We start from the raw sequence: 72,089 nt of genomic DNA, 5'->3' as shown, positions 1-72,089 counted from the left end.
AGAAAGAAGGCAATAGAAATAAGCCATGAAAGGCCTTAGAGCTCAAGTTCCTCACAATTTTTTTTTTTTTTTGCAATTAATGCAAAGAACTTTAATTGTCTAAGGAATCATACATTCACAAATTCCGAAATTTTAAATTTGAATAACAACATAAGATTCAAGGTGATAATAAATAATTTGAAAAAAACAAAGTCATAAAAAATTTTAAAAAATTAGATTATATATATATAGAGAGTTAGATAAATCAACTAAAATTTTAAAAAATTAGTTTGATGCACCAACAATATATATTATATTTTAATGATCTAGTCATTAATAAGAGTACACATTTTAGATATATTGGGTCAATTATTTAGAGTTATGGTGAAATAGATGAGAATATTATCAGTAGAATTTAAATTGAATGATTGAAGTAAAGGAATTCATCAGACTACTTGTGTGATAGAAAAGTTCCTTTCAAATTTAAGGAAAAATTCTATAAGACGGTGATGAGATCTGCAATACTTTGTGGTATAAAATTTTGATCATTAAAAGAGAAATATAATATTAAGTTAAGTGTTGCATAAATGAGGATGCTCAGGTGGACGAGTGACTTTACTCTTAGAGACATGATACAAAATAAGAATATACATGAAAATATTGGAATAGCTCATGTGGAAGATAATATTAGAGAGAGTCATCTTCAATGATTTGGTCACATAAAACATCGGCCTTCCTATAACTCAGTTAGTAAAGTAGATGTGTTGGATTTGACTTATGTTAAGAAATGTAGAGGTAGACCTAAAAAGACTTAATTAAAAAATATTAGAAATGACATTTCATTATTAAATTTAAATCAGAATTTAACTTTTACCATAACACAATAAAAAAATAGTATTCATGTAACCAACCCCACAATGAAATAGAGGCTTGATGTTCTTATTATTGTATGATGGCAAAATTTTACACAGTAACAATTTTACTAATCCAAGCAAGAAAATGGATGCCATCAACCTGCCTGCTAAATTTTCTTTACAGGTGCAATCTGCAACTTGCGAGACTTTAATCACATCAGAGCAAGAGAACTTTCATACCTACCATTTTTAACGAAAATCATCCAATATATTTCTCTGTTGTGGCATCAAAGAGAAGAAAAAAAAAAAAAAAAAAAAAAAAAAAAAAACACAAGGAATTCTTCTTATGATCAATCATAAAGAGCAACAAGAGCCCAGAAGATGCAAAACTGGATCAACTCTTATCATATAGCCAAGTGATGATTTGAATTGTCACTAAAAAGATGAATCAATGTCATCAGAGTGATACATTAATTTAATCTGTACAATCGCTCAACGACAGTGAGCATCTCAATTTCTTCATCACACAATGCTCTGAGTCAAACAAATGTGGTTATGAGCCCTCTTCATCTATATATGTTATATCCCTCCGGTAAAAATCTCCCAGAAACCAAGAATCATAGCCATCATAGTTTAATTAGAGTTGTAAGGCTAAATCAGGTTGTTGGGGATCGACCCCGGCGGCCGGAACTGGTGATCCTGGAGACTGGAATCTGATATTCAAATCAGGTGGAATAGATTCCGACTTCGCCGGCATCGAAGAAGACCGCCATTGCGAATCATTGGCAAGGTCTGCAACCGTTTTGCCAAAACTAGGTGGAGGATTACAAGTTAATGCCATCTCTGAATCGAAGTGGCTCGAATGTGTTCGAATTAATGTGTTGCCGTTCGCGTTTCTTGGGGCCATGTCGAGTGCCCGGGCGGGGGTCATTGGTGGCTCAGAGCCAAAAGGCATAGGTGGTCTCATGGTTTTCATCATGGTAGCTGCCTGGGAAGGCAGGTTGAACCTGAATCCACTGGTAAAACCATTGATTCCCCGGTTCTGATGGACCTGGAATGGCGGCTTCGACAGGATGCCGGTTTCATTGTGATTAGTTTCGCCGTGGTTACAGGAGCCAACATCGGAAGGAGCAGCTGAAGCCATTGTTGTGCTGTTGCCAATGTCTTCAGAAGGCGTGTTTCGACAGGAAGGTTCAACCTTCTGTGAAGGTTTATTGTTTCCTTTTAGAATTGTGGTGCAGGGAGAGATGGTGGCTTGAGAAGACTGGTTCGAGGGAGAGGAAGACTGAAATTGTAGCTGAAATTTTTGCAGGATTTCGTCGTCTCCAACCCATCCTCGGCCAAATTTTGTTCCGGGAGGCAAAGCCTTTTCGATTTTCTTAGAGGCAATAGCCCAGCCAAGGGATCCAAGATGCGCCGCAAATCGAGCCAAGCTCCTGGCATATGCATGCTCCATATGAAGTCCAACCTGGGCCGGCATCAAAAAGATAAATTTTTAAGAATGAATTTATTTGATTAATGGATAGTTTAAATTTGGCGCATTTAAATCTAAGTTTTTGTTTGGGACGGCTTTTTTACTACTTTTTAAAATAGCTTTCTAGTAAAAAATTAATTTTTTTTACTAAAAAACTGCTTTAATAAACAATAAAAAAAAACGTCCCAAACGAAACCTAACTCTGAACCTCAAGCATGGATCTTTAACCGGAATTCAAACCAGGTTCCTCCACCAGTTTTAGGAAATCTCAACAGCCAAAGGAATTATTGGAAGTCCATAAATAAATTGATATGTATATCGGAACAGGTGTAAGGCTAATGAATATAATGATGATGACGACCCTATTAGGGAAAATGGGAGTGATAGTGGAAGAGTGAAGAATTTTCTCGCATTCCTGTGTCAACTAAAACTAGAAGAAATTATCAATGTGTAAAATAGTACGAACCGCATCTAGCTGTTTCTTCTCACCATCAAACAGAGACCAAATTGGTAGCTCACATCCATAATTGTATGGCTGGAATTGACTGTATGTGTTCCTCCGGTTCTCTTCCATAACTGGAACTTTTTTGCCAAATCTGCTTGTAAGCCCTTTAGCTGAACCTGAAATCAAGAGTGAAAATACCAGTTGAATTGTTGCGCTCCAGAAGGAAACTATAAAACTCATCATCATCAAAGAAAAGGTGATTAAACATCAAATTTACCATCACAATTCACAAACCTGGGAATTCCTCTCTTGCGTCGACTTTGTTCGTGCTTATCCAACCAAATGAATCGGAGTTGCGGAGACCATACAAAACTTTTCCAGAAACTTCAGCTGATCCAGGCTTATCTGTTGCAGGGCCTTTCTTCAACAATGGATGAATTTGGTTAAACAAATTGGCGCTACCACCAGCATTAGTTAGGGTTGGATCTGAGGAGAAACCCGAGGCAACAAGCTCAGAAGGCGGCGGGCCAACAGGTCGGCCGATGTTCTTACTTGGTGGTCTACCTCTTCTTACAACTGTCTTTATTTCAGGTTCTTTGTCACTTTCCTGCCTCAAGTTTTCAAAATTCTTCTTTGCAAGGTCTTGAATAGATCGTGCCTATACAGTTTAATATCAGGTTTAGATAATTTCATAGGTGATAGGCAAAGAATTATAATGGAGCTCAAAATTAAATTCTTAAATAAATCTACCTGCCGATAATAAATAGTGTCTGTTGCATTGTAGCGCATAGCATTTGAACTAATCAGAAACACATCCTTCTGCACGTAGACAAAGTAAAACAAACGTTATTAGGCCATACAAGCACAAAACAGGTCTAATGCATCATGAAATATATCTACTGTCTATTGCAAGAAGCTTCAATATTGATATGTAATGCAACTTATCCGATTAAGGCTTCGTTTGGGACGGCTTTTTTACTGCTTCTTAAAGCGGTTTGTTAGTGCAAAAATTAAAATTTTGTTATTGGAAAGCCGCTTTAAAAAGCAATAAAAAAACAACCCCAAACGAAACCTAAGAATATATTCAATTTGGATTATGCCAGCCCCTCTAAACCATATTATCTGATGATTTCTAAATATCCCTGCAAATTTATTATGTTAGCATTCTAGAAAAAAAAAGTTTCCCAAAAAATAGCTCGGTAAAATTGCTAATTTAAAAGAAGCCAGTGTGACAAAATAGCTGAAATATTAAAACACATATTGAGACAGAAAATTATATGGGGACCGAGTGGCTGACATTCATGGCTCAAAATCTCAAATAAAATGAACACTATAAAGTAAGCCAACTTGTCAGGGGGATCCAGGAATATAACAAATACACATGAATCCCCTAATAAGAATGATAAAAGACAAATATGAAATGGTGGGTAGTAGTTTACCATCAAGATATAGCCAATATATTTAATATCAAGTATTTCTAGACTATGAAAAAGAAAAAAGAAAAAAACTCATTAGTCATCATCATGCAGATTCAAACCTTAAAATAGCTCTGATGGTTATATTCATGTAAACGCAACGTCACCATCAAGGTTATAAATTTCACATATCATTGATTTTTCTGTAGTTTGAAAGCATGCTGAAAATTTGCTCAACTAAGAAGTAACATCAGAGCGTCATAGCAACATCTAGAATTAACAGAAGTCAAAATTCACTCAAATTCTCTTGTACAGACATTAGAAAACAACGAACTAAATGCATGGGCAAGATTACAACAAAACTCTTCTGCTTCAAGCACATTTGGGTGACTCTGCTTCTAAAAATCCCATTAAGGAAACCATTAAGTGAATAAATTATCTGCTTTAACGACTTAAACACTATCCATTATTAAGGAAGAGTTTGTAAAACACTCTTTCACAATCCACCAAACATTGAAGATTGACCAAACTGTATAGCTCCTGTAGTCCACTAGAAGACTAAGGAGGGTCTTCAATGTGCTAATAAATGTATTGAGAACCGTTGAGATTGTGGAGAAAACTGAGTCTGCTAGGCCCCAACTTAGGCACAGTCATCATCAAATAAAAATTTCAACGGTAAACAGGTGACCAGACAATACAACTACTCCAAAGCACATCAGGCTTAAAGTGTACTTGCTGCAGTTAGGTTAAGCCATTCATAAGTATATATTCAAATGAATTGTATTATTTTATATGACCCCGAATTTCTTATAATTACATTCTTAAAGATCCTAATAGGAACCCTTATAGGATTCAGGCATATCATTATATTATCATTAAGTTTGAATTCCACCTAGCTCATGTTCAGATTGTAGAGACTTTTCTTGATTCATTTCACTGTTCATTTTGTCATTTTGACTTGAAATTCTCTCATTTGGTTTTGCAAGGTAATCAAAATCTCATCCCTTCGGTGAAATATTATGCAACTCTAATATTGAAACCTGGTTCTACTCATTTTGAAAGTATAGTTAAGAGGTTATCATAGTGATATTTCATTAGGGATTTTAAATTTATATTAGGCAATCCTAATAGAGCAATCGTAATATGAATTGTCATTCAAACATCTAGTTAAAGCTTCACATAGTATTTTAAGTAAATTGTAGCATAGTTCATTCTTAATATCTTGTGTAAGACCTTTAATGAAATAAATAACAGTAACAAAATAATCTTATCAAAAAAGATTTTTAACTAGAATGCTCATAAACCTATCATAACATTCATATACAGCATATTCACCTTACTTATAGTACTTAAATTGTTCATGCAGTTGATATCTGTATTCATCAGACATTAGATATCATTCTTTAAATTATATTTTGGACCAACCATGAAGGTTTTGGTTCATTTGTAATATCTTGCAAAAACTAGTGAGCATGACCCACTAATTAAGTTATAGCACATTCAAGTCTTTCACAATCATAGAGATAATAATACTCAGAAAAGAATTCAAATTCTCAACCCATTCTAAAAATCCCTTTACGTTATACTTCTCATCGAATGCATGTATATTATTTGAACCTCGCAATAGTTACAGTTTGTTTATTTAAAATCACGATTTGTCCAATTTTATTTCATCATATAGTGTTTTAAGTCTTATTTTATATGCTTAGGAGTTCTATATAGAAGAACTTAAAATAAAAAGTTTTTCAAAATGCTCCATGATTAATAAAAAAAAAAGGTTTAAATTCTACTTGAATTTAAACAAGAATAAAAACTTTTCAATTATAGTTTCAAAACATTACCAACATTAAAATCTCATTTCCACAATTTCTAACATTATCCGACTTCAACGATAGTACAATATTGAAAAAAAAGAGAAATCAACAATCGTGCTCCGCTACAATACATGTACTTGAAAAGCAACTAAAGATAGCTAAAGTGTCGCATATAAAAAGGATAAAAAATGAAAACAATTGCCTAGCATTATAATCCAAGGAAAATCAAAAGTCACAAACGGAAAGTGTGTGAAATAAAATTAGAACAATAGCCAAATCCAAAAGGGTTCTACAAACTCGGGCACCACATCATTTTGTCTAGAAAAATGGACGCCTCTCGTTGTATATATCTTTTAAAAAATGGAAATTCATGCAGCTTTTATGTGGAGTAAGCCACAAAATTCATGTATCATGACTCACACTTCCACTAAAAGTCAAAGGTAATCAGCTTAGTAAGATGTATAAATTAAGTGTTAATTTAACTGAAACACATTTCATTAGTAATATTTTAGTACAATGATTTTGTAGGTAGTGCTCAACCTGATAAATGCAAAATATTGTGAGAAAATGAGACGAGTTTAGCTCAATCAGCAATTTCCAAGATAATTCATTTTACAAAATGATACCTAAATAATATTATATTAAATATGGAGAAGCATACAAAGAATATTCAAAATAAGATGCCTTGGTGCAGGCATAGATGACAATTCTAATTGATAGGACATTTGTTGGAATATAGGAAAAGTCAAAACAATGAAGTTATTTCATAGATAGAGAGCTTAGAATTAGTAATAGAAAAGGCTTACTATATGATATGCAATTTAAAGTGTAAAATTAACAATTCTCAATCAATATTATTAGAGGATAAAGTCATGATTATAAGTGATAAGTTGAAGCATTTCGATTTATATGCAAAAAATAAGAATATAACTTTAGGAGTTAAAATTAGGTAGTTAAAATGGAGAAGAATCTCATGAGTATGTAAGGAAGAATTAAATATAAATTTTCCTTAAAATTCGTTTGGCTATGTTGCATGAATCCAATTATCAGGCAATACAAAAATCATTGATAACTATGTAGAGCATGACAAAAATGAGTTAAAATTGATGGACCACAAAACTAGAAAGGATAAACTAAATAATGATTATATGATGAGGATAGTTGGAATTACATCTATCGTAAATAGACTTGAGCTGCTTAGACATATACAACAAAAGTTAGACTAAAAGTAGCTCAATAGACAAGTAGAAGGATTAAAAAGGATAATAGTAATCAAGCCGACCGCCAAAAATTGAGGTAATGTTAATGATAATTTTAACCCAATCACCTAATTGATGCATATATAATATAGAAAAATCTAATCATAAAAAACTCATATTTAGTAGTCATAGATTATTCAGTGTTGCATTTGTTTTCGGATATGACTTAAAAAAAAAGTTCTTCACTTTATCAAATATAGAGCAAGGGAAAGAAATCATGCATGTAAAATAACCTTTCACATTTAGCCAATAAATAAGATGTTATGCATCATTAAAGAAATTTCTAGGTGATGTGATACATCATAAGATCAAGCTTCTAATACAACAAAATAATGTGATGAATAAAACTTAAGCATTCAACATATAGAATAAAGACGGCCAATTAAAAAAATAGCTAATTTTCATTTGATTAAATTGGGAAAATACAAATAATCTGCATCAAATGTTAATTAAAGATCATCTAAATCAAAGAAATTTAGAAACATAAGAAAATCATGTTTTGTTTAAGAATCATGCCATACTTAAAAAATTTAGTTGTAGCGATTTTGATCAACTAAAATCAACTACTAGAAAAAAACAATCTCAAATTATTTAGATTAAAAGAATAAGGTAAGAGCTAACAACTAAGGAAATACAAAGGCCTTATGTGAGTACAAGGAGAAGACTTCCCTCATAAATAAGTAATTGCTCTTGCATAGTATTCGAAGAATAAAACAACCAACATGTGCAATTGCACACAAATTTCATAAGATTAGAATTTTTACCAAGCAAATTTTGTCTAATACATGCCTCAAATTTCTCTTTATAACTATAAAAAAACCCTAATCATATTCAATTGCACTTTATATTCTCAACAAAATCCTGTAAAAAATTGAACTCCAAGCATTGAAATCACATAAATAACTAGCTGAATAACATGATCAACAAATAAGTATAAAAGAATAAGGGATTAGTAGCTTTAGCAATTCCATCAAAATTGACAATTTCATTCAGATAGATGATATTGTGGAGTGGCATAGAGTAAATGGCTAGAATCAACATCGTAAAAGTCGTGCAATCACGTGAAGCATGTGTGTACTACTTGCGGTGGAGATCAGAAAGGAAGTTCCAACAAAACATGACAATAACACGAAGAATTATATACGAGATGAAATTATGTGTCAATTTGGCCGACTAGAAAAAGTTTAAACCATGACAAATTCAATATTTAATTTTTATCAAATAAATCTAGACATAATTATTGCACTTTCTAAAAAGTAATCAATAAATCCTCACATGTAGACCTGCTTTTCGCTTTATTAAAATTCCATGGTAAATGGTAACCATTATCAGCAATAAAATTGATACTATCTGTAATGTTAGCTTTAGAAATAAAATTAGTATAAAAGCCTAGGATTTATGTAAATAATTTGTTAGCTGTAAATCTAAGACCAAGGTGGCTCTGATACCAATTCAATGCAAGGTGTTTTATGATCCAGCCATCCAGGATTTCAAATGGAACTTAATGATGCAATGAATACAATTCATGCGCTCAAAATTTAGAATAGGAAATTTGAAGACTACCAATTAAAATAATAATTTGCTTTCTATTGATCAAGCTGGAAAAATATAAAGAATTCATTCTAAATGATAATTTAATGATCGTTTAAATCAAAAAAATTTCTGCAAAAAAATGATAACAATGAAAAATCACTCTTTAATTAAGAATCTCACTGCAAAGAAAATTCAATTGTAGCAATTTTGACTAAAATCAACCACACTTGTAAAAACTAATTTCAAATTATGCATACAAAAATGATAAGGTAAAAAATTACGAAATAAAAAAAGTCTCACAAATAATACAAGGAGAAGCCTTATTTCGAAAATATGTAGTCACACTTGTACTGCACTCGAAGAATTCATCATCCAACAAGCGCATTAATTTGAAGAAACAGGACATTTCATCCAGAAAAATCCATCAAACACATGTCTTGGATATCCCTTCTATAATTACAGGAAATTCCTAGCCATAGTTGGTTGCTAGAGATTTTCACAACAAAATTGTGCAAAAACATTGAACTCCAGGTATCAAGTAAAGGAATAACGGCACATAAAGATCACTAGATAAGCAAGAGGAACAGGGATGGGAATAGCAGCAAGGGGTAACATTAGTGAATAGGGGATTTGCAACTTCAACAATTTCATTGGGATCAACAATTTCAGCGAGAGCAAAGGATCACACGGATTGGCATGGGATTGGGGGCTTAGATCAACATCACAGAAGTCACGCTACAGTGTGAGACTTGCAAAATACAATTTGCAGGGGAAGCTCGCGAACAAAGTCAACACAAATCATGGCACTGATGAAACACGTTCAGAATATAGTTCCATGTCATAGACTGCTGGTTGTTATCTGATACAAGATTACGAATAACAGCACATAGATATGAGCACAGATGTACTCCACTGTATAACAGTTCAATCTTCATCCAGATCCTTTTAAGACCAATCATTAAGACTACTAAAGTATTTAGTGAAAAACAACCATACTACATAATAATTTGTCAGAAGTATATGTCTTAGAAATGAAATAACGCAACTTTGAACATTATGGTATGTAGTTTACACAATCTGTAACCAGTTCATAAGTACTAAATGATTCAGAAAGTATCGAAAATATGAATTAAAGTGGTACCACATAACTTCACTCTCCTTGTAAATGGCGAGAGGAGCGACAACCAAAGAAGAAAATAAATTATGGAGGAAGTGAATAAGTATTAGCTTGAATTAAGTACTAAGTATCCACCCATGCAATATAAAAATGTAGTCAGACGAGATAAAGCATTCTCAGAATACAAGTTCAAGTTACTGATAACCCAGAACAAATAACAAATCAGAGCCTGAAGCATTGGTAGTATCATAACTAGTGAAATTCTTGATTCTAATTCTTTTTTTTTTTCCAACCATAAAGCCAAAAAAACTGAAAATAGAAGTTGACTTAAACATTCATAAAAATAAAAGAAATCACTGAAATTACCGCAACACAAAAGTCTCAAGCCAACAAAAGTAAAAGAAGGAACAAAAAATCAACTCGGACCCAGAAGGAATCATAAAAAGAGAGATTTCAATGATAAATAGTTGCATTGAACGTGCTAAAATCTGTGCAGTAGCCTAGAAATATCAAAAGCATAATTCTCAACACTGTAGGCAGGCTTGCCCACTTTTCAAACATCCGATTGGTAACCACCAAACCAGGAACTAAATTCTCTACATCCCCTCAGGATATATATGCATGCCGAGTATGATTTACAGCCCTATTCATGAAACCTAGCCAGTTGCGAAAAGTATAAAAAATCATCCACACAAGTTTGCCCGTGACCAACCTCAAACTGCTCCAAATTTTTGTAGGCTCCACGGGATAGCTTCTTCCGTACTGTACTGAAATCCATAGGATGCTCAATGACTTCATGATAATCTGGGAGCTGTAAACAAAGAGTCCCACCATGTCAATAAATGAAATCGCAAAAAGACAGAAAATTCAGTAAAAGGAAAAGTTGACTCAGCAGCGCACCTCCTCAGGATCCACTGGTTCTGAGAAGACTCCGTATGTATCCTTCCTGAAGTTAAGCAGGAATATCTCATCCAAATCAGTAGGATTACAAAGACAATAAAAGCTGGAACTAGTTAAAAGCCTAAAACAAACTAAAAAGGGCTCTATGAGTAAAAGATCCCAGGAAAGGAGCCAAAAGGACGCACTTCTGCAGCGTATCAAGGATGAACAACAACAACTTTTTGTCTGGCAAAGTTGTCGTGGGCCCCGAATTTGATGTATCCGCTGCTCAAAGCAGAAGCAAATCACTTAAAACCATTAAAAATCATTCGTATTTATCTTTTCCTCCAGTAGAATTAAATGCATGAGCATCAAACCTCGAAGAGACTCCGTCGTTTTCAAGGAGTTGTGCGTGTCCACCTGACATAAAACAAACGACCATTTCCACAAACCAGTTAAAGGATATAGGCTAAAAGCCAGGAAAACGAAAACGAAATCACTAAGAAGAAGACTGCGTCTACCTCATACCAATATAAAATGCAATCAGAAGAAACAAAACTGACGCAAGGAGAGAGGGAAGTGAGCAGATAGTGAGATTGTCAACCCAGTTGCAAATCAACAGTAAATTATTTCCGCAAATTAAAAATTAGGAAATCCCATCCAGATAAAGGAACAAATAAGCTACAGCAGGAAAAATACTCGGGCGTCTAAAAATGATCAAAGCATTGACTTGGTCAAATCAGAGAGCTTCCGCAGCCCGGAAATCCACGAGAAAAATACAAGTGAAATCCAACCGATATGGACGCATGAATTACCGATCCGAAGACAAACCGTACCATATACCATATATAAATAACCAGCAGAATAAAAGCGCCACGGAGTCACCCGATCCCCGCGACTCCGCACCCAATCGGACCAAGAACAGATAAAACAAGATCACTAACCTTTAAGCGATCACCATCACCACCAAAGGCCTCGATCTTCCTCTTCCTGCGCGCGCGCGAGCCTTCTCCTTCCGATTCGGAGCCCGAGAATCCCGAATGCCGCACTGAATTTTCAGAATGATCGTCGATTCGAAGAACGAGCTTAAGTTTCTTCTCCCTCCGCTTCCCGATGTTTCCATCATCCTCTTCCCCATCATCATGCACATCCGCCACTGGCTCGATGGTCGGATTCCGGCGCGTGCTCCGGCGGCCAGTACCACCGCCAGTGTTGGGGAACCGGAGGTATGGATTGGAGTTAGGGTTAGGGTTAGGGTTTGTCTTCTGCTGTTGCTGCTGGAGTCGGAGACTGCGCTTCTGGAGATCCAAGAGAGAGGGACGGCCCTTCTTCTTCCTCTTCGCCTCGACGGTTTTTCCCATTTTCGGACCCGCCTCCCACCCTCTTTCTCTCTCCTCTCACTCTCTCTCTCTCTCTCTAGAAACAGGAGCGAATTTTCGCAATTTTTTTAATTCTATTTTCAAGGCCGGAGGCTTGGAGCCCCTCCACACGTGCCGGGCGCTTGCGAGTACTTATAGGAGAGGCTCCATCGCGTGGGAGTGCTGACGTGGCATAATGGAAGGGTGGTGGGCTACTTTTTCCTTCATATGATACTTTGCCACCAAAGTAAGCCAAACCCAACTTGATTTGGTGGGTCTCATAAATATATCATAAAAAGCTTTTCTTGCCTCTTAAAAAATGAATTTATAATTTTACTTATATTAATTTGTGCTCATTTGAAATGTAATTTCATAACTTAAAAATTTGCCATATGACTTCAAATTACTATGAATTTTTTTTTTTTATTTGGTCTCCTAAATAGTTAATACGTATCCTAAAAAGTTACTTGATCAACATGAATATGGATACAATATTTGAATTTAAAATTTTTGAAGTTAAATTCATGATTATTCTAATTCTGATTTCAATAAGTTTCATAGTTGATCAATGCCCAAAATTAATTCAAATAAGACACTTGAAGCATAATTAGAGCTGACAGAAAATCAATTGAATGATCAAATGCTCTACAAATATTATAAGCTCAAAGTCAAACAGAGAAACTGAATTAGAAAAAATTGATAAGTTCAAGATCATTCGATTATGATATTATTAAGGTACTTAAATGTTGATACCTTCAAGTTCAAATCTTATAAATCTTAGAGGATGCTAGACAATAAAGAGCATCATTGTAACATAATGACGTTCTTCAATCACAAAATCAACAATAATTTAGCTTTGATCAATTAGATGTCACTGAAGCAATACCTTCTCTTATTATACCCCTCCATCACAACCTCATCAAATTCTCTCAGGTATTGTCATTTCAACGACCCATTCTTCCTATGCTTTTTGGCTAGTTCATAATCCTTCAACATCCATAAAGGACTTAAATAAGCTTCACTTTATTAAGCCTCTTGTGATATTATAAGAGATAATTTATGAAATCATATTTAGGAGGAATTTACTTCAAAGGAAATAAATAAATTTATCACTGATCACAACTTCTAACTAAAAGTCATATTCAAGTGGAGTTTATATGACCTATAATTGATCCATATGATAAGACTTTTGACCTCTACGCACGTTTTGATTACTATAGGACTATCAGGTATATTCAACAAACTTTTGATGTAATCTACAACCAAATCTCTTATGTAACTCTTAAGTAACATGCTCACATTTGATTCCACTCTCACTATGGTAAAATATTTCATACTTTTAATGATAAGCTAAATATCCATTGTTTCAAAATTTTGGTAATTAAGGTTAATTAAATTAAATGCTAGTTTGGATTTGAACTAATTTATAATTATTAGTCATAGAATGTGTAGGGAGACCTTAAGTGAACTCAGAGATGGTCTAAGAAGTGAATGTTATTCATTTAAATTCTTCCTATGGGAGCGTTACAGTGCCAACTTGGCAACACCGTGGCGTTAGAGCTCTCAAGTGATAAAACAAGTTTGAACTTGCACTGCATCATTGGATGGTGCCGCCATGGTGCCATGTTCTATGTTTAGAAATTTTCCAGGGGAATCTAGAAGATTTAGTTCAATTTTGCAGCCTTGACAAGCCAACACCGCAACATTAGGACAAATTAGTAGTTAAAAAAAATAAAATATTCAAAATCATTTGTTAAACTCACTTCAACCATCCATGGTCACAGAAGAGAGGAGTAGAAGGAGAGAGGATAAGAAGAGAGACAAAGGAGGAGAAAGGTTTTGGCAGCCAAAGCCTGGGCGGCGTCTATCAGGCCAATTATGGATTTTGTAAAGTATGAGGTAAACTTTTGAACTCCTACTAAAAGATTTTAATTCAAGTAGCTTTATTAAAAAATATGGATAAAATGCATTTTTCTAATATTTTACAAAATTTTCTCCATATAACTTTTAATATGTCATTGTACGTTTTATTTTGAACGTTTTGATTATATGAAATCGATTTTTTATCGGTTGATTTTCGTACACAAATTTTTGAGTATATTATTTGATTGAATTTTTTTGTAATTCTAATAGTTATATAAAATTTTTTAAATATTTATATGAATATCTCTTTGAATTTAGAAGGTAAACATGTAAAGTTTCCATCATAAAAAATTAATAGTTGATAGCATCCTCCAAATTGATCTCACGAGGACAAGTGGCAAATAGGGTCATCACTCACTACCCGTCCAAAGTTAATAGTTGATACGGGTCATCTTGAGCTCAGTTTGAACAAGTTAGTTTCAATTTGAAATAAAAAAAATAATTAATCATTTAGAATATAAATTAAACTTACTTTACTTTATAAATAAATAATAATATTATTATAAATTACCTGTTTATAATTAAGAATTTATGGTAATAAATTATATATGATATAAAATAATTTAGAAACAAAGTAAAATTTAAACGTATGTGCTTTTTAAAATTGTAAATTGAGGTGATAAAGGTTTGAGTAAATAATTCAGATTAAAATATTTTAAAACTAAAATACACTTTTATTTTATAGCTTGACAATTTTTATTAATTTTAAATTTTCCAGTCAAAATATTAATACTCCTCACAAAAATTATCTTGATTTTACACGAATTTTGATGTAAATCTGAATGGAAAACTTCTAAAATTAAATTTGGGACCATTTGAATCCCGACTTCAGCAAACTTATAGTCAAATTGAACATCACAAAGAGACGGTTCCAATGATACTAAATTCGGTCTAATTCGAGCCCAAATAGACTCAATTCAAGGAACCAAATCCTACTTGAAAGCTTCAAAGCATTAATTGGATGACCCGATGATATCCAAATATGACATATTTATAGTTAAATCGAGTGGCTCACCAGACGATATCCAAATATGAATCTTGCCAACTACGGTTCTTCCAACCGTCATCGCCTGACAAAGGTCCTTTCAATCGCCATCGACCGACTACGGTCTTTTCGACCATCATTGTCTGACTACAATCGTTCCAACATTCGTCGACCGTCGACTATGATCCATTTGACCTATGTCTCCCGATTATTTGTATTTTATAATAATTTTTGAGAAATTTTTATTATTATAAATATTCAGACTCGCGAGAGACTTATTCTTAATGGATTTGACTCCGTGAAAAAAAAAATCATGATAATTGGATAATTCGGGTCCACCAGTCAATGGCACTTCAGTAATAACTTAGCAACTAAATGGTTCTTTGATTGCCACTTTTAATTAGGATTTAGTTAATATTTGTCCCAATATTTTTTCAAACAATTTATAAGAGAATTTCAAACTCAATATAAAATAAATTCTAAATGTATTTGGATTTGATTAGCATTGAATTAATTTTTTATTAAACTAATATTTAAAATAAACTTGAAATTTATCCTAAATGACCTCCCTTGAAAATTACTTCTCGACCCTTTATTTATAGGATTTCAGTATTACAATCAAGATTAGATACTTAACTTGGCTATGTTCAATCGGTGGAAATGGAAGAATTTTCTAAAAGAACACAAGTCCTCCTGCTCCGTGTGCTCTGCTAGGGTTTGCGCCTAGCAGACTGCCGATCGTTCTCGGCTTCGTTTGGCCGTTGATGTCCAGGTTTTTTCCATTTTTATTCTGGTTGTTGTGTCATGTGTCTTGTTTTGTTTGATTTTTTTTGTGGTTTTTCCTCCTCCGGCCGTCCCCGGTCGGCATGGTGGTCAATCGAGTGCGGGATCCCGGTTTCCTTGACAATAAATCATCTTCTCATTCCTTTCTTGAGGAGCTTTTTGGTGCTTCCACCCGATTGTATTTCTCAAGCTTAAAGCGGTTACACACCGTGATTTTCCTTCTCTTTGGGTGTGACATCTCAGACGTCTATAGTGAAAGGATTCGTCGACAGTCTTGATCAACCATCACTTCCTGCTCCCTTGCCAAGAACTGAAAATATTAATCACATATAATGAGCTTCAAAAAGCCCAGCAGGTTACCAAAGACTACAACTGAAATCAAAGCACAGTACTGAAACAATATGCAGACAAACAACAACAACAACAACAACAACAACATCAAGCCTTTATCCCACTACGTGGGGTCGGCTACATGAATCCTTTTTCTCCATTGTGTCCTATTAAAAGTCAACTGAAACAATATGCATGTCAAAGTAAAATAATTTAGAAACAAAATAAAATTGTTTGGAGAAATAAATTATATATGATATAAAATAATTTAGAAACAAAGTAAAATTTAAACGTATGTGCTTTTTAAAATTGTAATTTGAGGTGATAAAGGTTTGATTAAATAATTCAGATTAAAATATTTTAAAATTAAAATACACTTTTTTTTATAACTTGACAATTTTTATTAATTTTAAATTTTCCAGTCAAAACTTTAATAAGCCTCACCAAAAAATTATCTTGATTTTACACAAATCTTGATGCAAATCTAAATGGAAAACTTCTAAAATTAAATTCGGGACCATCTGAATCCCGACTTCAGCAAACTTATACTCAAATTGAACATCACAAGGAGACGGATCCAATGACACTAAATTCGGTCTAATTCGAGCCCAAATAGACTCAATTCAAGGAACCAAAGCCTACTTGAAAGCTTCAAAGCATTAATTAGATGACCCGATGATATTCAAATATGACATGTTTATAGTCGAATCGAGTGGCTCACCAGATGATATCCAAATATGAATCCTGCCAAATACGGTCCTTCCAACCGCCATCACTCGACTAAGGTCCTTTCAATCGCCATCACCCGACTACAGTCTTTTCGACCATCATCGCCTGACTACGATCGTTTCAACCTTCGTCGACCGTCAAATACGATCCCTTTGACCTATGTCTCCCGATTATTTGTATTTTATAATAATTTATGAGAATTTTTAATTATTATAAATATTCAGACTCGCGAGAGACTTATTCTTAATGGATTCGACTCCGTGAAAAAAAAAATCATGATAATTGGATAATTCGGGTCCACCAGTCAATGGCACTTCAGTAATAACTTAGCAACTAAATGGTTCTTTGATTGCCACTTTTAATTAGGGTTTAGTTAATATTTGTCCCAATATTTTTCCAAACAATTTATAAGAGGTTTTCAACTCAATATAAAATAAATTCTAAATTTATTAGGATTTGATTAGCATTTGTTGACCTTGATTTTGTCAAACCCATGGGCATGGTGGACTGAGTTGACCAAGTCAACCTTTGACTTGGTCAACCCAAGGCTTAATGGGTCAAAATTGATCCATTATGCCCATTAAAAGCCCAAATCGATTCCAATCTTTTTCATGGCTTGATCCTCACTCCCCATTGACCCACTTGACTGGTTTGACCAAGTCAAACACGGACTTGGTCAACCATAGCTCTTAATAGGTCTTAATCACCTATTAAATAAAATTAAGGCCCATTTAATGCTCGAATTTAATTCCCTTTGATTTCAAATGAAACCCACGGCCTAATCTGAAAGTTTTCCCTCCTATTTGATCTAGGATCGATCCTAGCCGCTGATCATAGGAGTAGGAACCTTAAATACCTAAATTAGGTCTTTTGGAGGGATCTCTTTTGCTCGTGCTCGATCTAGAGACCACCTCTGGCTCTGAGATTTTGTGAGAGCTCTCCCACGACTTCCCCCTACTTTTTCGAACCAAAACCCGACGTCCAGACCCCGCCGGCGGCGATCCTCCGGCGAACCCGAGGCTTTTCGCGTTCCAGGACGAATCCCGGCCGATCGAGCAAGCTTCAGATCTCGACGTCAACTAGGAACTTTCTCTTGAGGATTCCACGAGTCCAACAAGACCAAGATCGCCCGAATCCATCGAGTGGATTGAGGTATATCTCAAACCCTAGTTAGATCACACAAAGTTATTTAGCTTTCTATAGGGTGCATATTTTTCTTTAAAATTTATTTCCCATGAATGCTCTTCGCATATAGAATCTATGGTTAAAATTTCGTGTTGATTGGTTGAGTATCGAGCGAAAACGGGCCGAAAAACACCCCTAGGGTTTGGATATCACGCCGCATGCAGCTGGGCTTATCCCAGACCGTTGATCTCTTGATCAACGGCTCGGATCTGCCCATCAAGCCCGCCTCCGCGGTCTGGATCGACCGCCAGGTTTGATCCCGCGGTCCCGCTCGCCACGTGGCGACATCCTGGTCGCCCGTCTGAACCGCGCGGTTCCGCCTGCCGCATGGAGTGCTGGTGCGACTCGATCACGGCCGTTCGCTCGTTTCCGCGGACGATCCAACGGCCCGAGATCGTTGCTGAGCTGGATAAGTGGACCGCCGCCGCAATCACGCCGTGGTGATTGGCGCCAATGATTGCTGGGACCGCAATCATTGGCCGCAGTCCCGGGATCCAATCCCGGGCTGCCACGTGGCGCCCGCCGGCCGGTTTAATATAAAATAAATTTCAAATTATTTTAAAACCTATTTTAACTTCAAAAATTCGCCAAAATTTCATTTTTCGTCCGATTTTCGCGTATAATACCTCGTTGGATTCGTATCGTCGTCCTCTTGTTTTTGTTCGTATTCATTCTCTACCTTATAAATTTTTTTTTTATTAAAATAATATATATATTGTTTATTAATTAATTAAAACAGTAAAAATACCCTATTTTTGTTATTATTTTAAAAATTTTTTTTTAATATAATATTATATATTATTATTTATTTGTTGTTTAGATTAATATTATTTTGAATATTACTAAACCTAGTATTTATTATGAATTTATTATTATATTTTATAATTATTATTATTTTATTAATGACTACTCTCTCTTTTAAAAAAAATATTTTAATTTTTTTTTAAAAAAAAAGACTTTAAGTCCTTTGAACTTCAAAAATCATATCTTTCTCGTTTTCGCCTTCCGTTTTGACGCAACAACCCTTGTTTTAATCCGTATTTTGATTTGCACATCTGAGTTTTGCATTTGCACAAATATTTTAGTATTTCTGTGTTTATTTGAAAAACAGCAAACTGTATTTATTTTCAAATATTATTTGTTATTATACTTAACTTCGAATTACAAACTTGGCGTTTTAATCCGCTTTTGGGTTCGACCCCGACAAGCACCTTATTTTTGGTGTACTTGAATTCTGCATATTTTAAAGCTATTTTTAGATAGAAAAAGCATGTTCTGTCTTTGCTGTTATTACAAAAACAGCAAATTGATAATATTTTTAAAATACTATTTTATTGATAGGGTTGAACTTCGGAAAAATTCATATCTTGTTCGTTTTAAACGGATTTTGACGTAAACCCCCGTTCTTTTCAGAAAAGCCAGCTTTATGGTTTGAAGCCATTTCAGCCTGATTTTGGCTGTTTTTGAACCAATCACTATTTGATCTTCGATTATTCGGGTATCTTTGATATTAAATATTATTATGATAATATTTTTCAGGATACAAATTATTTTTTAAACCGTTTTGAACTGGTTAGAGATGTGTGTTGTCAGTTGGTCTCCCAGTATATTATATTGTATTATGAATTGAACCTACCTTTTTAATTACTTTATTTCAAAAAAAAGGTTTATACTTATATTTATACAGTATTTTGAAACTATTTTTTAAAACCTACTTATACGTAAATCCTAATTTTGGGGACTCGCTACTTCGTGGAATTTGTAGATCATTAGGTTCTAGATATTGAAAGAGCCAATATGGGGGATTAGGTTTAGTGAATGTTGAGTCCCAATCATTCACTAATCCTTCCTAGGTGGTCTGTCTTTTTATTTTCGTAGATCGCATGTATAGGATTGCCCTACATCCACCACCACGAGCACTCAGCCTAGGCTCTCCTAGATCTAAGGACATGCGTGTGTTTATTCATTTTGTAACTCCCATGGCAATTATTACCTTGAGGGTTAGCTAAAACTTTGATTCAAACCCATATAACGTAGTGACACCCTAAGACAATTAATTAAGGACTCGTCTAAGCGAACTTAGAAGATTTTCTAGGAACTAGGATAGACCCCAAACGACATCGAAAACTAAACACTTTAACTTAGTGACATCTAAAACAATCACTGATTTTCTAGGAATTTTAGGAAGCTATAGAGCCCTTAGCTAACCTAACCCTAATTAACCGCTAATTTAAGGCCCGAGACCTTCGGAAATTACAAATAAGATATATATTAGCCAGAAAAATTACCCATAAATACCTTTGAACTGGACCAGAATCTGATCTCTGACTTAGCATAAATAGCGGCTCCTAGTTTGACTTCGGTGGACCCATAATTTGACCCATAGGGTGAATTTACTTTTGGCCCTAATTTAAATTCATTAAAATTAATAAAAATCGCCAAATCTTCTCCAAATGACTGGGAACACTTTTTCTGGGTCATCCCTGACCTTTTGGGAGTGAGTTCCAATCATTTTGGAGCTGATTTTGGAGAAAACCAATAAAAAAAGGCTTTAGTTAGGAAATTTAGAAAAATTTCTGATAAATTACCCGACCCTAGAAATCTATAACTAATTGTGAAAACTCCAAATTAGGTAAACTCACTGCATTAAAACTCAATTTAGGCCTAGTAATTTAATTTAAAAAAATTTACTGGTTTCCAAAATGGCTTAGATTAGAAAGGTCAACATTGTGTGGTCAACCATAGTTCATTAGGGTCCGAAACTTTTAGAAAATTCATAACGATTGGTAGGAAATCTCCGATTTTTCAGGTCTTTACTACCGTCTTAACTACTTCGGTATTAAGTCTACTATTTTTCCTAACGGTGTTAGGATTCCCAGATTTTTAGCCTTTTTCCCATTAGTTGGACTTTTTGCGACTTTAGTCTTAGTTCCTAGGAGGACCACCCGGGACTCCCAAAATTGGGCTAATTACAACTTAACTTCAAATATCATTATCCTAAGGTTTCTTAAAACTCAGATCAACAACCTGAAAAATAAGTAAAAAAGGAAACTTTTTATTTAATTTTTCAAAAACTAATTTTTTTACCTTTTTGGAATTTCCAACCTAACATCCTTTTTAGACCCCCCAACAAACATGAACTTTAGATAACTATTAATTAATTACCCCACTTAGATTACCAGAACCACACCTAGCCTTACAGCACACATAAGAATTGTTTGCTAGGGCAACCACTTCTAGATCTAGGTTTAGGCCGCTCGGATTTACTTTTCTGCTGGGTGCCGGAGCTTTCGCAGATTTCATTGCCATGCTGTTGGAAAAAAAATGTTGCTGTGATACTTGCTTACCTTTTTGTACTCTGTGATGTGATGATCGTTAGACTTACCCCATAGTAGGAGCGCCTATATATATATATATTCTTCCCGTGCAGGTGCCCATGCTCCACTGCTAATTAAAAAGGGGGGGAGCATCATAATGGGTTTTGCTAATAATGTTTATGCAGGTGTTGCTCAGGCTTCCCCCTAATAAAAATGAGGGCTAAAATTATATAATTATAACGACAGATGGAGCTGGCTTAGCCCTCAAATTAGAGATGCTTGGCACAGGGTCAATGTGTTAGCACTTTATTTTCTTATAAACTGCTTGGGATGATTATTATGATAACCTTGCAGGGACTTTTAGATTTTTCTGCTTTTCAATAATGTAAATTTTGTAATAAAGTTTTAAGAGTTGTGAAAACAAACCTTGAGTTGGGGATATTTCTTATCCAGCTCGATTCCAAAAGAGGAAGCATCCCCTAAGGGGGAGAGTCTTCTTCCATTGGAAGATCGAGCTGGCATGGGTAATACCCCTATACTGGGGGAATTGTCTCTTCGTTTGGATATTCAAGCCACGACGGATCCAAGGAGTCCAAGGAGGAGAGATCCAAGAAGTCCAAGGAGAAGATATCCAGAAGACTAAAGATTTGAAGACCCAATATCCCACTCAAAGTTGTTGGCGTCTGTCATAGGCTTAGAAATCCGGGTTGTTGGCAGTGGTGCCCGGCCACTTTACTTTATGCATATCTGGGGTGTAATAAGGGCAATTTGCCTATGGCCATTTAGTTGATTATTTTTGGATTTATATTGATGTGTTTACCTGATTGCGCAGTAGAAATTGCATGCTTTTCTTAGGTTTCTTTCTTACATGCCGCTTTTGTTTTCGCCTGGATTTCTTTAGGCTCTTCTAAGGACTATAAAAAAATGTTTTATATTCATAACTAATTTCTAAAAATGTAAGTTTAAATAACATAGAAACTTAACGAACCTAGGGAATTGCCGGAATCGTCCGGGGTCACATGCATATTATTGCATTCTTCTTTCCTTGTTATAAGACATCTCCCTGCCTGCGGGTAGAGTCCGGATAATCTGGCCTATGAGGATGAAGTGCTGGACCTAAGGAGACTCAGTCTTTTCTAAAAATTTATTTTCTATAAGCCTGTTCTTAAAGTTCTATAGCATTCATGAGCTGACATTTCAACTAGCATGCATTGCATCAGTAACCAACTAATTAAAATTTAATTGCATTAGCTAGGAGCATCTAACCCACATAAGTCCAGGACCACTTAGGAAATTCTCTAGATATCGGTCCTATTTTTAAAGAACTATACCACCCATCCATTCTTCATAATTGACTTGACAGCATGGTTTTGAATCGATTAGGTGGTTAGCTAGCTCCCCCAATCCAGGCCGGGATAAGTCTAGGATTTTGCACTGTATTAGCTAGGACACAGGTCTTAGTGTTTCGTAGAGCACTAAGCCTAACCTAGATTTAGGATTCGAGGCTACTACATTCGGTCTCGTAGTATGCTTTAAATAGTAGGTAGGTCCCTTTCTTTCAGGGACTATAAATCCTACTTATCCGCATCGCAGGATGACGCTACCTCTATCCTTCTCTCATGCATGTGATCGAATGCCTGACTTTAGTTTTTTCCAGTTTCTGTTTAGTACCCTAGAGCCTCCGAATGCTGGTTTGAGCCACGCATGTTTGATTCAGCCCTTCGGACATTTTTTCCTTTTGGATAGGATTTCCTAGTCTATACTCATGTGCCGATCCCACTTTAGGAGAGGATAATGTATGATCCTTAATCGAGAGTTTTCTCAGGCCTCGGCCTGGGATGTAATTAACCACGGGGGCTTGCGCCCGTGGGAAACTTGGCCCCACAATCTACTAAACCCCATTCGAACTTTTTTTCGGATGGGGGAAACCCGTGACTAGGTCGTGTATATTACTATCCATCGAGGTGTGTTGGCGTCAGCCTCTATCCTCAATGGTTAGTCGTATGCACGATCCAATCTGCCCTTCCAATCGACCCGTTCGCGCGGTGCTCTTTTCGGAGGTCCACAACATTGAATTAATTTTTTATTAAACTAATATTTAAAAAAAACTTGAAATTTATCCTAAATGACCTCCCTTGAAAATTACTTCTTAACCCTTTATTTATAGGATTTCAGTATTACAATCAAGATTAGATACTTAACTTGGCTATGTTCAATCGGTGGAAATGAAAGAATTTTCTAAAAGAACATAAGTCCTCCCGCTTCGTGTGCTCTGCTAGGGTTTGCGCCTAGCATGTCGCCAGTCGTTCTCGGCCTCTTCTAGCCGTTGATGTCCAGGTTTTTTCTGTTTTTATTCTGGTTGTTGTGTCATGTGTTTTATTTTGTTTGATTTTTGTGATTTTTCCTCCTCCGGTCGTCCCCGGTTAGCATGGTGGTCAATCGAGTGCGGGATGCCGGTTTCCTTGACAATAAATCATCTTCTCATTCCTTTCTTGAGGTGTTTTCTGGTGTTTCCATCCCGATTTCATTTCTCGAGCTTAAATCGGTTACACAATGTGATTTGTCTTCTCTTTGGGTCTCTGAAGAGGAGGTACTAGCTTTGGCGGCGCCTTTCGAATTTTCCTTGGTCGATTTCTTCCCGGATCGCCGGCCTCCCCTCGATGCCATTCGTAAATTTTTCTTTAATCTTAAACTCAATGGTTTGTTCTCTATTACTGTGCTAAATCTTATGCATATATTGATTAAATTGAGCAATGATTTAGATTATTGTAGGGTTTTTGCACATCGTTCTTACTTTGTGCTTAACTATTATATGAAGCTTACTAAGTGAACTGTTATATGGACCTGTTGTCGAGGTTACTTCTTCTCCTCTTGTGGCCGGAAGTGAGGAGGTTTTATTATGGGATAAATTGGTTTCTCCTTTGGTTCTTAATGAGTGTGTTGATGTGGTCATGGAACCCTTTTCCCCTACTTGGTTTTATGGTGGTGCGGATGGAGAGTTTTCATGTGGTACTAATCTTAAGGCTAGCCTATATGTGGAAGTTTCTGGGGATGTTGTGCCATCTGACCCCGTTGTGTTGGTTGGTTGTGGTGTGTCCTCCCCTCTTAACCGTGTGGTTCCTGCTGTTGTGGCTTCGCCTGTTTCCATTGCTAGTTCGGGTGGTGATGCCAATTTTATTAATGTCCCCATTGCTGTTATGTCTAACAATGAAATGCAGTCTTATGTGAAAAAGTCTATGAATTTTGTTCTGATTCAAACTGATTAGTTAGTTTTGGATGATTCTTTTTCTTCTTATGATGGGGAGGGGGTGAAGAGGCATTCGATGATGTCGAGGAGGCGGTGCCTGTTAATTTTAGTCATCCTAATGGTGGCAGAAGGAGGAAAGGTAAATACAAGAAGTATTAAGCTCTGACTCTTTCCTTTTTCATATTGGATGTGTTTTTCGAGGGTTATATGGACAATGATGAGGAAGTTCCTGCTTCCCCATGCCGCCTTGGCATGTTGGCAACCAGGGTGTTTTTCTTGAATTTATTGGTGGCTATGGTGTTCTGGAGCTCTCACCTATGAATGGTCTGGGGCTGGTAGCGGGGCTACTGCTGGGGGCTTCCATACCTGAGTCCGATTCCAATCTTATTGTTCTTTCTCTTGATTGTTGCTGCTTTCACGTCTTATTGTTCGTTTTGATTTTATGTTATTTCTTACAGTTGATGTCAGTCCTTGATTCCTGCAATCCTTTGCTCTTATGAATAAATTATTGTGTTAAAAATTATTAAAAAAAAAAACAATCAAGATTAGATACTTAGCTACATAAACAAGTAAAAATATATTACATGGCTTAATAGGCATTTGTTATAAAAGAGTCCAACTTGTATCTTTGGATGAGGAGGATGATTGACAGAACACGCCACTGCAATGAATACCTTGATTAGTTATGAGCTTAGCAAAGTATGTCGTGACTAGACACCTAAGATTTCATCTAGACCGATTTTCTTATTACTTTTTAAAATAATTTTTTAATTAAAAAATTAAAATTTTATACTAAAAAATTACTTTAAGAATCAATAAAAAAGTCGTTCCAAATGAAGCCTAATCTCGGACGAGTATGCCTTAATGATCCATAGCGATTCAACCTTATCGATTTCATGCCATCGGGCTTCTATTATATTATTTTTTTTGGGAATATCTTCTATTATATTTTAGGTGTTGAAATATATAGAAAATGAACCGAACTGATCTGAATTTAGATACGGACGATCACAAGTAGAAAATCCTACAGCTAAATACTTTCTCATAATTAAATAATAATAATAATTCTGATATTAAATTCATCTAATTAATTTTTAATTCTTGAGATTTATGCTGAGATAGTAATATATAAATATCATCAGGTAAATTAAAAAAAAAAAACTTATTTTAACGTTGATTAAGGCTTCATTTGGGATGTTTTTAACTGCTTCTATAAACAATTTTTATATAAATTTAATTTTTAAACTAGAAAATGGTTTAAGAAACAATAAAAAATCCGTCTGTCGCTTTCTTATATTTTAAAAAGCAACTTGTTAATATATAATATATTTTTACTAAATATTACTTTAAGAATTAATAAAAAAATATCCTAAAAAAACCTAATATAATAATTTCTGTTGTTAATTATAAGCGCGGTGAATCTAGAAAGAGTCAGTGCTTAGGCTTCGTTTGAGACGGTTTTTTTATTGCTTTTTTCTAAACAGAATTCTTAGTATAAATTTTTTTTTAATTAATAAAAATTCTCCGAAATGAAGCCTAGTTGCACGCAGAGGGTTTATTACTATGAATAAGGGTGACTAGTCATCAAACCCCAAATTATAGAAATATATAATAATAAAATATCTATGATGTTGACCTGTGATTCTTTTTGCTGGAATTGCAAGAGCGCGATCTTCTTTCTTTTTTTTTCCTAACCGGAAATATTAACGAGTACTTAAGACTTTTTTTGAGGGGGACATTACAAATTTTAAATAAATTTTTTAAACACAAATAAATTTAAATTATATTTTATATTAATTAACCCAAAAAATAAAAAAACTGATCCCAAAACAAAACTTTACTAAGGTTAAGCAACACTGGGAATTAAATATGGCTGGAAAATACTTAGTATTTATTTGTGTGAATATGTATTATAATAATAATAATTAAATGAACCGCGTGGGGTTGTGTATAAATTACTAGAAGTAATGAGACATCTTTAGAAATGTTGAACTTAAGCAACCAAAATTGGATTGCATAAAATTGATCAATTCGATTGATTTAACTGTTGATACGTCATACAAAATTATCTTGGTTGGGCACTGAATCTCGAGGCAAAATCAGTTCGGAACTTCAAAAAGTAAATTGAGAGCATAGAAACTCCGATTTCCAGCGAGCTTACAGTCAAACTGAGCATCTCGGAAATACAATCATACGACACCAAATTCGACCAACCGAGTCCAAATGGGTCGAATCAATGGACCGAAGCGCTGTTGGAGGTTCAAACCGAATTTGAGTTACAACGTCCCTCCGATTTTAAGAGCTTATACTTCGAATCTGAGCGTCTCGAACGACGATAACGAGCCCAAGATCAGTAATTCGACACATTAAATGGCCTTCAAATGTCCAACGAACGGTGCATGATCAAGGATTCGATATCGACTGTCCATATCAAACCACTCCCAATTCGCCTGATCTCACGCTATTTTACAGGCTATCCACTCCAGAAAACTATAAATAGCCCTCATCTATACCAAAGGGGCTCAAGGGAAAGAGAGGAAGAAGGGGAAGAAGAGAATAGGTAAAGGAGAATCCCCTCCTCTCGAACCGTCGGAGTCTTCTATCCGCCGAACAGCCGGGATTCTGCGTGATATTCGGGAGACGCAGGAAATTCCTTCCAACTTCCACATGATGCTGAATTCTTCTCAATTTGCAATAGAGTTCCTCCTGAGTTCCGAACTCCCCAAGTGAAAGCCGAGTTTCTTTTGCCCCACAGATGTCGATTCTACCGATGCACCTTCGCACTCTCGCAAGTTTCTACCCGGCGCCGGCTTCTAACCGTTACGGATTATCCGCTGGACGTCTACGCGAAGATTGTATCTTTCATTGTTTGGAACTCTACTGACACTGTCCTTCTGATCTTTCGTTGTCCAGACCACAAGTCTCTTCTGACCCGTGCCGCCGACTACTCCCCTGACTTATGTCGCCCGCCAACTACAGTCTTTCCGACCTCCGTCGCCCGCCGACTACGGTCCTCCTGACTTACGTCGCCCGCCGACTACAGTCCTTCCGACCTCCGTCGCCAGCTGACTACGGTCCTCCTGACTTCCGTCACCCGCCGGCTATAGTCCTTTCAACAAAGCAAATATGTCAATAGTAGCTCTTTGTATTTACATCATGTAATGCACTCTATAAGATATACATCAAGCTAAGGCCTTCTCCCAATGAAGGGCCTCATTTGTAATCGACTGCAAATACTAGTGGATTCGTTCAAACTGGGCTAGGCCCCGTGGTTTCCCCCCCTTTTTACAGGGGTTTTCCACGTAAAAATCTTGGTGTCTCATAAATGCTAGACCCTCTCTCTTATCTGATTGCGTGACGGATTTTCGTACAACGCTAAGACGATAAACTTTATATTTCTCTACCGCCGCGAATACTCCCGGACGCAACAGCTGTAAATTGGCCGAAAGGCTCGTCGGATCAACAAAAACAATCAATTTCTCATCCCATTGGCAAGAATCGGTGCAAATTGCTGATTCAACTGATGATTCATTGAACTGACGTCGATTCTATGGAGTTGTTCGATTCAATCTAATCACTATTAATATTTGATATTGATACGTCAAAAAAATTTCCTTGATCTAGCATGAATCTTAATGCAATTTTGAATTGGAAACTTCCAGAATTAATTTCAGGTCATCCAAACTATGACTTCAGTAAGCTTATTGTCAAATTAAATATTTCTAGGAGACAAACCCAATAACACCAAATTCATTTCAATTTAAGCCCAAATCAAAGGACCAAAGTCTATTTGTAAACTTCAAAGTATTAACTGGATGATCAAACGATATCTGAATCGAGTGGCTTGATGATATAAATCCAACGAGCCAAATATAGCCAAATTCTAATATCAATAAAGCACTTAAATGCTCCATGATTAAGGGAATAAGTATGGGACATCTAGTTGAACACTTCAAAATTGTCCTGAATCTTCTTCATATTTACTTCATGCCACTCCTAAAAAATTACAGACACACTTTCTTCACATGAAGGGGAGAAAGAAAAGAAGAGCTATGGAGCGTGAAGAATTATGGAGGTCCACCCTTGTACACCACCAACAAATTCATGCCACCATGCATATTTACTAAATCTCTAGCCGACCATCATCGTCAGACCACCATTTGGAAGCCACTAATGAGCTTGCATTCTACTATTGTTTTTTGACTACAGTCTTTTCGACTTTTTTTATTCTCCAACTACAATCCCTCCGGCCATCATCTATGGACTACGATCTCTTGACCACTGTGGCTTGACTAAGGTTCTTTTATACCGCTGTCACCAACCAACTGCGATCCCTTCGACCACCTTCACCTACTGACTATGATCCTTTTGATCACCGATGTCCGGCTACGATCCTTCAAACTTTTGTCACTCACCAACTACGGTTATTGTGACTATCATTATACAACTACGGGCGTACCAACCAAATGAACAGACCAACACTTTCTTGAGGACAACTCTCATGACATTTGATTCTTCCAGCTATGTAAAGTACTATATATGATGTATTTTTGTTACATTAATTTAGCCAAGATCTTCCATGAGGAAGGGCATCATTTGTAACCAATTATAAATATTAGTTGATTCATTTAAATTGGATTAGACTTTATGATTTTTCCCTTTTTCAGAAATTTCAAGTAAAATATTAGTGTCTCTTATGAATGAACCCCTCTCTCTTTTATCTGTTTGTGTGATGGATCTTCATACAAAATTAGGACATTAGTCTTTATATTTCTCGTCTCCTATCCCTTGACGAAGTTTCACCACTACTTATTTTTTATGGCTTTTTCTCTTCCACATTAGCTAAAAAATGTAAGAGATGGCTCACTCTTCTTTTATCCTCTTGCATAGAATAGTCATTTCTCCTATCAAATCAAAAATGGAAGTAAAATGTGATATAAAATAAGAAATATGGGATGCTTTAAATAACTCAACAATGAACTAAAAAATAGTTGGAACAGTTTTTATAAGCGAACAAGTTGCAGTAACATTCATTAATGATCTCATAGGTATCTACAGGCTCCAGGAAGACTATTAGATAAAATACATTTCTTAATGACGAATTATCAATATTATCTCTCGTTATTTTATGACTCTTTAATATTTCATATAATAAATTAAAAAGTCAATATTAATGGTAGCCAATAAATATTTGAGATTGTTTTTTTTCTTTTTTCTTATTTTTTTGATTTAAAGTTTATGATTGGTTGAGCCAAATAAGGCTTTTAAATAATAGTATAAAAATATTAATATCTTATTCCAAATATTTCAACCTTTATTTTATTCCAAACCAAAATTCATTAATAAAAATTTGAGCAATTATATCACCTTTTTTTTTTCTAGATGCTGCATTGATTTTGTGGAAATTATTTTGTACGGTCATCAGATTATTCAGAGGCAACTTAGGATGCATCACGTCATCCGATGCACAGCGGTACACAACACCGATATACGATAAAAAAGTAACGTGTCGCGTCCTAATTCACCTCAGGACGACGCTCAGTGACCACATATAATAATTCCTTTTGATCTTGAGGCAGATTTTTGCTACCAAAGCAAATTTTTAGAAAAATGCCAATTTTGCATATAATTTCAACAGGACCGAATTAACATTTCTATTTTATAAATTAAATTTATTAAAAAAAAGTATTAACATTATATTTTAAAATCCCGAACCCGACCCATTTTTAAAAACAGGTTAGGCTTCTAGACCCAAAACCGACCCGATTCGGGTCCAGGTCAACCCGACCCGACACGAATGACCCGAAGTTGACCTAAAATTGCTAATTTTCGGGTCAAAATCAGATCAATCTCGAATTTTCAGGTCAAATATGAGTTTTGGTGTTCGAACAAACTTATTGTATTTAGCTTCAAGTACGGAAGAATTGTGTAAAATATCCTGATAAATTATATCAACATGGATTGAAATCAATAACTTTATCTTAGAATTAATGCTTTATATACAAAACATATAGCTTATTATTTTAAAAATAAATCAATTAATTCAAAATTCATCATAATATAATTTACGTAATATACATTTATGTTAGATTAAATTGTCTTGGCAGTTTAATAACAATTCTAATTTAAATATATTCTTAATTTTTGAGGAAACAGCTCACTTCTTTAAAAGTGAAATCAGTTAATTTTGCATTAGGGTTCAACATTTGAGACAGGATTTCTAAAACTTTATTTGGGACTATTTTTTTTGTGATTCTTAAAGCAATTTTCTTGTATAAAAATTATAAATTTTATACTAAAAAACTGCTTTAATAAATAAAAAAAAAGTTACCAAACAAAATCTAAGAAAATTTTTTAGTAAAAAAAGCTTTTTGAATTATATTGACATAACATGCAAATTTCATTTTTGTTGCTTTCCAAGACAATTTTTTAGCAAAAAAGCTTTTTGAATTATGTTGACATATAGAGATAAAACAAAAATTTCCAACACAGTTCTATATTGACATAATATGCAATTTTCTCAAACAAAAATTTACACTGACGTACAAAGAAAAAATTAAATAAATCAGACTGAATTTTCATTTTTGTAGCCACTCTAAATTGTTTATGCACAAAAAGGCCCATAAATTGGTTAATTAACAATACACTTGTAAACAGAAAGCCATGCAAATTTCACTTTTATTTCCTCGAGTGAAAATGGATGGCTTGAACTACAAAACAAACAAAGAATTATAAACAAACAAACAATAATCTATAAAAAAGCCACAAGAGGACATATGGGGATGCATTTATCTATCTGCCAGCCGTTCGATCTATTTTGGATGAATGGGATTCAATCCAAGTGGATGGGAATGCTGATAAACAGAAACTGGGCCTCTATAACTGTATGCACAAACAGCAGAAAAACGGAAAATCAGGTCTTTGTGCTCTTATTTCTGAGAAACTCTTAACAACTCTTTTGCCATAGAAGAGAAAGATCGAGCAGTATCCTGCATCTCAGATGACCGAGTTCCAGTGTCCTGCCAGAAAACGATGTGCATCAAAATTACAAAGAGACAGAGAGAAGAGTTGTTTGTGCTTCCTGTAACTCTAACAAGTGAAACTAAGGCTTCATTTGAGGAGGCTTTTCTACTGCTTCTTAAAATATCTTTTTAGACAAATTTTTTAATTTTTATACTAGAAAGCTGCTTTAAGAAGAAGTAAAAAATCCGTCCCAGATAAAGCCTAAAATTTTGTTTGGGATAGGTTTCTTACTGCTTTTTAAAATAATTTTCTAGCATAAAAATTTCAAGTTCAACTACAAAAAAACTGTCTCAAATGAACCATAAGTATTCATTTTAGTTATAACTGTTTTAAAATATTTCAAAAAATTAATTTTGAATTACATAAGAAATATATTTAATAAATATCTATTTTATGTGTGCACTTCTCTAGGATTTCATGAAACAGAACTTCTATATGAGAATGTGATGTTCTTATTTCATATATGAGAATGTTCTGGTTGATATTGGTACTTTTTAGCTAAGAAAATTTTGATATTTTGAAAAAGTTTTCCTTACAAAACTATGCTGTACGATTATAAGTTAAGTGAACTGAGAACTCGTTGGACTTATTGGGATACCTGCAACTTCCTCGAGTTGTCTTTCAGCCTGTCCTTCGCAATTGCCGGAACGCTTAGTTCCTGCATCAGAAAAGAATAATTATATCAAGATAGAAAAACTGCGACAGAAAAAAGAGGGCTTTCTCAATAGAGCAAACTACAACTTCAAAAAAATTATAACGAAAGATGTAGCTTAAATCACTATCAAAATATTTATGTCCAAGTTAGATATTATTTGAATTGTGAAGCCAATCTTTTTCATAATAAAATCTTCATAAAAGATGATTCAATCTTCTCTTTAACTATTATATTTTTGTGCGCTATGCGAATGTTTTGAAGATCTTGTAATAATATAAAGATGTGGAAGAAATCATTTATTAACTATGAGGGATCTTGTGAAATCTCTTGTTAGCTTCAAGAGATCTTATAATAAATTCTATCCCTAAACTCATTCCTTATTTTTATATGAGATATAATCTCTATTTCATCTCTTTTGAAGATTAGCAAAATTATTTGATCTCTTTATTGTCATGAACATACGTGAATTTTATCAAACCATGTAAACTTATGTGTCTTGTATTTGTGATATCTACTATGTTTGGTCTTTCATTTATTTTTTACTCTTAGATTATATTACTACCATAACATATGCAAGAATAATAGTACTAATAAAATTGATTATGAGAAATATATATATATATATATTTATTACCTTATCAACACAATCATAATAAAATGACTATTTAAGTGAAACCATCGCATAAAACATAGTAGGATGGTTGATAGAATTTTAATGCTGCTATTTGCTTCTTAAATTTTGAAAGATGGATAAACAGAAGATCCAAAAAATTAAACAGGCACATCTGTAGCTTACAGTGCCTGTTGAATATCCGTATTTCTTCTTGATCTGATCAACTGTACCAGGCGACTTCTCATCTTCGTTTTTCTCTTTTGTGGCATTCAACTTTTCCTCAGACTTGGGCTTCAATATCCCTGCACAAACAAAAAACATCTCCACATAACATGTGACATGTTTGATTAAACACCTAATGAGGTCATGAGAATCCCTACAGTACTTCTATGTTGCATGTAGAAGAGTGTATTTGAGAGGCACAGCCGCTATTTACTGAAGCTAAAAAACAATAATAACAGGAAAAGTGGCTCAGAGGACAATAAGATGATGCTAACCCCTGATTTCCTGAAGTTTCTTGCCTAGGCTCTGTTTATTTAGAGCAGGAAAATTCAGCCCTTTGGGTTTGTCTTTAGTGTCATCAAGATCAATATCATCTGCAAAATAAAGATGATTGGTCATGAAGTGAATCCCATTTCTTAATAGAAGTAGTAGACAAGAGGCTCAGAGGACATTACTTATATCCAATTCATCAATTTCTTCATTTTTGGCTGAGGTATTCGTGATTTCATCAGTAGATTCGAAATTGGCTGTTGAAAATATGTTTGATAGGTCTTCAATAGAATTTGAGCAAGAAACTTCAGGAACAGTTTCTTCATTATGCTTTGACTTGCTACCTTTTACAACCATGCTGAATATACCCTGAAATAACGATTCCTCTTTAGACATGGTATAATATGTTTATCAGTGTGGTTACAACAAGTTAAACATAGTACCTTATTTTTCTTCTCTTTGTGGGCATTAAGATTAGGAAAACTTTCTTGCTGCATGATAACACCCCTCTTGTAAACCTTACTGATAGACTCCAGGCTCCTGTCAAGAGTTAGAAATTGAGCAGATGCCAGTGAAAGCACATCCACAAATCACAGGATGAAATATTTCAATCGTTCATATGATTTTACATACAGTAAGCAGCTATGTTGCACCGATGCACCTATTTATGAAGGCGTGTTGTATTTGATACACTGATACATGGTTACACCTCCGATACGGCATCGATACATGTCGCATATGGCTTTGCCATATCCAATTAAAAAAAAAATTAATTTCAAAAGGATACGCGTGTCTGTTGAAAAACAAAAAAAATCCGAAAAAGATGCGTCGTATTTACTTCTGCAGTTGCGAGCGAGGTTCTCTCATTTCCAAGATGGATTTGAGTCTCTTGATGATATAAGAATATTAGAAATTGCTAATCTTTTATTTGATGAGCCTGAATTAGAAGCTATGATCTTTATTGAAGATGATATAGAAGTTCAAAGACAAACCACTGAAGAAGCTAATTATATCATTCTTTCTATTGAATAATTGAAACTTAACGTTCTAGACAATTTATGTTTATGCTTTTGTTGTTGTACTAGACATTTAATGCTTACTTTTATTTTGATATTATGAGCTACAAAGCTACAAATGATGTTGCTTTCATTTTTTTTGTAATTTCAAATAGTATATTTTGATTGTTTTCTTAAATTTTTATGTATAATTTATAAATTATAATGACATGTCCGCGTATACCTGTATCATGTTTTTTAAGAATTGATGTGTCTTGTGTCCGTATCTGTGTCGGCGTATCCGTATCGGTGCAACATAGGTAAGCAGTAAGGTGCATGCAGCTACATTTCACACCATAAGAAAAAAAGGGTTGTACGCAAGTATCTAACATTTCTCATGAAAAGTAAAACAAGGAGTGCAGAAAGAAAATGAAATTTTAAAATTCACATCAAAGTTGTTGTGATGCAACATTAAATTCGGATGATGTCACAATGAGATATGAGGATTAAGGGGTTGCATCAATTTTGAAATAAGAACTTTTCGGTACACGGAGAGCTTAGTTCATGTTTTAAGCCTAATAAATTACCTGTTGACAGCCTTCTGCATCAAAATTGAGAAGAAGATCATCTCTTGATCTCCATTAGCCTGAGTAATTATTTCCATAAGTTAGCACCTGAGCATTTGGAACAAAAAGTAATGAAAAATTAATTTGTTTTACCATGAGAAGTTCTCCTTCAGATGAGCAGCAAATTGCACCATTTGAATTTGGGTATGATTTCATAGCTGAATTTATAAAGCCTCTCACTGTCATCTCCTTTAGAAGGGTTAGATCTGGAAGGGATCTGATTATCATGACCTAAATGTGTTAGCTAATGTTTACGGAGGTAGGATACAAAGAATTTAATGTAAAACAGCAAAGGACGCAGAATAAATGCAACAATTACAAATAATGACAAGAATAGATGCTGGTGAATTGGGAAGACAGGCTATTAATAGCTCAACGAATCAGAACCAGATCATTTTAGTGATAGCTGGAGAAACAAATACTCACAGATTGAATATCAAATCTACAATATTTCCATCAGTGTCAATTATTTTCAGCATAATCAAATCAGAAAGAACAAAAAAAAAAGTTTTAAAGGTGTCTTCAAACGTTTTAGGGAGTCATGGCACTGTCAAAGAAACAAACCAATTTCAGGAATTCAAGAGCATCCTATAAAGTTGGGCAATCGGAGCCGTAGTGCTTGGAAGACACCATCAAAGGATGAAACTCATATAGAACCGCAAGTTTCTGGTGGAAAGAAAAGTCATATCGGTTCACATGTTTCTACAAATTCGGTGCATTGACAGTGATGATCCTTGCCGAAATGTATGGCACTTCTTACAGGCAGCCCCATAAGAGTGGAAAATCAGACGTCCTAGCATAATGCAAGTGTCCACCATAATTACACACTATAGATCACTTTGCCTTTCAATGTTTTCCAGAAATTGGGTACTAAGATGCTTGGTCATTTTCTCAAGAAAAACATGGCAGGCCTATCATATAAACCATGATTAGCAGTTTGTACAAGTTTACATTGTAACAGATGAAAAGCCGAGGGGGGTATTGACTCTCTTGCAACCTAAAGTTTCTAAAACAATTTATAGAGAATTTTTTCTTCCTTCTCAAACATAGAAAGGTATCCCCAAGTAAATGTTTATCCGATTGCGGTCTGCGCATGATTAACAACATATTTTTGATTCAGTTTACTAGATCCTTCTAGGCAATCTCTCCATATATATATAGGCTTTCTCTAAATCAATAAATATCATAGGAAGTATTAATAACATTTTATTGTTTATAACAATTTTGTTTACCAAAGGACCAAGGAGCTTCGTTCCTATAACTTGGGATAAAATGAAGAGTTTTTAAAAATATAGATTGACATGAAATTTACCTGCACCTTATAACTCGAAGACCTACAAGTAATTTACTATTCTTAAAACTTCATGATATGTACATATTCTCCCTTACTATCCTACCACCGTTGTAGTTCTTTGAAACAAGAAAAAACATAATATTATTTGAATAAAATTTAGAATTTCTTAATACAGATGCTTGAAGCCGGAAACAAGTCTCATGCATTTAGATAATTGTGCTTAGAGAAATGTTTAATAATTTATTGCCATCAGATCAGCCGTAGGTGATCATCCAACAAAGTTGTGCAATGGAAAGGAACAAATGGGTTTAAGCTTATGCTTGTTCCTTGTGAGGATTTTTGGTTGCTAATCAAGTAATCATGAACAAAAGGAAGAGCTTAGCAATATGAGCAGCTTATTCACTTCATCAGAGACAAGCTCTTTGCAACTTCATGTGGTAGCAACAACCATCTGCAGCCTTCAGTGCTGAAGCACTGTCATTTTATTTAGGATGGTGCTCATTCTTGCAAGGCAATAAACCATTCCAGTATAAGCCCAGACACGATAAATAGTGAGGAAGAATCATAAAAAATTGGTGAAAGGGTATAATTAAAAACTACAGCATAAAGTACGAAGTAAAAAAATTGGGCACAAACACTGGAAAGAAAATGGAACACACACCTTATCTCCAATTTTCCACTGGCAAAGAGAATAGCAAGGCCAATCTCAGAAGAATGGCTAGAAATAACTGAAGTGAAACAGCAAGGGCCACTTAACTTTTTCTTGCAATGCAACTTCTTGATGCCCTGACTCAAAAGCATCAGAGGTACTGGTTAATTTCCACAGTATCCCAGCTATTTAAAAATTGTACACGATACAAAAAGAACATCATCTTCACCTGGACTGCGTGATTCAGGGAATATAGACGCACAGCTTTTTCAGAGCAAAGCAAGATTAATGACTGGTTTATCGTTTTGTCCTTATCAACCTTTCCTTGGTTCAGCTCCTGCAAGTGAGCTGTGCATACTCCATCTGGTGAAATATCTGTTCAGCACAAAACATTACTGTTGGTTCAACCATCTTTGTGGAAGCTCTCTCTCTTTCTCTTCTATCTCTTAGAAGCATAACCATCTTTGTTGGTTGATTATTCAATCAAATCAGCCCGCAAAAGTTTAGTTTCTCATGGGCCAATCGCAATGCTTCAATGTGTTGAACCGTATCAATTTTCAAGGTGAATTTCAGATGTCTTCTTTGTCGAATTTCTTCATTTTTTAGATTTATTTTATTACGTTGAATTGCATTTTTTTTTTTGGGATAATCGGGATAATCTTAAGCTTAAATTCCGATGTTTTAATAGGATCGATTTTAATTTTGGAAAGTATAAGATTTTATTTCAAAATCTTCGACCATATTTTGATAACCTAATTTCAGTAAATAGAGATTAATGGCTTATGTTCAGACCATTGGCTACTAATCATTAATTGAATAAAATTAGTATTGAGGCATAGTTTTAGTATTCTCTCATCGGTTTTATTTTTGACCGCTTTTTTATTGCTTCTTAAAGTAACTTTCTAGTAAAAAAAATTAATTTTTGTACTAAAAAATAGCTTTAAGAAGCAATAAGATAGCAGTCTCAAATGAAGCCTTAGTCCAAATTGTTTATGTGGATATCAACAAGTTGTGTAAGTGAATTTCTCTCTTTTTTTCTTCCCATTTCTAACTCCCTTTTTCAATGCGCGCGCACACACGACTTTTCTAGAGAAGAAGCGTTCATTTTCTCTTATTTCGTTCAGAAGAAAAAATATGGAGTAATTAAACAGGAATCAAGAAAGTGCTCACCTAATATCTGCATTAGTAAACATCTAGATGGTTTTTTGGTGTGTATTCCATTGCTGCTCAAATCATTTCCCGTATCCGCTTCAACAGCTATGACTGAGGAGTCTTCTGTGGCTATCAACAAAACATTCTTGATATAACCATTATGGTTGCAGTTCTCAAACTGCAAAGAAATGGTGCCAGTATATATCTGAGTCGGGAATTGCTTTTGGTATAAAATAGACGCCCCTTTTATGTCAAAAACATATACCTGTATGGTACAATAGATAAACTTAGTATGGTAGGCTCAATTCTTAGAAAATTATATTAAGTTTCTGAAAGAAAATGATCCAGTAAATAATACTCATTAAAATATCATTGAAAATGATGAGGACATCGTCAGAGATTGCGACACATGTACCATCAGGAGATGCCGGAGATCGACGGCGACGATCATGATCTTTATTTTCATCAGTTTATGTAGTAGTTTACTTGTTTTTTTATGTTTTTCCGTTTTTACCCTTATGGGTATTTGGTCGTTATTGTAGCCCGAGGGGCATTTTAGTCTTTTGCTTTCTTGTCATTTTGAGGCCTATTTAGATGGCCCTTTTCTTATGTAATAGCTTAGTTTTTGATGAATGAAAATTATTTGCCACTTATGATCTCTTTGTGAGTTCACCCTCATCGACCTCTTAGTGAGTTCGCAGGAGAAGCTAGATCTCTTTGTGAGTTCTAGATCTTCTTGTTCTACCATTTTTTCTCCTTTATTTCTTGTGATCGATTCGTCGTCGTGGAGATCCGGTTGAAGCATTTGTGAAAAGTGGAATCCACGCTTGAATCCCAAGATTATCCCCTACTGATTGCCCTCTCTTGCTCACTGCCGCCGCCCCTCCCTGGTTTGCCCAGGCCGCCGGCCTACAGCCCAATCCGCCGGCCAGCAGCCACCGGCCAGCCCAACCCGCCAGCCAGCCCACCAGCCCTCTTCCCCCCCTTCCTGCCGCCGCCTCTTGCCCCTCCTTTGAATTTCAAAATTGAGATTCAAATGGTTAGGAGTCATTAATTGTTTCCTAAATTGCTTCCCTAAATCGTGCCCTCAATTTAATTGGATTTTAAATTTCGAATTTGAAATTCGAATTTAATCTAATTGAATGTCTTTAATTTAGGAAACTCCTCTTTAAAAAACTGAAATTTAATTTCAGATTTTTGTTAAAACTGAAATTAAGATTGTGGTCCCCACTCAATTGAAACTCAAGCCTCTCTCTCTCTCCATATGGCCGGCCACCTCACCCTTATTACTCCCCTCTCTAATTGCCACCTCATCACCATTTAAACACCTCTTAATTACCTCCCTAATACCTCCCCTATCCAACGTAATTACAGTTTTTATTTCAGATTTCTAATCTGAAATTTGAAATCAAGTATTCCCTTTCACCTCCATCTCCCCAAGTCCCGCCCAAGGTCCAAACAGCCTCTGTCCCGACGCTCTGCTTGCTGTCTCCTTACGCCAGCAGGAATATCTTGCTGTCTAGCACACTGGACGACCACAATTTGATGTCCCGAGTTTCCAGTAGCCTAGAAGAGCCATCCAACGTCTCTTGCACCTTAAAGGTTGCTGTCCAAGATCTGTCCAAGACCAAACTGCTGTTGTTCAGGGAAATTCGGCATCTCTTCCGGCTGTCCAGCCAGTCGGGAGAGCTTCGGATGTTGTCCTAAAGTTTTCGATTGCTGTCTACCACATCAAGAAGGGTTTTGGTTGCCGTCTACTTCATCTCAAGCACCCAAACAGCCACACCTTTGGCGAGGATGCATGGCGGACCCCGAACTTGAATGGAACTTCGGATTCATATATGACGAGCGAGATGATCATTAACGGCCACCCACCCGCTCCTCCAAATCCGGCTTCTTCCCCGGCGACGAGTCCTCGCGAGATCACTTGTCTACTAGTGGCATCGCTAAGTCTACTTACGATTCTCCTCCGCTAGCCACCACTTTCAAAACGAGTGACAGACCTCAAGGTGAATGATCTAAATTTTAAACGTGTGGCTTTAGTAGTAGCTATTTGCATTATCTAGTTTGTTTTGGCTATCTTTTGCAAGACTCTTGTAATTCTTAAATCTAATCACTGCCGTTAACTTAATCTACCACGAATTTTCTTGAATCCAACTTGAGTAAGCTAGATTTTATCGTTAACATTGCAAAGTTAAACTCTCATTAATCTCTAACGTGCAATTCATGTTTCACCGCATGTTGTTTCACATCAGAAAACTTCCTGTTATTTAAGTCAAAAACCAGCTTATCAGCTCAGGTAAAGCTCACTATACTTAAAACTCCTTTCAAGGAATTGACAATAAAAATGAATTCCTGGTAAAGTTGGAACGTCTGGTCGCCGGAGTTACAATGGGCTTGGCTCGCCGGAGGAGGTTGGGAGTCGAATTTGGGACACCAACTAGGGAGATTTAATCACCAAAGAAAGGAGGAAACATAGACGAGCTTAGCAGCCCGTTGGAAAAGAAGAGTGTTGGTGATGAAGAATAGACTTTATTTAAGAGCAGGTTTTTCAAAAAAAAAAATAATGAATTTTGTTTAAAGCAGCTAGCAAATTTCTCAAAAAATAGTTGGCAACTGCAGGATTGCATTAATTGTTTTAAATATAATTAAGTTTTAAGTTTTAGGGCTGCTTTTAGAGAAATTATATATTTTAAAATAATCTAACTTATTGTATTTTTTCTAATATCAACCTAATCGAGCGGACCTAGCGAGCCGATAACCAAGGAGCCGAGTCTCATCAAGCTCGAACTTGAGCTCTTTTAATATTTGAGCTCGAAGCTCAACTCGCAAGCTCATTACCGAGTCGAGTTCAAGCCGGCTCGGCACACTTACACCCCTAAGTGGAAATAATATCTATCCGGGTTGTCCACTTCTATCACGGCTCATGATTGCCTGGAAAAGGAGGGGGAGGGGGATAAATGAGGCGTAACATCACGTTCGAATACAATTTACAATAATTACAACTAAACTTCAACATGAATTTATGGCCATAATTTTTTACATTTTTTTTTCAAGAAATATGTTATTTTTCGGCAATTGTATGCCAAAAAGCTGAAGTTACTGATGCATCATTTTGATTGTTACAAGTTGGCTAAAAGGGTATTGGTGCATTATTCTCCTGCCAGAGCAAGTTTGAGTAAAAGTAATTATATAAGCCTTAGTAGAGGTTATTTTCATGATTCAAGCCGGCGACTTCCTATTCACAATAGAGAAACCTAGCCATTGCTCTTGGGCCTATCCAAAAAAACTGCTGAAGAGAACCTTTTCAATTCCAAATATCATAATGCTGAGCTCTGGGTAGTCTGGTAGTTAAATTGCTTGCAAACATGTCTAAGGTTTGAAGCTTGGCACGGTTAAAACCGCATAACTTTGAGTTTACTCTCTAGAAATTTCCAAGACAGTATTGCATTTTATGCATTAAAATGGACAAAATACAGAAATGAGTACAAAAACATACATTGCATTTTATGCATTAAAATGGACAAATACGGAAATGAGTACAAAAACATACATATCCTTTGTCAGTTCCAACTGCAACATGCTTGGATTCAGTATTGACGCCAAGCGATAATATAGTTCCTTTAAGCTTAATAGTCTGAATGATGTAGTTGGCCCCTAGCTTTGCTGCCACATCATTGAAAAAAGTTCATTATAAACAAAAACATAACAAATGGAAAGGTCAACACACTGGAAAGCAGAAAGATAGTGTTCCTGATAAAGTTGGCTGCACCTTTCATTTATGAACTATTCATGGTAATAAGAAAATGCCATAATAGAAACTGCAAAATTATTCAGGATATTAGAGATTAAGGAGCTGACGAGCTGTTTAGTTGGAAGTATTTAGAATTCAGAGATATTTTAAATGCATTATAAAGTAAAAATAATGCATATAAAATTCAATAAATCAAAATTTTTTATGTTTCATTAGAACTAATAAAACAAATCTAAAAATAAAAATAATTATTATTATTATTTTCTTGTGACAAAGGGGCATGAAATATGTGAACTAGGGCATGAGAAAGATGGGTCTCATGATAGGATTTCAACGTGGACAAAAAGGTAGATGCCGGGTCGCGGGGTCATGAATAGCGATTGGGTGAGCAATGACCTGTTGAAGTAGGTGCAAGGTATAGAGGCACCGATGGTGTCAGGAGCAGAGCCTGAGGCATTGTCAGGTGTAGAGGCGGAGATTACAACTATTCACAGTATTTCTCAAAGCGTAGTTCGCACATGGTGTATTTTGAAAGCACAAGTGATTTTGGAATACACCGAAAATAAGAAATATGTACTTTTCAAATCCCTCAAAATAACACTTCAGATTTTCTTCAAACCCAACCAAATACCCTAAAATTAAAACCCAACACTCCCAATCAAAATGCCCCTATAGGAGGCCAAGAGCCAAAATTAGAATGTGAAATTGCTGTTATTTGGCATTACTAAATACCAAAATACAATGGAAAACTAAGCAATACTAAAAACCATAGCATATGACAGGAAATAAAGTGATGTCTCCTGAAAAATATGAGTCATGAACATTTTGAAACGAAAATTAAACGCCAAAAAGAATCTTTGATAAATATGCCTACCCATTACAAATAGCAATGAAAGGCCCAATCAAATTTTAGATGGAATGCAACTACAATCACAAAATTTCTCGATGCAGAAGTCAAGTGCAAGTCACAAGATGCCTACTATAATTATTACCATCGAAAGTTTAAAGGAAGCTTATTAATTAAATATATAAGGACCAAAATATGTGGATGTAGGATATTTTGTTTGATCTGGATAATTAAATGGTTCCCATCCTTATTAATGGATATACTTTTTAGTTTTTGAAGCCCATAAAGATGCTGAAAAAGAAAAGGCAATTTTGAGAAGAACATGCACCACCAAGATATACTGTATCTAATAGTTGGCAATAAGTAAATGGTTCATAAATAATTGATAAACAAAAAGATGTTTATGTTGGTTGAGGATATTAATCTGGTTTCATCTCGCAGATCTGTATCAATTGTTGCTCGCCGTATCCTTCTCTCCGAAAAGTTATGTTGAATCTCACTAAAAGAGAATTTGGCAATTTGTGAATAACAGCGTATGCTCACAATGTTGGGACTAAAATAATCATCCTTCAGATAACAATATTCAAGTTGATCATAAGGAGTAAAGTAAATTGCCAATTAGCTCATTAATTTCTTTTCCAAATGGTTAATTTTAGACTAATAACCCAAATATCAGTTGAGAAGATTCACTAGGAACGCAAACCTGTGCTTATAGCAAACAAATGCTGTAAATTGACAATATTATAATGCACTCATACAAAAATTCATTCCTTTCAATATATTAATATTGAAGTAATACAAAGCATCAAGGTAATCCATTTACAATCTTTTAATTAAAATTTATAAAAGAGAAAAATATCTTTCTGCATCTGCACTTTTTAAAGAGTACCTTGAAGAAACGAAAACATATTGTCTGAGGAAAGTTGCTCTTTTTTGAAAGAAATGATGCGAACCTGAAATATTGGAAAGCGTAAGAAACAAAAGAATGACAACCGTCAATAAATTGTTTACAAGATTCAATGCTCACCAAACCACTCTGATCTCCACAAATAAGAATTTGGGACAAGAAATCAAAATGGAGTGCCGTCACAGAAGAATTACTTGAAGCATTCCCTTCCTCACTTTGCTTATAAAATTTAAAACACATAAAAAAGTGAAGTAAGAAGTAAATAACTTAATAATTAAATGACTTGCTGAGAATTGAAACACAGCTCTAGTCAAACCAACAAGGTCAAAAAACTATAAATGCATTCACATATAACATACCTGGGGTTTAATTGTTAGCATAAGAAGAAGAACCGGGAATGAAGCATCCCAAAAATTTATGGCTCCATCCATATGTCCAGTAATGTATAACCTTCTAGTCTTTGCAAACCCTTCAAAGCGGGTACTTACATGTACCAAATTTTCCCTCTTATCAGCTGAGAGGAAGTGCGAAAACTTGTTGGCCAAGAAAAGATTATCCTGAAAAGCAAGAAGCTCAGGAACAGGAAGTTTAACTTGATAAAGAGAAGAAATGTGTTGACTTCATATTAAGCACCTCTTCAGTAGGACCTGAAGATGACAAGAAACCTCCATAAAGTTTTGAAGCAGTGATCCTCGACTCATAATAAGGAAGCTTCACAATTGTATGGTTTGGAAGTGATGGAGTTGATTTAGATTGGCATTTCAGAAGAGAATTCTCAATTTCTGAGTCACTATAAAGACATAGGTGGCCCGATTTCAATAAAAGAACAAGGGAATCTTTCTTTTGTTTGTTGCCATCATTGTAACTTGAAATAATTTCCATCCCTAGACATGGTTCAGTTAGAGGAAGCGACAATTTGATAGTTCGGGATTCAGAGTTATCATTAAGAATTATAACCTATACAATGAAACCAAATCCTCAGTTGAAATAACAACCAAGAAACATATTAAATAAAATATCACGACAATATTCCATATAAAGTTGGTACTTCCTGTTTAAAAAATATATATATAGCATACTCGAAAATTGGGGAACAATATATATATTACTGGAAAAGCTTTATCGGTCCCTAATATTAAATTGAAGCATGATTATGAAAACACAAAAAATTATTAGGCCATAGGATTTCTGGAGTCAGTACATGCATAGTCATGATACAGCCAAAAAGGCTTACAGTGGATTAAATTGATGCTAAAAAAGGTTTGAATGGATTGTTCATTTATTCCTTGAAAAAGACACATTTTGGAAGCCCAGCCAAGACAATGCAACACGGATTTCCAAAAATTTTAAATGATTTATTTATTAAAATAATATTAACCGAAAAGAAAAAGTTCAATCACATAAAAAGCTGGTATTGTAATTTTTATTTATCCAGCACTGCAATAATTCAGCAACCATGTTGATTAAATAGTAAGGTAAGAAAGAGAACAGTTCAAAGGCTACTGAATCACAAAAATTTAAAATACAGAACTAATTACCTGAAATGAGGAATTTCCTAACTCAGAGAAACCATTGATGTAAAGATGGCTGGCCTTGCCATCGGAAACAACCCACCTCAGAGAGGTAATAGGAATCTTGTCCATCTTGTAACCGAGATTAAGCTTCAAAAAAGGAATATTTGGAGCAGCATGAATCTCTTTTTTGTTCAACATTGTACCATGCTTCTCTGAAATCACTGGTATGGCCCAGAGAAAAAGATCTCCATTGCTATATCCTATAGCAACCTTGCTACCAAACGTACAAGTCCAACAAGCTGACATCACCGCTCGAGATTCATAGTTTGAAGAAAGTGCCACACTTCCACAAGTAAACAATGTCTTACTTTCTTGAATCCCCCATAAACTTAGAAGTCCATCTCTAAAAACTATAAGAACCCTGCTGCAAAGTATTTTACACTTGAATTGGTAAGGATAAATTCCTAAATGTATAAAAAAGATAAGAATTTCAAAAAGACATCAAGATAGAAGTATAAACAATATCTTACTTCCCTTTTAATTGTATGAATTCCGTCATTTTTAGTATGAGTATGTAACAATACTAATATGATGGAGGTGATGGTAATATAGTGCAAGGAAGAAGGGATAATAGTTCAAGTTGGAGCAAGATAGCAAACCATCCACCAAAGAGAGAATTTCCCCATGTGAGAACACAATCTAAACTTATTTGGTGCTTGAAGTAACGATAATGTATGATCTTTCGTAAAATCACCTTAGGCTACTTTTTCTACTATCATCGTATCTTTTCAAATAGCTTGTCACTTCCCTATCCTTATAGTATTTGCCGTTACAATTCTCATTCCATGTTTTGGAGAGAGAGAGAGAGAAAACGGTATAGCTCAAGCTCTTAAATATATAATATATATATATATATATGATATAGAGAGAGAGAAGAGAGAGAGAGAGATGCTGCTTCCATTTAACATAAGGCTACCAATCAATTGCAAATAAAATCAGCATCGAAAATTAAAACACATCCCTAAACGATTCATCCTGACGATGGCCATGCCAAAGCTAAATCCTAATCAAATGAATCACAGCTGTAGTTTTTGTGGCCTTCATACCAAGAAGTTATGCACCCATCTAAAATATCAATAAGAGGCTATCAATCAACAGTAACATGCCAGAAGTATACTACAGACAACCAAAACTTAATATCTCAATGAGGGGCACAACAACATATCATCCTAATCAAAGGGATTGTCACCATTTTTGCAGCTCTTCAAGCCTAACAATAAGTGTCAACACCCTAGCTTGAAGCCTTAACACACATCAATCACCCGCTTCTTTATAATGACCACACCAAAATCAAAGCTCTACCAAAGAGAACCTCCATGACGTCCACAACCAATGTAAAGCCACTGACATATCAAATCCAACCTGATGCAGTCAAGAGTTAGCATTTTATGTTTTCTTTATTTTCTACTTGTTATTCTAGCTTTATTTCTCCAATGACTTTTTAGTTTTTTCTGTTGACCCTTTGTTTTCCATGTTGGCCCCTCGGTTTCCCAACTATCTCTCAGTTTCCCTAATGTCCACTCATTTTTTCTGCTGTCTTCTCGTATACCTGCAACTGTTTGGTCTTTCCTAAGTGTTGCTGTCTTTCTCTATGTTGGTTGTTTATCCCTATGTTGTTGTCCTGTTGTTTTTTTGTTGTTGGCTGCTCGGTTTCCTCTTTATTGATTCCTATGCAGGAGGCTTTAAATGTGGGTTGTTTTGGTGATTTTTAGTAGTTGTTTTGGGGGCACGTTTATGTGATCTATTAAATTTTATTCCATCTTATTTCTCCTATAAATTGAGACCGATTTTCTTTGTGAAAGAGACTTTGAAAAAAATTTTGAATGTCATCATCCAAAACCTGCGAGTTTTTCTGGCTCATGAGCTAACTTCTTCTCTAAACGGTTTTCATTCCAATTATATCTTTCTTCTCTAAAACTATTGTAAGTTTTAAGTTGTAAAGTATCTTGTTCTATTATAAATTGTAAGTGATTTTAGTACTGCTTTATTGTTGTGTTTGTTTGTGTTATTTAAGGTTTATGTGAATGAAAAAAGAAGTGTATTTTTATTTGCAATCCTAGAGCAAAGTTTGTTTTTAGGTTGCATCAATTTTGGTATAAGAGCTTTAGGTTATCGTGTGAGTCTTCCCTTTTCTTTTAAAAAAAAAGGACAACCATCAACAAGCCGAAGTTCCAATTCAAGAAGTAATTGAGTCTGTTGTTTGTGAAAGTCAGCCATCTATTCAACTAATTTCATATAATAACTTTCTATCAATAGAATGGGTTCCGCCTCAAGCAATTTCTGCACATCCAATTCAAAATTAAATACTCAAAGTGTAAAGACAATAATATTTATGTACTGAGAAGTATAAAAACAATAAATTGCTACTTTGGTCAGAGTTTGAACAAGAAAAAGAGAAGATAATAAGAATAGAACATTCTACTGAAGGATGCTGAGAGGGAGTATTTTCATGCAAAAAAGATAAAGATTCTGAAAAAATTTCGAAAGATTGTTTTGCACAAAGTTGTTGCAAATGAAGATGAACCAACTGATGATCTTGTTGAAGATGTTGTAAACATTCGTACTATCCAGACAAGACAAGGCGTGCACTGAGGTTTCTTGGTTAAATGGAGGGGGCATCCTTTGTCTGATTGTTCTTGGGTTGAAGCTAAAGAGTTGCATATTCTTTGTCCTGATATCTACCAGTGCGTTACTGAAGCTTTCTCATTAGGAGATGAGATTCTTCCACCATAGGAGAATTGATGCAGTCAAGAGTTATCATTTTATGTTTTCTTTATTTTCTACTTGTGTTGCTAGCTTTCTTTCGCCAGTGGCTTTTTAGTTTTTTCCATTGACTTTTGTTTTCCCTGTTGGCCCCTCGGTTTCCCAGCTATCTCTCAATTTTCATGTTGTCCACTCATTTTCTCTTTTGTCTTCTAGTATACATTCTATTGTTTAGTCTTCCCTAAGTGCTGCTAGCTTTCCCTATGCTGGCCATTTTTCCCCATGCTGCTGTCATGTTTGTTTTCCTACTGTTGGCTGCTAGTTTTTCCTGTTGTGACTACTCATTTTTCCTATTGTGGCTACTCGATTTCCTCTTTGCTAATTCCTATGCAGGAGGCTTTAAATGTGGGTTGTTTTGGTGGTTTTAGTGGATATTTTGGGTTATGTGATCTATTAAATGTTATTCCCTCTTATTTCTCTTATAAATTGGGGCAGATTTTCTCGGTGAGAGAGAGACTGAAGAATTTTTTGAATGTGATCATTCAAAACCTGCAGGTTTTTCTAGCTTGCGAGCTAACTTCTTCTCTCTATCCTTCTTATATTTTGTCTCGGACTTCTATCTATTCTTCACTCTACGGTTTTCATTCCACCAGTATCTTTCTTCTTTAAAACTATTATAAATTTTAAGTTGTGTCGTGTCTTGTTCTATTATAAGTTATAAGTGACGTTAGTACTGCTTTATTATTGTGTTTTGTGTTATTTAAGGTTTATGTGAATGAAAAAAGAAGTGTGTTTTTATTTGCATTCCTAGAGCAAAGTTTGTTTTTAGGTTGCATCACAACCCCTACAAAATAATAAAAGGCATAAAAGATAAAATTCTCGTAATAATCAATCACTTCATTTTTAGAGCTTTCATTCATCTACCCTCTACACTAGTTTACGAAGAGTAGCAAATCATAATTTAAATAATGCTCACAAAAAGATGGTGTCGCATTCAGTGTGTCCATATAATAACACTCAAAAATCTCAAACAAATGAGAATGTAAAAAGCTCCTTCAAATCATGTGGTCATGGCTAAAATGTACTTGTGAACACCGGTAAGTGGAAGACCGATCAAGAACTAAAGCTAACCAATATCTAAGTCTATGAGTTGTGAGCTACACAATACACTCGATAAATATAATTTTTCTAGCCAAGGTTGGCCTTAAAATTTTTCCATGAAGATAGGTTTCCTTAAGCTACAAGGTCCCCTTGGATGAAAAAAATCATAGCTAATGAAAAAGATCCCCTAGTTAGATTTGATCAATCACCTCTTTTGAATAATTAAATTAGGATCCATAGCATTATGGGATGATAGAACCATGGGATCGTGATCACATTTACCATCATTACCCTATCATCAGTTTTAAAAACATGCAAGAATCTTTCTATCCCTAACTATTTCGACATGTAACCAGATGAAAATCCATAACAATGAACCAATGTATAACTAACAAATTTCCTTGGTAAAAATCCTCCACATTTGAAGGGTCCTATGCCTATGGGAAGCCTTAAGACTAGAAATATAAATCATTAATGAGGTCAAAATCTCTGAAAAAGTGTTTTATCTACACCATCCAATCTGCCTTATAAAAATTCATTCGAAATAAAAATAGTTTTTAATAAAATAAATCTAGGCGGGGATCATTCAATGCATACAATTACTTTGTGCATTTCTCATAAAAATGATGAAGTTTAGTTATAATGATAAATTCATGGCTTTTGTAAACTTTTGTAAATTAAAATGCATTGATGCAAATAAAGGTGTTGATAATTAGAATGCAAGATGAAAGAGTGCTTGCAAGCTTTTCAACCTTGGTTTCATGGTCCTCGCCAAAAGATTGACTTTTATTTTTGTTTTCTTGACTTGGCTTCAAATATTGGCATATTCAGATTACCCGATTCAATGAAAAATTGATCCATTGTATCCCTACTAATTTGGGGTTGACACTATGATTATTGTTCTCAATTAACTTCTATAACTATCATTAGTTCTTAAATTATGCAAGCCTTTGATTAAGATTTGTTTGACATGAAGGTGATTGAGAGAAAAAGCAATCCCAAAATTGAGAAGACATGGAAAATATTCTAAATGTGAGGCTTTCCTCGAGATATGAAAAACATGTAATTACATGTCAATACTTTACATGCATTCATAGAAATTTAAGCTGACTAGATCATTTAACTCATTTATTTTACAATAAGATTTTCATATGGATGTCAACGAGGGTGTGTCCATCACTTATCCATGCAACCATGTTTGTGTGTCCATCAATTATCCATGCAACCATGCTTGAGTATGTCCGCTTGTGTGTGTGCTACACTGTAATAGCCCGTATTTTGACTCCAGGAAAAAATTATTTGTCTGGGTCAAAATACGGGCTATTACACACATTGCGTATTGACCAACAATTTGTTATTTTTCATGAATGACTGAAAGTGGAAGAAGTTTTAAGGTTGAGAGAAAAGGATATCTGACCTCCTCGTCTCAGCCATAGGCTGTGGCAAGATATGTGCAATTGGAATTTGATCACCACTTTCAATAACATTACCTGAAAAATGATAAACTAAAAGTTGTAAGTTGAAATGATGGGATAAGAACTAAAGAATTATATTTACTTGCTCTTATAAATCGACAGGAAGTAAGATTATTTTTTTGTTTACTACAAGCATAGGCATTAAATAGAAATAAATGCTTTCTTAATTTAGCAGGATATCCAGAGACATTCATAGTGCTAATAAAATCATAAAGTAACCACATTATGCACTACGTATCCAGTTAAATTTAAACAGCATTGATTGTCATTTAATGTCTATTCCTATAGTAAACATGAGAACCATATATATACTTCCTTTCCAAATAAAAGAGCAATGAAATTTAGTTCTGCAGATAGCAGTAACTTATAAAATAGTTCATGAAGTGCAGGAATTCTGTGGGAATGAAGGTTTACCATAAGACTCCATAAAAGGAATTCTGTATTGCATGCGAAGTAATTTTCGCTCTCTCTGGTCAAGCTTCAAGATTGAAATATCCCCAATAGAAGTCCCAACATACCTATGTGAGTTATGGTTAATAAAGATAAATTGATAGCATCCAAGGCAGCATAGACAAAAATGATAAGCATAGGATTACTTACATGTACAAAGACCGTTGTATAATAGAAAATGATGTTATTTCTTCATTGAACATATAAATATGACATAGTTGTTGAACATCAACATCCCACACCTAAACAAAGCATATTTTTGCAATGTCATGTAGTCAAATATATAAAGAAACATGAACACCAAGGACAAGATCTACTGCGTATGACACGAAAACAGCTTAAATTCCCAAATCAGATATTTAGAAAAAAATAATAATAAACTTACTTTTTCAAAAACAAAGAATAAATTGCAAGGAGAAGTTTACAGAAATGTAAGAGTAAAAAGGACCAGACAGAAGGAAGTATAATATGCACTAGCAAAGTATGAGAAAGTCATCAATCAAACATGAAAGCAATACAAGTAAAACATGCTATAGCAAGTAAGACTGTAAAAATGAACTGTTAGTAATTAAAAAAGTGCTGCTAGAAATCGTGTCAGATACATCTTGATGATTGTTGAATTAATTAATTATGTAATAGACCAAAACTCAAAAAGAAAATGCTGTTTGCATTCCAAAATAGTGAAAGTAAAGCAAAGAATGATCGAAAATTGTGATAACACCAAAGAAAACTTACCTCGATGTTATTATTAGTATTCACGTTTAAGAGAATGCCTTGATTTTCAAGAAACTGCATTGACCAAAAAAAGGTTCTAAATGAGATTAAAGGAAAAAAAAATCTTAACTTCAGTTGTACAAGTGAAATAATATATCCCATAAAAATATAAGAAAATTTCAGACAATGGCGCCAGGATACTACTTATCATACTGCCATGTGAAATAACAAATGCATTCTGCATTGAGTCCTTCCAATTCATATTTAACATATACCAGTGTGATTGGCAACAACATGGACCGCTTACTTGCAAAATAGAATGGTTAAATGAAGAACTTCATATAATAAGTTATATATCTAGTAAAACAAACCACCAAAAGATGTCATCTAAGACTTTACATAAGTAGTATAAAAGACCATATAGAGATATCCAATAAAATCAGCATTTCACATGTAATTAACCTTAATAGTTTTCAGCATTAAAGATTTACATGACGCTCTGGCAGTTCATTACAGTGCAACCCATTAAACCACTCTTTTCAAGCAAAATCAGATCTGACTATATCTCTGCTGTTAGATCAGTAGTTACTACAGACAAATTCAGAGTACGCCTTGAACTGAACTTAACAACGTCATTGCTTGGAACTTCAAGTTTCTCATATTCATACAAGTATTGGTATAAAGGAGAAAAGAAATACATACGTCAAATCAAAACCAAGAAAAAAATATGAACATAAAACGTATCTTCTCTCTCAAAAAATGCAGAAGAACCTAATTTTCTTTAGAAGGAACAGTCACATTTCTTGTAAGTTGATGGTATACTATGTGCCAGGAAAAATATAGAATAAGTTGTGGCCTATCAAACTAAATGTAGAAAATGGGCTAATATTAACCAGTATGATTGATATGTATGATTTACTACCAACACCAGAATCCTGGATCGGCCATTGATCATAACCCTAGACATTTTAGCTAGGCAAAAGAGCGGGGAAAAAATGCACGATGAAGAGCGTCAAGCCGAGTTAAATACCTGCAAGAATTTGCTGGGAACGGCCTCATCCGACTGGAGCAGTGCTTGGGTATTCTCTCTTCCAAACAATTTAATACGGCCATCGCTGCAATTAATAACATGAAAGTTAGAAGATGATCTCGAATTCGACCTAAGCTCTAGAGCAGAAATAAGCAGCAGCGAAGTTAAACGATCACTTGGTAGCAATGGCAAGAATTTGCTGGGTGGAGTCGTAAGCCATGGAGGAGGATCCCGACGGGATGCCATAGTGGAACGCGATGTGAGGATTCAAGTCCTCTGCTCTGAGACCGTTGATGTTATTGCCTGCGTGCTGAAACCCAGAATATCAAGAAGTATTAATAGCAAGATAAAAGCACACGATTAGCAGCTGTACGAAACCCGATCTCCCCGACACTCTCAAAGCCCTTCGATCATTTTTTTTTCTTAGATTTAATTGTACGTAAAAAAATTATATTTAACTGTAGGTAAATATTAATTCAATCTTCAATCATTTTTAATTTCTTAGGATAAATTTTTAATCATATAAGAATAAATATAATAATACATATATATATATGAACACACACCAGCATCTAGCACAACATTATCCTCCCTAGATAGAACAGGGGCATTCAAATCTGGCTTCCTGCCAGGGGATAAAACAGTACCAGCACCCATAAGATTACCAACTTGAACACACTCATACTTTTTCAGTCATTCACCTCCACATTCTATATGAATAATTATTAGGTTAACTTGTACGATGTCACCCAGCCCTTATCATTTCTCATAGATAATTTCCAAATATATATTGAATAGTGATGATTAGCATCCATTAGCAGGGGCGGAACCAGCTTCAATTTTGAGGGGGGCAAGTACAATACATAAGTTATTTAAAAAAATTAAGCAAGAAAAATAAAGAAAAAAAAGTGTAATTAAATTGTCATGAAAAACACGAAATAAAATATTAGAACTAAATTTGAAGAAATATATAGACATTTTATGACAAGTTAGGACAAAAGAGTATTTTAGGGGGGGCAAAAGTCATTTTTTAGGAGGGGCAAAAAAAATTTCTCTAACAATTGACTAGAAATATATAAATTTTTTTTTTCTTTCCTATAAAAAAAAAATTTTTTTTTGAGGGGGGGCAATTGCCCCCCCTAAGCCTTAAGTGGTTCCGCCACTGTCCATTAGCCACCAATATTTGTCACATACCTTCTAGTTAATCGAATTTCCCCACCTATAAGGTGGACGACATAGCGATGCCATTCTGACATTGCCCAACCTTTAATATTCCTAGTCAATTGTCGCCCAACACATACTAAAAGTGGCATCTAACATTCGTTAGTCAAACACAAGCCTTGTCAGTCAAATTGTATGCTACCTTATAAGGAGAACAACTAAAATCACCCAATAATTTTTAACTTGCAATATTCCTAGTCAATTATTATATGATGCGCCTAACAATGACACCCGACAATTGTCAATCATCGATGTTAAAACATATTGTTAATATTTTTTCTAGCTATTAGAATGACATATTTTATAAAATTAGACTGATACTTGTTGCGTCTTGGAATATTCGTGGCGGTAGAGAAAGGTAAAGTTTAGCATCCTAGTTTTATCCAAAGATCCATCACATAAACCAATAAAAGAGTATGGTGCAATACTTATAAGAGACACCAAGATTTTTATGTGAAAACCCTTGAAAAGGTAAAAAATTACGAGGCCCGGCAAAATTTGAATGAATCTACTAGTATCGATGGTTGATTACAAATAATACCCCTCCTTAGAGAACGGAGCTGGCCAAATGTAGCAAATACACTTGTATATAGTGCATTACATATCATCAGTTCTAAAGAGAATGTTGACATATATATTTTGTCAGTAGGGCTGTAGTCGGCGAACGATGATATTCGAAAAAAATAAAACAGTCGGGCGACGATGGTCGGAAGGACCGTAGTTTGAGGAAAATGGTGGTAGGAAGGATCTTAGTTGGGGCGACGATGGTCAGAAGGACTGTAATCGAGGAGACAGTGGTCAGAATGAACGTAATCGGCAGGCGACGATGGTCAGAAGGATTGTAGTCGGCAGACGATTAAGGTCGGAAGGGCTGTAGTCGGCGGGGTCATAATTGGGCAATGCTAACTTATTCCTTACCTTAATGTCAGGGAGAAGACATTATTTTGGGAGATTTGCAAACTTCATAAGATTGGCCCCCTTGATGTAGATTAAATAATAGAAAATGTTCCATCAATGTCTGACGATGGCTGGAAATGAAGTAATAATTAGTCTTTGGGCAGATGTCTTTAAATATTTTGTTGTTGAGAAAATATCTAACAACAACCAGAATAACCGAAAGTCCGACGACGGTTAGTGATTGGAGTCTGACGACGGTCGGTGGTCGGCAAGAGATATAGTTGATGGTGCATGTTTGAAAGGACAGAGAGATTCTTTATTTTTCTTCTCTTCTTCCACCTCCCTTTGTAAAGAATAATGGGTTTATTTATAATTTTTTTGGAGTGACATGACTAGTGAAAAGAGAGAAGTTTGAGGGCATATTGGGAGTGTTTTAATGGACGGTCGATATTAACTCCCTCGATCATGAATCATTTATCAAGCATTTAAGTGTCTTAAATATGCTAGAATACTGTGATCGACGATCTTGGGCTCGTTGGATTTGTCTCGTCAAGCAGCTCAATTCGACTATAAGCATGTTCTATTTGGATATCATTTGATCATTCAATTAATGTTCTAAAGCTTCCAAATGGGCTTCGGGCCATTGATTTGGACCTATTGGGTTTGGATTGGACAAAATTTGGTATCGTTGGGTTCGTCCCTTCGAGATATTCAGTTTGATTATAAGTTTACTGAAATCGGAGTTTGGATGGTCATGTATTTAATTTTGAAAATTTCTGATTCATATTTGCATTAAGATTCGTGCCCGATCAAGCTAATTTTTTGATGGCGTAACAATACATATTGAAAATTTATTTTCAATGGGCTAGGCCCCTAGTTTTTTCCCCAATTTTTCATGTAAAATATCTCATGTCTTCTATGAGCTACTCTCAAATTAAATGTCCATATATGAGTGACAATTTAGTTCAAAAATGATTTTCTACAGTTGTTTTACATTCAACTAAACAAATATGATTAATTTAAATATATTATTGTTGCGTCCTGGAATATTCGCGGCGGTAGAGAAATATATAGTTTTCCCCAATTTTTCATGTAAAAGATCTCATGTTTTCTATGAGCTACTCTCAAATTAAATGTCCATATGTAAGTCAAAGTTAGTTCAAATGATGAATTTCAACCTTTGTTTTACATTCAACTAAACAAATATGACTAATTTAAATATATTATATTTTAAAATCTATAAGCATTCCATAGATTAGCAATCAAACAGCCCCTTAGTTAAATCCTGAGGAACTTTCACAACAATAAACAATTCAGCATTTCTTAAAATGCAAAAATTACTATTTAGACGAGATCAAAGGGACCCAATCCATGGAATTCAGAATCACTTGAGCCTGCCATTTGTAAGAGTAAAATCATAACCGGACAACCAGTCCAGTCCATGTTTGATCTTATTCAAGTCAGGACAGATCATAGATGACATGTGGATAGGCGCAGGTCAAGACTCATTCAGCCAATAACATCCTTATTTTATATGCTTGCAGCACATGAATTACTAAATGCAATTCTTGGGATCCAACAAACCGAAAATTACTTGTCATTCCCCTTACTACGAAAATCACTGTGCGGAAGCCGAATCCTATCTGGATACCTAAGCCCGCGGCTCAGTATCACTGACGTGGCTCATTGTGATTGATATCCGGATATTAAGTTGGATTCGGCGTCAGCACAGAATAATCTCTTAAAGTAATGAAGCTATTTAGTACTATGATGTATATATACATAAATTATAAAGTATTTAGTACCTTATTATAAAAATGGTAAGGCTTCTAAATTTAAAAGATTTTTTTATATTACATGTTTATATAGATATAGTCTATAGATATTGCGCTTTAACTTGCTTTAATTAGTTTGTATTACTGTTTTGTACTATTGTAAGAATCATTATGACCCATTACTTGATTTTGACTTATCCGTGCATCATAACAAATCTGACCTAATTGACAGCTGCTCCCTTCTACTTGCCAACAACGTGTGAGAAGCAGGAAGGACTTCGTTATTGGAATCGATTTATCAGTAGATGATGACAAATTAGTCAAATTAGATAGACTCGATCATTAACTGCTAAATAAATAATAATAATTAATTCAATACAGCTTAATTCATTTACAAATAAAGCAGATCATAAAGTTAATATGATGAACAAATTTCGATTTATTTATTTTAATAAGCTGGCCGATAGAGTATTTCCTATTTAAAACTGTTGTTTTAATCTCAAAGATTAGGAACAATATCGATAATCAAATTCAACAACGGAAGACTAATTCAGAGTCGCTTTTATCTAGTAAATAACGATCCTCAACAATCAGCGTTTCAAATTTCACGAAAGGTAAAACACGAAGGAAATGACAACAACAAAAAACCCCAATGTTTCCGGAATCCCCTCGCCGGCGATTTGTTCTCCCCGGAAATCTCAAAAATCACTCATCCGACTAAAAATCGCTCACCAAAATCCAATTGGAGGAATAGGTACCTTTTTGGAGGCCTTCTCGACAAGCTTTCTCACGAACATCGCCGGCGGAGATCGGTGGCCACTCGGTTAGAGAAATCGGAGAAGATGGTGATAACCTTCGATCTGATCTGATCGAGTCAGGATTTCGAAATTGAAGAAGAAAGAGGCGCTGCTTTGCTATGGAGAACCGCTTCGTGGGGGAAACAGAGGCGAATGATTAGAGGACTGTGGACTTCGGGGTTTTTATAATGCCGGAGGAGAAACGGAAGGACACGTGTGCTTGAGCGAATGGATAGTGGGCCCGAGTTTTGGGTAAAGAAAATGGGCCTACTTATTAGGAGTGGGTCCACGGAGGCTTCCGTTTGACACGTAAGCTTGCGTTTAAAGCGATCCACCGACCTCTATGATATCCTTAAAGGAGTTAAGGACGGTTCTTGCGATATGGGCATTAATACGCACGTTGAGTTATATATTTCTGACCGTACCAAGAGAGTGTCATTATGGGAAGAGATTATTCTGTGCGGATGTTAAATATAGTTTAACGTTTGGAGATCAATCAAAATGCCTCATAGTAGCGGTACTGAACTCCATACCGAGCTGTATCGAGCCGCCGCACAAAGTAGTACCGAGTAGGGGGCGACATGACACATTATGATTGGTCTCTGAATAACGTTCGACGTCCACATAAAATAATTTCACCAATATCGACGAGCCATAATAGTAACTATTACTTGTACTGTTTTAGTATTAGTTCATCATAATTATTTTTAGCATAAATTTTGATAAATAAATAAAATATATGTAAAGATATTATGATATATTTTGTATCAAGATAGATTTCAAAGCTCTTGATTTAGGTTGAGATTGCTATATATAATATTTAAGAGATAAGATAATTTTTATATAAATTAAGGAATTTTGAAACCCATCAAAATGTAAAATATATCATGATAAATTTATAGTTTTGTTAATAAGAATTTCTCACTTGAAGCATCTAAAATAACATATATTTTGTATGCATAATACATAGGGCTGTCAATAATTGACACGACCCGAAAACCCGTTTAGCTTCGGGTCATTTCGGGTTAGACACGAATCCGACCCGTGACCCGAAATTGACACCCCTAATAATACATATGCTTCAAATGGCATTACAGTTTTCAAAATCAGAATGAAATGCAAAAAAAAAAAATAAAAAGCATTCCTCAAAGAGTTTCTCTAAGGATATATTTGTTACAGCTACAACTTTTACTTAAAGCAATTGTAAAAAAATGTTATGAGAAAATATTTTTTTTGAAAACGGTTGTAAAAAACAACTTTTCAGCATAGAAAATTTTCAAAGCAGTAAGAAATTAGTAGTAAAATCGAACTGCAATTGTGGTATGAAAGCAAAACGAAAAGACAGTTGTTCCAAATAGGAGAAATTATTTTGTGTAGTCACCGAACGGTCCAGAGGCGAGTCAGAACACGTCACGTCACCCGGTATGGAGTGGTACATAACAAAAAAATGACGTGGCACGTTCTCACTCATCTCTGGACGTCATTCGGTGACCGTCAGAATAATTTCTTCCTAAACAGACCCTCAATCTTATTTCTTTTGTTTAATTAGAAAGCATAATTGTGGCTCCAAAATTTTTAACTTTATAAGCAATCAAAGGTTGTTAAGGATTACCTATCATAGTAACATGAAAATTTTACAAATAAGAAACTCTATAAATGTTAGGATTTCCTCTAAGTTATTTTGCCTTTGCAGGAATATGAATATGAAGTTGTAGCCTTCTTAGCTTTTATATTGGAATCATTATGCCTCTCCAAAATTAGAAGTTATTAAAGACAATGCATATATATTTATATAAGCAAACTCTATGGAAGCCAATGAATATTATCCAAGTATAAGTTATTTTAAATAAATATCCTCAGCTGCACATTAAAATTGGCAATTAAAGCAATAGAGATTTGTTGAATTCCTAATATGCTGTAGTTGGCTCAGTATGAAGACAATGAAATAAGATACATTTTGTTCATAAATAATGTTTTGGGAGATGTGTCCACCTTAAGAATGGATCGAAAGTCTTTGCCCCAACCCATCCAATTGATCGGTAGCTAAGCAGCTTCAATTGTGTCTAGTGAGAGGAAATAAATTTTTATTTATTATTGACGGAATATGATAGGCTATTTTGGAGGTCGAGAGTATACACGGCAGTAGAGTAAGAGAATAAAATGTTTTAGCAATGTACGCATATTTGACACACCAACTGATAATTAAGAGAGAAAAACACTAAAAGCTTTTTTTGACAGAATAAAAAAGAAGGAAGAGAACACGGAACAGAGCTTGTAATAGAAAATAGAGTTTTGTGTATTATATAAAAGTAATGTTTACATATTGGTATATATAGAGAGATAGGGAGAAGAATTCAGCTAATATTTACAAAGATGTCCTAAAGAAAGTACAGCATGTCGTTTCTCTTATTAGCCCCCCGCAAATTGTGCATTATGTACTGGAAGAATCAGTTTGTCACGTAAAATGTGAAATCTGGTAATGGCCAGAGGCTTCGTGAAGATGCCGGTGATCTGATCGACAGAACTAATGTGTTCTATGTGGATTGCACCATTGTCAATTTGTTGACGAAGAAAGTGGTAGTCAAGTTCGATGTGTTTAGTGCAAGCGTGGAAGACGGGATTCCTTGCGAGTGCTATAGCGGAAGTGTTATCGCAGTAGATAGTAGTGGGAGCTTCTTGAGGCAGATGTAGTTCCTCTACTAAACGGCGGAGCCATATAACATCAGAGGCGGCAGCGGAGAGAGATCGGTACTCTGCCTCAGTCGACGACTTTGCAACGGTTGCTTGCTTCTTGACGGACCAGGAGATGAGGGTGTTGCCAAGGTAGGTACAAAATCCTGAGACGGATTTTCGGTCGAAGCTGTCCGATGCCCAGTCGGCATCGACGTACGTACGAAGAGTCAGAGTGCCTGGTGAGATCGGTAGACCGGAGTTGAGTGATCCTTTAATGCATGTATCGGAGCAGTCTCTTGAGCATCTGAAAATGACGGTCAGTGGGGGCATGCATATGTTGACATATGCGGTTGGCAGCAAATGCGATATCCGGGCGAGTAATGGAAAGGTATTGTAAAGACCCAGCTATTTTGTGGTAAAGATGTGGGTCGGCAAATGGCTTGTCATCTGGATCGGAATTAGAGTGAGACGGCGTGATCAAAGTGGGAGCAATGCTGCAGTCTTGTAGTCCAACATCTTGAAGAATCTTGAGAGCATAGTGCTGTTGATTTAGCAGGTATCCAGAGGAGGTTTTGATAAATTGAATGCCTAGGAACAAGGATACATTGCCTAGTTGTTTTAGAGAGAAGTGAGAGCGGAGAAATTGAATAAGAGATTGAATTGTTGAGTGATTGTTTCCTGTTAAGAGAATGTCATCGACATAGATTAAAAAATATAATTGAACAGTGTTGTGGTGAAAAATAAGGAGAGATGGATCGGAACGACTAAACCTGAATCCAAACTGTATGAGGAGAGACGTGAGTTTGTGAAACCACTATCTCGGTGCCTGTTTAAGGCCGTAGAGAGATTTGTGAAGTTGGCAAACATAATGCGGATGCTTTGTGTCGATGAACTCTGCAGGTTGACACATGTACACCGTGTCCGTTAGATCGCCATGGAGTAATGCATTTGAGATATCAAGTTGAAGTATATACCATTACCGATGAAGTGCCAGAGTTAAGAGAACCCGAATGGTTGGCATCTTAGCGACATGACTGAAGGTTTCGGTATAGTTGACACCGAGAGTTTGATTGAAGCCCTGGGTAACTAAACGAGCCTTGTAGCGATCGACCTTCCCATTTGGTAGTAGTTTTGATTTAAACGTCCATTTGCAGCAAAGGATTGGATCGTGAACAGGTGGTGGAACGAGGGTCCACGTACCATGACGCTGAAGAGCTGAAAATTCCTCTTCCATTGCGGTCTGCCAATGCGGAATTTTGGAAGCCTGAGTGTAAGTGGTAGGAGTGGACATAGTAGAAGTTGTGGCCAATAGATCATATATCTGTTTGGGCTTGTAAATTCCTGATTTGTCCCGTGTCTGCATTGGATGTGTTTGAGCAGGCGGTGGATAAGGCAACGGAGGATCAGCCTCTGTGGTCCGAGTATTAGTATTAGCGTCTGGAGTACAGATGGGAGCTGGACAAGTTGGTTGGATCACCCTGGGAGCAGCATGGTCAGTGGTGCGCAAAATAGACACAGGGGTTGTAAGTAGTGGTGATAGTTTGTCTGTGGCATACGGTTGAAGCCACGGATAGCAAAGACAGCCTAAAATACGAAGATGATCGTAAGTCGGTGCAATGCCATGGATAATTTGATAGGGAATTTGGTTTGAGATGGCCTTGAACGGTAGCCTATTGATTAGATAGGTTGCCGTAGCGACAGCTTTAGGCCAAAATTGTTTTGGCAGATAGGCGTCGTGCAAGAGAGTACGCGTGAGTTCCAGGAGATGGCGATGTTTCCGTTCAGCGAGTCTGTTTTGTTCTGGAGTGTGCGGGCAGCTGGTTTGATGAAGAATGCCATGCGAGGAGAGAAATGTTTTAAACTGTGTACTGCAAAATTCTCCGCCGCCATCAGATCTGAAAACTTTAGGTGTAGTATTAAAAATGTTTTTAACAAGAGCACAGAAATGAGTAAATTTGGAAAATGTTTCATGTTTGGAATGCATCAGATAGAGCCAAGTAAATTTTGAGAAATCGTCAACGAAAATGACATAGTAATTAAATCCGTTTAACGATTGTATAGGAGCCGGGCCCCAAACGTCCGAGTGAATCAATTGAAAAGCATGCGATGAATCAGTGGTTCTTTTATTAAAAGGAAGTTTATGACATTTAGCCATGCTACAAGAATTATAATGAAACTTAGTAGTATCAAGTGCTAGAGACGGTATCAGGTGATGAAGCCGCGTGAGGACTCCGGTGTGAGGGTGACCAAGTCTTACGTGCCAGAGAAGAGTAGACGACTGCCGAGCAAGAAGAGAGGGGGACGAGCCGGGGGTAGGTTCCGCAAGCAGTATAGGCCATTATGTAGTTGACTAAGAAGAAGTGAGCGGTGATCCTGACCATCCTTAATGACAAAGCCATTTTCGTCAAAAGAGATAGAAACTTTGTTGTCTTTGGTTAGTTTTGAAATTGAAATAAGATTATGAGTAAGCGCACGAACGTGAAGTAAATTGCATAGGTAAAGCTTACGAGCCGAGTTGGGGAGAGGAAGGAGTCCTTGACCAGAATGCTGAATGGGAAGAGAGGCTCCGTTCGCTGTGGAGATGGTATTCGGACCTTGGTAGCTAGATCCGTGATGGAGATTGCTGAAATCCGGGGTCAAGTGGCTTGATGCACCGGAGTCAAGAATCCAGTCCTTTGTAGAGGCCGGAGTTTCCTGATAAAGAAGAGCTCGCTGATTGGGTGGAGTGGTAGGAGCGTATTTATGATTGTTTCTATGCCAACAATTCAATGCAATGTGGCCTAGTTTGCCACAGATTTGACATGTTGGGCGATCGATCTTGGATGTGGGCTGGTTCGGTTGGGAAGGAGAGGAGTGATCGGAAGTGGATCGACTGTCATATTTCCAATTCTTGAAACTGCGATTTGAGCCATTTCCTCTGTTCGAGCCTGTCCGAGACGTGTAAAAGGCCGGATTGTCCATATTTGCCCCAACTTCTTTCTGATGTTCTCGCTGCATTGCGATTTCTTCGTTGCATAGCAATGAGTAGAGAGTGTCGAGGTCTATAGGATGCAGGGACGTGCGAATAGAGGTTTTGAAGGAGTTATAAGTGGAGGGGAGTCCGTTCAGGATGTAAATGAGGATATCTTCGGTGTCAATTTGAGAGCCCGATACAGCAATATTATCTGCCAGGTTCTTGATCTGCATTAGATATTGCTGCATAGTGGAATTGTTCATCTTGATGTTATGGAGTTCGTTCTTGAATTGGATGACTCGAGAACGAATGTTAGGTTGTATTCGCCTTTCAAGAATCTGCCAGACGTCGTGGGCAGTGGAGGCGGTCAGAACATATGGGAGAATGGCATGAGAAATGGTAGAGAAGAGCGTCGAGATCAGGTTTTGGTCGATCAAGCTCCATTTGAAGAAGGCTTCGCTGGATTGGTCGGAGGGACAAGAAGCCGCTCCTGTGAGAAAGCCGGCGAAACCATTCGCCGAAAAATGCTGCAAGATCTGAATACACCATATATGATAGTTCTCTGACGACAGGGAATTGGGAACGAGAGTCTTGAGGTTGGAGATCAAAAACTCCAAGGGCGCCGGTGCGGTGTAATCGGAGGTGTTGCTGGAGTGAGAACCAGGGGCGGAGGTGGGAGAAATAGCTGATTCTTGATCAGCCATGGAGCCAACTTGGCTCTGATACCATGACAGAATGAAAAAGAAGGAAGAGAACACGGAACAGGGCTTGTAATAGAAAATAGAGTTCTGTGTATTATATAAAAGTATGTTTACATATTGGTATATATAGAGAGATAGGGAGAAGAAACCAGCTAATATTTACAAAGATGTCCTAAAGAAAGTACATCATGCTGTTTCTCTTATTATTTTTATGTGGAAAACTCGTAAAATGAAAAACCATGGGGGCCGACTCATTTGAGAAAATTTCATTAAGTTTGAATGGATTACAAATCTTGATTCACCCATTTACTTGAAGACAATGTAATTATAATAGATTGGAGAATCACATAGAAGTCCGGCAATGGTCAACAAACAGGCGGAAATTCGACTATAGTCAACAAATGAGCGGAAGTTTGAAAGTGGTCAGGAAGAACTTCGACGATGGTTGATGAACGGGCGAAAGTCAGGGTGGTCAACGAACAAGTGGAAATACATCGGTGGTCGGGAAGATCTCAGACGGTGGTCGACGAATAGGCAAAAGTTTGGCGGTGGTCAGGAAGAACTCCGATGGTGGCCGACGAACGGGCGACCAATCTCATCTTTCTTATTGTACATTAACCCTTTTTCAATGTGACCTTAGCTTTAGAGATTTACTATCTTAAATTTTTTAATATTACTACGTTTTTTTTTTCTTCCCTTAACTCACATTGTTATAGGGGACTAGATTGATAGCTCTAATTCTTAGAACCATTGTTATGTTCCTTACTTATGCATGACATAATATAAAATAAAATAGTCCAATATTGTTGAAAACTCAGCATTGTCTTTTTTGTCTTTTCTATCAACTTATGTTTCTTATTTATTTTTTTTCCGGTGAAACTGACTTCTATGTTTTAATTTGATCATCATGATAGATTTTTCAACCTCTTTTTTTTTTTATTTAAGTTTCTTTTGGGAGGACTTTTTTTATTATTTTCTAAAGCAATTCTTTTACTAAAAAAAAAATTGAACTAGAAATTTTATTCTAAATAACTACTTTAGAAAGTATTAAGAAAACTGCTCCAAACGAAGTTTTAGGCTTCGATTAGAATAGCATTTTTTTTGCTTTTTAAAGCAAATTTTTAATAAAAAAAATTTTGTATTAAAACTTGCTTTAAAAAATAATAAAAAAAAATTTTGTCTCAAAATGAAACCCTAATTCAAGTATTAGTATTTTCCTTATTTATATTTAGTTTTTATTAAAGTATCTAATCTTCCTCATAAATCATCCACCTAAGTATTATCATCTTTATAAATTTTAAAATCATAAAGATAATATTATACAATATTAGAAAACACATAGAATTTTAAAATAAAATTATGCATATATTATAAGGCAAGAATAATAAGAAAGACATTATGTCTACTAACCTCAACTTTCAATTTTTTGTTTAAATTAATAAATACGTATTTTTAATAAAATAATATAAATAATAACTTCCTTTACTTTTATATTTTTATTTCTTCTTCTAATTTTTAAATCCTACCAATGTGCACCTTAAATGTCAAATTATGCAAAAATATCTTTTATATATCAAAATACAAATTTAATATAGTTAATAGTTTTTAAGATATTTATCAATTAATTTATATATAATGTGCCCCTTTAAGTTTTAAGTACCTATGACACCAACTTTAAAGCATGCCATTCAAAGGTGATTAAACTCAAATAAAAAGAAATCATCGCAACTTGAAGCTATCATCTCACAAAGAGAAGATTCTCAAAAAGTATATATAGTTTTTTAAAATTTTAATTAATTGAATAATAAATAAAGTTGAACTTTGATTTAAGGCTTATTTTATGATAGTTTTCTTATTGTTTTTAAAATAATTTTTTAGTACAAAATGTCTTAAATTATTAATTTTTATAAAAAAATTGTTTTAAAAAATGACAAGAAAGCTGGCCCAAATGAAGTCTAAGATTTTGTTTAGGACAGCTTTCTTATTGCTTCTTAAAGCAGCTTCCCGATACAAAAATTAAATTTTTGATACTAGGAAACTGTTTTAAGAAATAGAAAGAAAGCCATCCTAAATAAAGGCTAAGTAAAAGTGAAACTCAATTTTTAAATTTAATCTTAGATTTCGTTTGGGACGGCTTTCTTATTACTTCTTAAAACGACTTTTTAACAAAACTTTTATGCTAAAACAACTAATTTAAGAAGTAGTAAAAAAAATATCCTAAGTAAACCCATCTTCAGTGTCATGCAAAGCATAGGATAACATTTTATTTCATTGTCCTCATAAATCACATCATTTCTTATGACAATAATGAACAAGTCCTTTTTATTATCTTATAATTTGCGAATAAAATGGGATGAGGTGACTGATCCCTACTAATTTCAGATAAATTATATCTCCATTGAAAACATTATTTAATAAAAATTTCTTTAATAAGTATCTAAAAGCCCGTGTAATAATTTTTTTATTAATTTATTTTTCAAATATCAATTATAATTTTATTTTCTTATTATTTTTAAAAAATTCTATAATAAAAATTATTTTTTAGACGGCTTTCTTATTGCTTTTAATACAAAATTTTAATTTTTTATTAAAAATTTACTTTAAAAAATAATAAAAAAGACTTCCTAAATGAAACCTTAAGTAAATATTTAATCGAGATGACTATACCTTTTTAAAGATGATTATAAAATTATTATAAAAATTTAATTTTTTAAATATAAATTTCTTAAAAGCACCTCTAAATTTTCTTCAAAATATTTTAATCCGCGATGCTCTCTGCTAATATGGTTCGAATTATTGGTTCATTGAACTTAATCGAAACCTCATCATTGTTCATGTGAACTTAAATTAATTATGACACGTGTACCAATAAAAATCGACCTTAAAAACAATTAACTAACTAACTAATCTAATTAACTCCCTAACAATGTATTAGGGCTGAATCCAGTATTAAAGCTATAAGAAACAGACAAACCGACCTAGACAAACAAAAGAACATCAGGCACGAGATTCGAGGCATGTGATCTACGTCGTCACTCTCCGCCGGCCGAAGTTTAGGATTATGTCGACTTAATTAATGCTATACTTATTGTTAATATGCAATTAGAAAGTAAAATTATTGAAATTAATACTTCATTTGGGACTGCTGCTTAAATTAATTTTTATAGTCTACCATATGTAGTGGGATAAAAGCTTCCATTAAGATTATGATATGATACAATAAAAATTTGATATAATATACTTCAAAAAAAAATGAAGCTTTTTATGGACCTTGTGTTTGAATTTTTATATCATAATATAAAATACAGAAATAAAAAACAGGATTTTTAGAAAATTAAATTAAGACATTCTAAATATTAATTTTCTTAATAAATAACTTTATAATATGAAATGAAGAAAACTTTACCGAATTATTGATTGAGATTTGAGATCTTCTTCGTCGAAACGTTGATTGAGACCGTAAGCCTTCTTCTTCTAATCACCCCACAAAATATATTTTAGTGAGTTGGCACAATCAATCAATTATTGATGAACACTTTTTCTTTTGAATCTAATTTGTGTTCTAAACACGATTTAATCCTTCAAAAGAAACGATAATGAGAACAACATTCTTCTCATACATATTCTTCCATCTCTCATGAAGGAATTATGTATCATTATCATTTTCTTGTAGAACTTAATTCTTATTTATAAGAAAAGTTCACATCTTTTCATAAGCACCTCTTAGTATTTCATGAAGCATTTTTAATAAATATTAAAATGATAATTATCATGATACATCATGACATATCATCAAACTTATCATTAATCTTATCTTTATTTTTTTAATATTAAAAGATATTTGATGATAATTATTATGACACATCATGACTTATCATCAATCTTATCTTTATCTTTTAATATTAATAAAATATTAATGATGAGTCATCATTATCTTCATGAAATATAAAATTAAAAGGTGATAATAAAAATGTTACTAATATGATCATAATTAACATTTATATTATGTCACATTCTTAGTGTTCAATATATAATAGAGCTTAGGTGATGAAGAATAGACCTATGGACTTATAATTCAAGCTCCAATAAATTTGATTATTAATTTAACTCTTAAATTAATAAATCAAAATTATTAATTTCAATATTATTCCACTATAAATATAAAATTGCTCTCTTAAAATTATAGTATAATTTACTCAATTAAAAAATTGAATCGTCCATTGATTTAATCATTACATATAAAATAATCATCCATAAAAATTTCATAATTAGAGCTAGGTAATTCTGTCACCTCACTAATTATATCTTGATCCTTGAATTCAAATTAATTCTCTAATGAACAATAAACTTTGTGGCCTAGTCACAAAATTTGAGCGCTCAATTGTTCAAGTTATAAATTAATTATTCAAGGGAACTAATTTTCTAACCTTCAAAATTGAAAGGAATGGATTTCATATATGTATATTAGCATTCCCAGTCATTTGTTTCATTGTGTTTCTGAAATACAATGATTGAGTTTATTTCTTCCAAACTATTTCCGAGTAAACCGAAAAATTAAATGTTACAAATAGGAGTTTATTAATAACTCAAGATTAAGATTGTTTTATATATGATCATCTTTATGATTAATTTTAAATTCTATATAATTAAAACAGAATTTATTAGAGAATTCAAAATTTATCTAGTCCAGTTCTATATAATCGTATTATATAAAGTACCTCCATTCTTAATATCTCCATATCGAATAATCCGGATAAGATTATTCCATTCTTAATGTTGATGGACCGTACTAATAATATTTAATTATAGATTTCAACTATAATTAATAATTATGAACTTGTTTTGATTATTATCCATAATTCAATCTTCTTGTATATAATTATATACTAAATTATGATCACATAAATAATCATGGAACAAAAAATATTATATTAAATGATAATATCGAAACATGCTAAACTTGTCTTTAAATATTTATTTCCATAGAAAATATATTACAATAATATTTCTTTAGGGCACAACCCTAACACCTTGTTGCTAACTGGATGGGTTAGAGAATATTTGTCAAATTCCCATAATTCAATGATAAAAAAACTTGTTGATGTGATGGCAAATTGAGAAGGGTACTACTCTCAAAAGAATTCAAGTTGCTTCTAAGAGAAATTAAAGTTCAGATATAACTTTAAAAAAAAAAAAAAAAATCATTAGAAGAAGTGTTGAAGAGCTGAGATACTTTGTTAGATGAAAGTTTGTCACTAGTAGTTAATGATCTAAGCTTTGAAATGAACATCACTCATAAATCTTCAAATTAGAGTTATGATTGCTTGCATGAGGCCGACCTTTCATAACTTGCATTTTCTATTTATGTAAAGGGATGTTAATTATTGGAGGAATAGCGATTATCCTCTTTAATATAAGAATCTTGAGTTAAAATCCTAATGAGATTTTCATTAGCATGTATAAAAATTCAAGAACAACATAATATGGAGAGTGAGAGAGAGAAAGGGTGAAAATTTAGAAATTATTTTAAAAATTAAATAATATAAAAATTTTGAACTTGAGCATTGTGATGCTTGGTCTTTTGGCGCCTTGGCATTTTAGTCTTGAAAAATGTTGAAATTAATTTAACGCAGCGGGCCAGCAGCACCTGAAGGTGTGGTGCAATGGCACATTCTCGTTTACATGCAACGCTGCAACGTTGTATCTGGCAAGCGTCGCGACTCCACGCACAAGCAGTCGTTTTTATATATAATTAAATCAAAATTCTGCCACTCACTCCTTCCTCCCTCTTCTCAAGCTTTGGCTTGCTCTGGAAGGAAAGAAAAAAAGGGAAGGAAGGAGGAGAGATAAAAAAGAAAGTCAGGTTTTTGATTGTCAGATTGCTTCATCGCTTAAAAAAATATTTAGATCACCGTAGGTGGCTCTTATCTTATTTCTGTTTCAAACATTTAGAGTTCTACCGTTTGACTCCTTCCAAACTAAATTTTATGGCATTTTCTCTAGATTTCATGAACTTCTATCATATAACTTATAATATATTATAGTATTGATTATTCTATGCATTTTAATTGGTTGGTTTTGTAATTTTATCGATTAAAAGTGTAGTTATTGCATTGTATACAATTTAATAAGAATATTAATTTTGACATTTTAATATGATTATACTATTGTTGCAAGTACAATGAATGAATATTATTATGTGATTAGGTGATAGCTAGTAGTTATTGCTTATATAATATTTGAATAATAATGTGTGTGAAAATAAATAAGGACTAGTTAGTCACTGATGTTGGTTGGAGATTAACTGACATGTACAGGATGGTAAACCGATGATTTTTCCTTTAAATATTATGGTTTTATTTTATTCTCTATTGATTCATGTGATTTACTGATTCAGAGTTATAAGGAGATAATATTGATGGAAAAAAGTGATGACTCTGTTTACTGAGCCAACGGTTACTGATTTATTGATTGTTGGAAAAATACCATGCAAGACAAAGCTTTTTTACTTGCTTAGTGTGATTATTGGGATGCATTTTTGATTTATTATCATTATACTGATTTACTATAAGCATGCCATTCTCAAAATATATAAATAGACACAATCTTCTTACATGAAAAGGGAGGAGACCTTTGGGGGCCTGAAACTTTGGAAGCTTGGACCTTGGGCTAGAGATCAAAAGAGCTATAAGGCTTGAAGATTCGCGGAGCTCCACTCCGATAACCTCACTGGTGAACCCTCACCTCCACCATTGTTGAACCTCCTCTTGATCATCATCGTTGGATCTCTATCCGACCACCACCACCACCTATCTCAATAAAAGTTCAATCACAATCGATGGTGGGGATTAAGTTCGATGATAGTTGGTGACCTGGCAGAATTCTGGCAAAAGTCTAGTGAATGTCGGTGGTTGAGGAGTAGTCTGGTGGCATGAGAACTCTCTGGTTTCTCTTCCTATCATTTTTTCCTAACTTTTTCTCCATTTAGTGACGAATGTGTGGTTTATTTATAGTTTTCAAATAGTGATATGACAAGTAAATATGGAGAAGATCAAGGGTATGCTGAGAGTATTTTGAATGGATACTCGATATCGACTCCTTTGATCGTGGGTCGTTTATCAAGTATTTAAATATCTTAATGATGTTATAATTCGACGATCTTAAGCTCGTTGGATTTTTTTCGTCGAGCCGCTCGATTCGACTATAAGCATGTCATATTTTGATATAATTTGGTCATCCAATTATGCTTTTAACCTTCCAAATGTGCTTCGGGTTCTTGATTTGGACCCATTTGAACTTGAATTGGGTCGAATTACGTGTCGTTGGGTTCGTTTTTAGAGACGTTCATTCGACTATAAGTTTGCTAAAATTGGAGCTCAGATGATCTCTAATTTAATTTTAGAACTTTTCAATTCAAGTTTATATCGAGATTCGTGTTTAATCAAGATTAGTTTTTGATAATATATCAATTTTAATGTTATATTATATCACTAATTTTAATATAAATTTAAGTTTTATTTAAGATAACTTTCTTACTGATTTGTCTTTCAGTTTATAAGAAGCGATTGTTCAAAGTAACTTAAAAAAGTAATTTTCTTGCAATAACTTTGTAATCATTTTTATAAAAAGATACAACATCTCAAATAGACTCTTAGGATTTATTTGAGATAGCTATAATTTTTTATAATGATAGTTGTGAAGCTGTTATAAAGAAATTTAATTTTTTTAGAAGCTGTTATACAAACTAGTTTTCTAGCTTAATTTTTTTTGAAATAATAAAAAATAGTGATAAAATAAAAATTATCATTATATATTTTATTCATATCTTTCTTCAAGAATATATATTTTATAGAGTTCTTTATTTTTTTAACAGAAATAAAGTAAAGAATCTTATTTGAAATTATAGCCGAAACAAATCGCTCGTCCGATGTTCTATAAAGCCCGCGCGCGATTCAATTATTCTTCCTTTTTCTTTCTCCTACCTCAATCTCTCTCTCTCTCTCTAGCCTCTGCTTTCCTTTCCAATTCTCATAGGCCATAGCCACTTCTCTTTGCCGCCTCCATACGCGGAAGAGAGAGAAACAGCGGGGTTTGAGGGAAGAAGAGGAGTCCATGGCATGGGAAAGGGGTGGCTCGAGCAATATGAACCATGGCCGGATTTATGAGGAGGAGAGAGCAATGGGAGATTGGCAGGGGATTCTCGATGGGGTTTTGTATATGAAGGTGATGACGGACGAGCAGATCGAAGTTCTCCGGCGGCAAATCTCCATTTACGCCACTATTTGCGAACAGCTCGTGGTGATGCATAGAACCTTTACTTCGCAGCAGGAAGCCCTAGCAGGTTCGTTCTTCCCCTCTTTTCTTGATTTGAATTTTGTTTCTAAATTTTGAC

The 72,089-nt window shown here is 34.8% G+C and overlaps 3 protein-coding genes across 4 annotated transcripts in view; 1 reads left to right on the top strand and 2 right to left on the bottom strand.

Moving 5' to 3' along the window:
• Positions 1-1,215: 1,215 nt before the first annotated feature.
• LOC110095129 (bromodomain-containing protein 9) lies at positions 1,216-12,265 on the bottom strand. The gene is made up of 9 exons (XM_020820539.2): positions 11,714-12,265; positions 11,147-11,189; positions 10,976-11,054; positions 10,791-10,836; positions 10,603-10,701; positions 3,503-3,571; positions 3,047-3,410; positions 2,774-2,928; positions 1,216-2,301 (listed from the first exon to the last, which is right to left on the bottom strand). The coding sequence occupies exons 1-9, from the start codon at positions 12,128-12,130 to the stop codon at positions 1,471-1,473; spliced, it is 2,103 nt and encodes a 700-aa protein (XP_020676198.1). The 5' UTR covers positions 12,131-12,265; the 3' UTR covers positions 1,216-1,470.
• Positions 12,266-31,182: 18,917 nt separating this feature from the next.
• Positions 31,183-57,513, bottom strand: LOC110095132. 2 transcript variants are annotated; one of them, XM_020820545.2, is made up of 24 exons: positions 57,332-57,513; positions 52,857-52,990; positions 52,681-52,765; positions 51,672-51,725; positions 51,087-51,178; positions 50,901-51,004; positions 50,429-50,501; positions 45,172-45,571; positions 44,267-44,590; positions 43,993-44,190; positions 43,754-43,852; positions 43,616-43,679; positions 41,679-41,791; positions 38,144-38,390; positions 37,203-37,348; positions 36,986-37,110; positions 35,124-35,247; positions 34,992-35,050; positions 33,853-33,949; positions 33,595-33,778; positions 33,415-33,513; positions 33,101-33,219; positions 32,248-32,307; positions 31,183-31,645 (listed from the first exon to the last, which is right to left on the bottom strand). In XM_020820545.2, exons 1-24 carry the CDS (start codon positions 57,368-57,370, stop codon positions 31,556-31,558), a joined length of 3,129 nt encoding a protein of 1,042 aa, XP_020676204.1. In that variant the 5' UTR covers positions 57,371-57,513; the 3' UTR covers positions 31,183-31,555. The 2 variants fall into 2 exon arrangements, with proteins under 2 accessions (XP_020676204.1, XP_020676205.1); XM_020820546.2 differs by having other exon boundaries at positions 45,172-45,568.
• Positions 57,514-71,687: 14,174 nt separating this feature from the next.
• LOC110095151 (WUSCHEL-related homeobox 8-like) overlaps positions 71,688-72,089 on the top strand; it is a 5,809-nt gene continuing 5,407 nt past the window's right edge. The window contains exon 1 of the mRNA XM_020820566.2: positions 71,688-72,038. Within this exon, the coding sequence (XP_020676225.2) occupies positions 71,810-72,038 (229 nt within the window). The 5' untranslated portion in view covers positions 71,688-71,809. The remainder of the gene's footprint in view (positions 72,039-72,089) is intronic.

This window comes from Dendrobium catenatum, unplaced genomic scaffold (genome assembly GCF_001605985.2).
Source record: "Dendrobium catenatum unplaced genomic scaffold, ASM160598v2 fragScaff_scaffold_621, whole genome shotgun sequence".
In the NCBI taxonomy this organism is placed as follows: Eukaryota; Viridiplantae; Streptophyta; class Magnoliopsida; order Asparagales; family Orchidaceae; genus Dendrobium; species Dendrobium catenatum.
This window is presented reverse-complemented; position numbering and strand designations above follow the sequence as displayed.

Bases quoted from the DNA above. Each gene is read 5' to 3' on its own strand.
- LOC110095129 (XM_020820539.2), bottom strand. From the start codon at position 12,130: ATGGGAAAAACCGTCGAGGCGAAGAGGAAGAAGAAGGGCCGTCCCTCT. The intron at 3,572-10,602 runs GTTGGTCACGGG...GTCTACGTGCAG, and splicing joins AAAATTTGGAGCAGTTTGAG to AAGGATGTGTTTCTGATTAG. The intron at 2,302-2,773 runs GTTCGTACTATT...ATGCCGGCCCAG, and splicing joins AGAAGAAACAGCTAGATGCG to GTTGGACTTCATATGGAGCA.
- LOC110095132 (XM_020820545.2), bottom strand. From the start codon at position 57,370: ATGTTCGTGAGAAAGCTTGTCGAGAAGGCCTCCAAAAAG. The intron at 52,766-52,856 runs GTGATCGTTTAA...TATTAATTGCAG, and splicing joins ATTCTTGCCATTGCTACCAA to CGATGGCCGTATTAAATTGT. The intron at 50,502-50,900 runs GTAAACCTTCAT...ATCATTTTTCAG, and splicing joins TCCTTTTATGGAGTCTTATG to GTAATGTTATTGAAAGTGGT.